The sequence below is a fragment of the Saccostrea echinata genome, unplaced genomic scaffold, assembly GCF_033153115.1.
Source record: "Saccostrea echinata isolate AGI-Se365-2 ecotype Australia unplaced genomic scaffold, CSIRO_AGI_Sech_v1 ptg000029l, whole genome shotgun sequence".
In the NCBI taxonomy this organism is placed as follows: Eukaryota; Metazoa; Mollusca; class Bivalvia; order Ostreida; family Ostreidae; genus Saccostrea; species Saccostrea echinata.
This window is the reverse complement of record NW_026889778.1, coordinates 25,415,205-25,487,293: the sequence shown is the minus strand read 5'-3', so window position 1 is coordinate 25,487,293 and position 72,089 is coordinate 25,415,205. Positions and strand designations below refer to the sequence as shown.

The 72,089-nt window shown below is 32.2% G+C and overlaps 1 protein-coding gene and 2 long non-coding RNA genes across 3 annotated transcripts in view; 2 read left to right on the top strand and 1 right to left on the bottom strand.

Annotated features, from left to right (window-relative positions):
• The window catches only part of LOC133194665 (uncharacterized), a 4,674-nt gene extending 2,998 nt beyond the window's left edge, over nt 1-1,676 (top strand). The window contains exon 4 of the long non-coding RNA XR_009722157.1: nt 1,257-1,676. This is a non-coding gene — a long non-coding RNA (uncharacterized LOC133194665). The remainder of the gene's footprint in view (nt 1-1,256) is intronic.
• Nucleotides 1,677-2,770: 1,094 nt separating this feature from the next.
• LOC133194664 (uncharacterized) lies at nt 2,771-6,741 on the bottom strand. Its single transcript, XR_009722156.1, has 3 exons — nt 6,724-6,741; nt 6,148-6,293; nt 2,771-3,147 (listed from the first exon to the last, which is right to left on the bottom strand). It is a non-coding gene; the product is annotated as an uncharacterized LOC133194664 (long non-coding RNA).
• Nucleotides 6,742-14,279: 7,538 nt separating this feature from the next.
• Nucleotides 14,280-52,719, top strand: LOC133195150 (uncharacterized). The gene is made up of 12 exons (XM_061331013.1): nt 14,280-14,390; nt 14,754-14,811; nt 15,758-16,045; nt 19,246-19,382; nt 23,077-23,293; nt 27,912-27,989; nt 30,794-30,871; nt 40,148-40,432; nt 41,257-41,568; nt 50,445-50,528; nt 51,914-52,016; nt 52,431-52,719. The coding sequence occupies exons 1-12, from the start codon at nt 14,364-14,366 to the stop codon at nt 52,717-52,719; spliced, it is 1,956 nt and encodes a 651-aa protein (XP_061186997.1). The 5' UTR covers nt 14,280-14,363.
• Nucleotides 52,720-72,089: the final 19,370 nt, after the last annotated feature.

The following is a 72,089-nucleotide window of genomic DNA, read 5'->3' as shown; positions in this document are numbered from 1 at the left end:
TTTGTTCCTAAAGGTAGCTACTTTCCAAGTAGATCTAGAACTATTAATTTAATTTAAAATAATTCTGGGAATGTTATGTTTTTCACATTATAATGTCAAAATCTTGATGCGAGCCCATTGCAGAGGTGTCTGAGAGAGGAACGAATGACAACTCTGCATAGGAGATTGCCCTTTGAGAGGATGGAGCCACAGTATGGGATTAAAAATTTGCATGGGAATATACTACAAACTAGAAATTTGACCATAGGACATGAATACCCCTACTAGGGCTTATCATGCATCATGAAAATTTGCATTTTTGCATTTGTGTATGAAGTTTGATGATAATATCTTGAAAAAAAAAGGTCATTGGAAAGGTCCAGGTAAAAAGGTTGAACAAAGTTGATAAATTCTTAACAAATTTTGCATCAGTGCATAAGCTTACATAAAAGCATATGGAATTGTTTTGTTGAAACTGTGTTACATGCATATAGTTATTTAAGAAAAAAGTGATATCAAGGTCCAAGGAAAAGTCCTGGTCAAAATTTTATGTTGCAGTTCAATAACACTCTTCAAAATGTATCAGCATATGAAGTTTGAATAAAAAATCACAATTTTTTCTTTAAAATTTAGCTTAGCAATTAACACAAAATTGAGAGAAATTGAGAGAAGTCAAGATCAACAAAATTTATGCAACTGAATAGCTCTTATCAATATGTATAAGCATATGAAGATTGATCCAAATCTCTTGAATAGAGCTACTTACTAATCTAAGAAAAATGAGGTCAAGGTCAGGGGAAAGGTCAAATCAAAAATATGTTGATGAAGTTGAATGGGTCCCATCAATATGTATCAGCATATAAGATTTGATAAAAATATCTTAAATAGCTCTTGAAACTGAGCTTAACACTCTAATTTAAGAAAAGTAAGGTCAGGTTCAAAGGAAAGGTCAAGGTAAAAAAATGTTGAGTAGCTCTCATCAATATGTATCAGCATATAAAAGTTCAAAGTGTGATGGAAGGACACAAGAACATGTTATGGGGTTCAAGTAAATTTTTAATTACAAACCTTTAGGCTAAGGTGAGGCCACAATATTAGGTAATTTTTCATTGGAATAAAGGACTTTTTTTTTAAAAAAATTCTTCAGCCAGGAACAAGGTGACTAAGGTGAGCATTATTAGGTGTCTAAGGTGAGCATTATGGCCCATGGGCTTCTTGTTATGTGTCCTTTTCATTGATCAACAATCAGGTGATGTAATAGTATTGTTATATTTCAGAAATGCCTATGGATGACGTCATAACCAATTTTGAAAAATGTTTTGTTTGAAAGAAAAGGATCTGAAGAAGGAGACAGATCTATTTAAATTCGGATGGATTTATAGACTGCCAGACTTATTGCTATCACTTAATTCTGTACTACTAGATCTTTTACACTGAGCCTATAAGTTTTAGACTAGATGATTTATCTAATTTGAGAATCCATGACATCAATCTTTAAGCATTTCAAGATTACCAATACAGAATATGTACAGATGCAATAGCAGATGAAATCCCACATGTACATACACAAACAGGACACTGATATGTTACTGAAATTTAGAGATATTTCATTTCTCTCTTGTGCGGATTGAAATTGATCTAAGAAAAAAAAAAGGTTTATGTCAGACTGAAACAATATAATAAACAATTTTCTTTAATTTTGTTATGTGCTTATATTTTTAGGAAATATGTACCAATGTATCAGACAGTATATAGGGAACTTGTACTGAGTCGCTAGTGAGCTAGCTTTTCTAGTGATGCGGTAAAATCTCCCTCTATATTAGACAAGTTAAGCAATGTCGAGCCTGTTTAACCCTTGAATGGGTGACTGCTTCACATTACATTTATATGTAATTTTTTTTTTTTGAATACTAAATTTGAGTGTGAATTTCTTCTCATGGTCAAGCATGAGGTACTGCATAATTGTCATTTTTACATTAAAATGTGTGCATGTATTTATGGATTATCAGACACATATACACTATACAAAAAAATGCATAATTTTCCTAATTTTTACCTTTTTTCAGTTTTGACCCCATATTATAGCCATCATTTGGTTCCTGTACAGTGCGAACAAATCTGTATAATACATCAGTGTTGTTTATGCCCCCCTAATCAAAGATGATTCAGGGGTTTATAGTTTTTGCCCTGTCTATCTGTATGTATGTCCCCAAAACTTAACTTTTCCCATAACTTTTGTTTTGTTGGAGCTATGCATTTCATTTTTCACATGTGTATTCTTTGTGACAAAACCTTTCTTTGGGTACCAACATATTTGACCTTTGAGTTTGACCCATTTTTGTAAAATTTTACCAAACTTTTACCTTGGCAATAATTTCTGAACAGTTGGGGCTAGGGCTTCATATTTCTTATGACAAGACCTTCCCATGACCACCATTAATTTTGACCTTGAACTTGTTGTTCGACTTTTGAAAAACTTTAATCTTCACCATAACTTTTCAAAGGTAAGTGCTAGGGCTTTCGTATTTTACTTGCACATTTCTTGAGACAAGACCTGTCTTTGGATAATAACATTTGTGATCTCTTGACCTTGACCTTGGAGTTTGACATGAATTTGAAAAACTTCGACCTTCACCATAAGCTGCCATATACATACATAAAAATGCCATTATCGCATGTACATACATGTATGGCAGAGCTCAAAGAAGTCAATCCAGCTTTTCCAACATGCATTCCTTTATATGTTTGACATTCAGATCCAAGAAAATACCATAAAAAATCATCACAAATCATCCATTTTCATATAATTTTAACACATTCTTTGGTACTTTGGTAAATATAAATACAAATTTCATAAATGCAATCAATATAAATGCAGAAATTCAAGTTTGTTCACTCATGCAGATCCCACTTTATCAGCAGTAACCTGAGACACAGATGTGACACTTTAAATGGGGTATTTCATATACATGTACAAATTTATCAAAAATGCATCACTTCAAATTAGTGTCAAATGATGTCAAAAGGACAAATTTCATGTGCAAAATGTTCAGGAACAACACATATTCTTCCATCAAAAATTCTCTGAAATTTGCCAAGATTTCTTTCTTCAAAGTTATTCACATTGAATTTTTGTCCAGATCTGCACAATCTTCTATCACAAATTCCCTGAAATAAAAAGTTTGAAACACAGTTAGAGTTTTTATAATTACCATGCATAATCAAGGGAAACCTGAGATGGAGAATTTTTTTCCTGCCAATTTTTTTCATGATAACTAGTATGAAAAGGAAGCATCCTATTAGTGAAACCAATGGTCTTCATGCCAAAATGAATTGATTTATTGTTTACTTAAATTTTATTACTTTTTAGTTTTCTCCTCATTGAAAATAAATTTCTCCTTCATTTGTGCCAGGTTTAGTTAAAACTGGTCCAGTAGTTCTGTTGAGAAAGTCTGATACATGTATTAAGGTATTCAGTGTATACTGAATGGATTTTGAACTGTTTTGAATCATTTTAAACTAGTTAAAAATGTATTGCTAGATAATGATGAAAGGGAAATGAACCAAATTCACATGACTGATAACATGAAAGAAGCTGGTCATTTTGCACTTTAACATTTTTTGAAGAGTTATCTGCCCTTGATGAAAAACCCAAAAATTTAATTTTATCAAAATATCTGTGGCAAATGATTCATTTTATTTCATATTTTAATAAAGAGAGAGTTTATGCATATTTTCACCAAGAGCTCTACATGAAATTCAAATTACTTCTTACAATATCTTAATAAAACCTGCACTCCCCATAGACTTCATTGTAAAATTCAAGGTGCAATTTATTTGACAATTCCTTTGGTGGAGTATTTTTATTTAATAATACCAAGGGTTTTGAAAAGACACCAATTGAGGCAAAATTCTTGTATAATATTCAAAGAAAAATATACGAAAATTACTAAACATATATTCTAGATGTTTATCCAAACTTGTTTAAGAAGAAGTGTACAACAGAATATATAGACATTAAAGTGTAGCACACAGTTCCTTTAAGTATTGGAACTCTACAACTCCAAGGAAAACGACAATAAAGTTCAAACTACGTTGCGTATGTCCTTAAGGGATCAGAAAAGCTCTCTTGAACCATTGGATCAGATGAACTTCCAGGTCAAAACAGAAAAAGAGACCCAAGTTCAAGAAAATCAAGCCAGGCTGATGGATTTGAGAAATAATGCATCTATGATCTACATTTTATTTCATTTGTCACAAGTCCTTTTTTTGTGGTCAACGGAGTTTGGCTTTAAATTTTTTGTTCTATCTTTTATTCATGTACACAATATGATGAATAATATAAGGTAAACTGCCAAAAGACATTCTGTTATATGAGTGATGAATACAAAACCAATAACACTATTAATAATTATGCCCTGAACATTTTACATTAAATAGTACATAATTATATTAATCCTATGCTATGCATACAGTAAGCATAAATCTACAGGAGACCCACAAGGAATTTACAAAAATATTAAATGCTTAAGAAAATAAGCAAAAATAAAAAGGTCTTTGACCCCCTAGGAAAAACAGACCCTTGTAAAATGGTTAGGAGTGTCATGCATCTGAAGTGACTTGTCCTGGCTACACCCCCCCCCCCCCCCTTGCAATGCCAAGGGGCCCTGATTCAATACATTGCATGGGACCCCTGGTCAATTTCATTCATTAATATCATGGGCTGACTGTAGCATTATCTTTAGGGGAATTTTCAAATCCATTGTTTTTCTCATCTCTCAACCAATCACATTAAGCCATATTCTATGATAAACAACTTGTAACGGGAGATTCTTCCTGTTTACATTATCATATCTAAATATTTCTGAAAGCTTCAATTTGATTGGTGCTTCTCAATGAGAGAAGCAAGACTTAAAATATCACATGAAATTAGCCAGGACCCAGGACCCCTGGCATTGCAAGGATGTCCCCCATGATACTTTTAAAACATGTCTATCCAAGTGTTTTAATGAGTACAATTGTTTTGTTGTGTACATTTTATTCATATGTGTATTTAACTATTTATATATGACTATGACCCAAAAAAACAAAAAAACAAAAAAAAAAACAAAACAAAAAACAGCGGCATACTGAATATTTGACTGATGCTTACAAAATAAGAGCCCTAAGGGCCATATATCTCACCCGAGCACTGTGGCTAGGAGAAAAAAAGCAGAAATCAGTTCAGTATTGAAAAGTTTAAATACATATTGGTGGTCCCAACCTACCCCTAAAGTGGTGGGGCATGATTTGAAGAAACTGGAATTTACACTTACTGAGGAAACTTCCATATTTATTTGACTAATTGTGGCTTTCAAAGATTTTTTAAAGATTATTTTCCTATAAGTTTTAACTTTCATTGTGGCCGCAACCTTCCCCGAGGGATCTTGATTTAAACAAACTTGAATCTACACTATCTGAAGAAACTTCCATATAAATATGACTAATCATGGCTTTGCTGTTCTTGAGAAGATTTTTTTAAATTTTCCCTATATATTCCTATGTAAAACTTTGATAATCCATTATAGCCCCACCCTACCCCTGATTTAAATAAACTTGAATCTACACTACCTGAGGATTTTTCCACAAAAGTTTCATCTTTCCTGGCCCACAGATTTTTGAGAAGAAGATTTTTAAAAGATGATATTAATTTTTCACTAAATTAATTTGTAATTATCTCCAGTTGGAAGGAAGTGTGGCTTTTATTTGAACAAACTTGAACCCCCTTTACCCATGGACACTTTGTTGTTAAGTTTGGTTGAAATACATGTAGGTCAAGTGGTTCTTGAGAAGAAGTAAAAAATGTGAAAAGTTTACAGACAGATGGACACTAGACAAAATGTGATTAGAAAAGCTCACTTCAGCCTTTGGCTCAGGTGAGCTAATAAAAAGCAAAGTAAAAAAAAAAAAAGTTATCGCCTACCTACCTTCCCTAATATTTTTGGCATGTTACCAAAAACAAACACATTATAATTTTTTAATTGGCTTAAAGGGAGAACAGTCCCTCATTCCAGCTGAACCCAGATTCTCCCCACAAAGAGAAATACTTTTTGGAAAATGTTTAAGTTGTCTATTGTTAACAAAGGCTATATTTTTTAATGATATTTATCAAGGACTTAATCACCTTACCAATAACTTTTGAAATAGAGCAGCGGGTATCCCTTGCACTGTAATCCCCAGTTCTTGCTTCCAGGCAGAATTTATTGTTCAATAGTTCCATTTTCTATCTGAATTCTCTTTGAATCTGTGGCAGAAAGACAAACTGTATGCAAAATCTAAAAAATATCAACGGGTACATGTACGAGTATGATTATGGCATGTACAAAGTAGTAGACATGGTAGATGAGAAATAATTTTGGTTAGGAAAAACATTTTTCACCATGTTAAGGTCACCACCTTTTCATAAAGGGGTGGGGGTAGAGGTTAAAATATTTATTTTCTTAATCTATCAGTCCCCCCCCCCCCAATCAAATGATCGTCCCTATATGCTCTTAATCAGGCAGGTGGTTTTAATAAAGTACTAGTATGTGCTTAATCTCACATTTATGCACATGATCTATTTCTGACAGCTGTCTGAGGCAATTCGAACTACCTGTTTGTTCGGTAGCTCTAGCTTAATTACAATAAACTGACAGCTGATTCAAGAGACATTATCTGAATGATGCCAGTCATTTACATGTACATTAATGATTAGTCTTTACTTACCTCTTATAGCCTAGCTAATGTTGGACTTTCTGTCTTCCACTTTGTTTACATGATCGAACAGCGCACATGGCCTTTTCACGTGACGATCTCCCTCGCATCGACGCTTGTTTTCCGTCACGCTTCAAATAATATTTCTCCACGCTTCATATAATATTTCTCCACGCTCAAGATAATATTTCCTTCACGCTTCAAATAATGTGTGCAGTCACAATTATAATCGCGTCTCAACATAATTATTGTTTCAACAGGAGGACAGAGTTTTCGTTCCTGTCACTAGGAAAGAAGTTATCTTTCCTGTTGAAAAATAAAAATAATTGCGAACAAGGGCGCACATCATTATTATTGTTGCAAAGATTATAACGTCGACTTGGTACATTAAAATTTTTAAGCGTGTACATTTTTATTTATTTTCAGTCAGTACATTATTGTTACAGGAGGTGAAGTCTTATAAATTGTTGAAGCAAGAATAATTATAATCTTGGTGCAAAATAAAAATTATGTGTACGAATCGACTGACAAGATTATAATTTGGAGGTGTATAAAAATAATGTCTCCGTACTAACTGAAAAGATTATAATTGTAAAGTGAGAATAATTATTATAATGTAGGGGCAAAATAAAAATAATGAGTACACATGGACGGACAAGATTATAATTGTTGTAGGAAAATAATAATGTTTAAAAAAAAAAAAAAAAAAAAAAAAAAAAAAAAGAAGCAAGATTTTTTATTTTGGGATGAGATAATTATTTTTGGTATAATTATATAGGAAAAAATAATAATAATGTGGGGGTACCCTACGGCTTTCCATAGTCTCCGTACTAACTGAAAAGATTATAATTGTAAAGTGAGAATAATTATTATAATGTAGGGGCTAAATAAAAATAATGAGTACACATGGACGGACAAGATTATAATTGTTGTAGGAAAATAATAATGTTATAAAAAAAAAAAAAAAAAAAAAAAAAAAAAAAGCAAGATTTTTATTTTGGGATGAGATAATTATTTTTGGTATAATTATATAGGAAAAAATAATAATAATGTGGGGGTACCCTACGGCTTTCCATACTTTTCAGATCAGTAAAATTTGTGTTGAGATCTTGTTTGTTTTTATTATTGTATGAAATGCACAATATATATTTGCAAAAAAAAAAAAAAAATAATAATAAAATAAAATAAATAAATAAAAAAATAAATAATAATTAAAAAATAAAAGAAAAATAAAAAGAACCGTACTTTATAATGATTAACATTGTGCCTGTCGTTCAGTATTTAGCAAAGATTATCGAGATGAGGTATAATTGGTGTCAATATAATTCGCCCAATTGGTTGGTCAGTTTTGTAAATCCTAGACGAAGTTATTATTCTACTAATTGTCCATTTATTGAATTTAAAATTCAATTTTATATTCCAACTTCCAGTTTAAACGAAACGTCTTACAAATTTTTGCAGACCTATTTATGTTGTGAATGATCTTGAGCCAGAAGAAATACAATGGCTTAAGGAAAATCATAAAAAGACAAAGATTAAAAAAAAATTAAACTATAGACAATTAAGTCTCGCTATCCCAAGATCAATAGTTATAGACCTAATTTTGTAATGGTATTGATCCAATTCTTTTTCTTAGTTTAACACACATACTACCTAAGGCCTTATCTGGAAACTTTGTATACCGATTTGTAAAGCTGTTCCCTTACAAAAAAAAAATTAAAAGTTTTATACCCTCAACCATGAATTAGTGAGGATGTCAAAAAAGAATCTTCAATCTTCAAAGCTTAGCTCAAGATGTTATGAGAAACAATATTAAACCATGAAAAGATTCTTTATTTTTTGGCTCTAGAATTGAAAATCGATATATATCGTCGGTTACAAAATACTGCTAGCAATCTAAATGCACACTGAAATAGTTTTTATCAGAAGTTCCATCATCTGCAAACTGCAAATGTGGAATTTGCATTGAGGATACCGAACATTATCTTTTGTCAAGCATACAATGTTGAAAGAAATGTTTTGTTAAATAAATTAAATGACATTGTTGTTGTATTTATACTCCACATTCCATTGATAGGATCTTCCCGATATTTTATTAAACAAACTGTGAAATATTTTCAAATAATTATAAATTTAATAAATTTACTAAGAGATTAAACTAAGCATATTTGATTTTGAAATTATATGCAAAATTGCATTTCATTTTTTTTAACATTCATATTAAGTTTCGAACAGAAAGATAATAACCTTAGGAGTATATCATCATCATACCTTTTTAACCCCATTTTACTCATGGGTGGTGCAAACGTTTCTATCGATTACTAATCACTAGCCAAAAAAACCCAAAAACAAACAAACAAACAATCAAAAACAAACAAACAAACAAAAACAAACAAACAAACAAAAAAAAAAAAAAAAAAAAAAAACAAAAAAAAAACTCTATATGTACTTCCCTACTCTTTACATGGAATTGTTGAATTTAATTGATGAATATGTTTCTTTAAATTACATTATAAGCATAGGATCAAGCAATTTAAAAAAAATGTAAATTAACTCTATAGCGCTTGAAGAAAGTGTCAGAGATGTATATTATCTTGTAGGCTTCCATATTTTCTTTTTGAAATATTTCCAAATAATGGTAGACTTCTGAAGTATGCAGATATATCATACCTAATCAATAATAGTTTTGTGTGTATAACTTTGAACTATTAATCAATGTTGTAAATGATTATGTTTAGCGTTTGTAAGATCAATTATATGTACTTTGCTCCAAATTTCCAATTTAAGGAGTACTACAATTATTTCTTGCAGAGAGAGACTATGTAATAATTATACATATAACTTGTTTGATCAATCATTTCTTGTTTGAGTTGAAATCTTGTTTGCTTTTATTATTTTTAATTTTCACTATAATGAATTTAACAAACAAAATCACTAGTATCATTGTGTTTTTCGTTAAGCATTCAGTACAGCTTATATCAACGAGGAATGATTGGTGTTAACATCAACGTAAATAATACCTCTATATTTAACAAAGAAAAAAAATGTAAATGTATTCCTTTTAAAACCACTATTCTATTCTACGTTCAAGTTTAGACATCATTAAATGATGCAGGGCGATTTATTTTAAAAAAGATATATGGACATCGTTCTATTATGATGATATTTAAAAATAGTGCTAAAAATCTCAGGGACATAATAAAACGAACAAATAAGAAGATGAAGAAAAGCAAGCTTATTCAAAATTAACACGTTATATTTGAAAGACTGGTTAAACATTGTTTACAAAACCGTAAATATTGGGGAGTAATTAAATGTATGACAGGTTTCTGCTTTTAAACTTTGATTTATTATATTTTATCTGAAGCAAACTACATTAAATTAAAGGTTTTTGTAACACTAGTGGTAGTGTTCTCCATTATTCATAGTTTTACTTTGGCGCACTAAAAATTTATGCAAACACTTACATTCGTGGTCACTTTTTGGATCGCGACGGAAACAATTCTCTTACTGAAAGTTTGATCAGTACCACCTTAGGGAAAACAACACACCTAAAAAGGAAACAGATATAACTATGATTTTAAGAAAGACTTAAGAATATGTTCCGAAAATAATAGATAACAATTTTAGTTGGATTATCATTTTCTTAATCGTTTGCCTGTCAAATACCGAAATTTTATTTGATTGACATCCCCTCCCTTTTTTTCTTTGTGATTAAGTTTATGCTGCCTGTTCTTAATGAAGCAGAAATGATATTATATCATTTTAAACAATAAAAAGTTAAATCTGATATGCTGATATTGACATTTTATCTGATATTCTGATTGGTTAACTGTTTATATTTTTTGAAGGGGGAGGGTTGTCAAGAGTGTGGAGGTTCATGTCTATGTGGCGGATCCTATGTTTACCATATGGTGACAAAACATCAAACATTTACAGAGTTTAAATAGCCAGTGTCACTTTTTATAATTTTGTTACTTTCGATGCATACACAAATAGGCCTAGTACTACATTTATCTATAAACTGCAGAAAATTGAAACCGGTGGGGAGGGGGGGGGGTCACCTATTGCTAATTATATTACTCATCACTACACTGATTATGAAAAATTTGAAACCATACAATTTTTATTTCCAATTGATATTTGCTTTACTGGGGACAATCTAAGTACTCAAGACTCTCCTTCTTAAAAACGTTTTTAGTCTCTCTATAATATTTGACACTTCACACATGGTGCAAGGTTATTTGCCGTCAATAAATCTCGAAGGATGTGACGTTTCATTAAAATTCCCGTGCCCACGAAGTTTGTTCGAGAACAATATTTTCATACCCCCCCCCCCCCCCCGACATTCGGAAAACCTCAGCTGATTGCTTCGCCTTCGTCAAACCTCGGCTGTACGAGGTAACTTGAAATGCGTCTTCGCTTAACATATGTGATACGGCTGCCTGTTTACCGCTTAGGGAAAACGTAACGCTTTGAAATCGATAATAAGCAAGCATCTGACTTACGATAAAATTCTTCAAGAGCAGTAAGGTAACACTTGCATGTCGGGATTACTACATCGATATATTTAAATCTCCTACTTAGATCAAAATTTTCAAATCAATATTTTTTTAACTCCAGGTACATGTAATTTATAGCGATAAAACCAATCAAATAAATGAAATTGCCTTAAACTATGTAACCAGAAGTCTCTGATGAGATTGTAGCTCTACTGGTTTGTACTTGAAAGTAGCACTCGGACTTGAAACTTTACAACAGCGATACATAGAATAATGATCTTTGGTGTAGTCTCTTTTTGTTTTATTGAGATTTTCGCATTATTAAGATTTATTGCAATCAGACTAAATCTGTAGGAGGAGTAGCCTTTTAAAACAATTTTACAAAAATTTCAATTTTAGTAACCATGACAACTTCATTCAACAAAATAAAAAAAACATTAAAGACAATTTTGTATCATAGTCTAGTCTACTTGTTTTCCAAGTTATAATGAAATCAGATCAAAACTGTAGGAGGAGTAGCGTTTTGAAAGCGTTTCAAGGAAATTTCTATTTTCACTAACATGGCAATACCGTTCATAGAAATCAAAAACCGATAAACAGAATTATGTATCTTAGTGTAGTCTACTTGTGTGCCAAGTTATACTGAAATCAGACTAAAAATGTAGGAGGAGTAGCGTTTTGAAAAGTTGTTTACATACAGACAGACAGACATACGGACGGACGACGGACACCTTACTATCGCATAAGCTCTTCTGGTCTCTGACCAGTAGAGCTAAAACACATTAATACAAAGCAAAATAAGTACAGTGCATATAAATGACAAATCGTAACAGTTTATATGTTGACAAGACACCGAAAAGTAAGACAATGTGCAGGTAAGAACACAACAAGTGTAGAGACCTTTACGCTCCCGTAAGTACCTAATATGTCTTAAGACTAGGGATGTCAATTTTGTCAATAATTCATATTCGAATATTCAATGAAAGTATTCGAATATATTCGAAAATTCGATAAAATAAATAAAATCTGTTTTATTTTAAATATGATCATCCTACTCACATGAAAGGTTTAGCGTAGGTATACTTATATGGGAAGAAAAACGGTACGAGGACTTTTGTAGGTGTACAATAAGAAATTCCATTTGATATTTGCCAATGTTTGAAATAAATTAAATAATTAATTTAAATGTAGAAAAGTATAATTTTAACAAATGAAACATGTGTATTTATAGTAGCTCCAACTGAGGAACCAGTCGTCTTACAAAAGGCAAGATAGTCGTAACGGTATACTGTTCAGATTTCAATACGTGTAATAAATTACAATTATCTGCCTATAATAAGAGATATGATTATAATCTTTGATACAATGTAAACAAATATTTCCATAGACAATTTTTCTAGGTAATTAATTAATTTCCCGATAATGAATATAAAATTCAGGATTATGTACAACCCGAGATAATCAAGTAATTTACACATTTATCTGAAATTAAGCCCTTTACAATATTAATTACAGATTAATTCTATCGGACATTCATTCAATGATCAATTAATTTTATTTTGATAAGTATATATACTTTTCACGCCTTTAAGACATTCTAAGATTTCATTTTGTTGTCCTCGATTCTAGATCCAATCGTATCTAATAAAAACTATATATGAAAGTACGTTTTGTATTATACATAAAGCATTATTGCACAATTCTTTAACACCTTACTCAAAACAAAATACATATAATTTAGTAGATCTATAAGATAAGAAAGTAGTGAAAGAAATCAGGCGATCGAAATTGATTGATAGTAAATTAAATAGGGATAATTCCAGCACTGTTCTAATCAAAATTTATTAATCACAGTACTTCTTTTTATGAAATCTGAAAAACACCGAATATTCGAATCTTAAATTCATATTCGAATATCAATTCATCAAATGAATATTCGAAATGTTCGAATATTCGTTGCCATCCCTACTTAAGACATATTATGAACATATTTTTCACGTAACTTTTTAATTTGAGTATCATTCCCGCTAAAGTTTCTTCCATATACACATATTTCAAATATTTCATAAGTCGTTTCCTGAACCCTTTTATACATGGGTTAAACTTGGTACCATAATGCGGGGAATAGCTTTTTAAACCATTTTTCTTCTTTGGTCTTTTATTCAGAAGATCCATTCTTTTTGTTTGCAGAAATTATTTAAAAGTAGAAAAAATAACAAAAGAGAAAGAAATGTGATGTTTGACTGTAAGCAACTTATTAAAGAATTTATTTAGAGTATCGAGTTCTAATAAGTTTAAGGTAGTCCGATCCTCAGGTTCTGAAAATCAGCTTTTAAGTAATTGAAAATACTCACAAAAATGTCTCTGAATTCACACAGTAACGTGAATTTACCCATGGAATTTCTTCAAAGTTCTTCATTATAGTTAATCATATTATATAGGGAAAATCATCAAATCTCAAATATATTTTCAGGAAATGCGAATATAAACATCAGCTATGCATTTTCTAATTGAAAATTGATCAAAAAATATAATTTAGGATAGAAAAATATAGGTATTCAGGCATTTGGAGAAAATTACATCTTTTTTATGCTTGTATAGTATTTTAGTTCTTCTTTTCACTTCAATTGTCATATAATACATAGTGTAAAAAGCTTGTGCTATCATTGCTAGACATCACATATCACATCTTATTTCATATCATGCTAATAAGCAGTGGTATCTAATGCTAGACCAAAGGAAATTCGATTTCTCTAAAATTGAATTCGTTTTTTTCTCTTATGGGGTACAAATGTCAACTTTTTACAAGACTATTTCTAAGACTTCAAAGAACCTTGAATCACATTAAGGTGCATAAAATGAAAATTGTTGCACGAATAGATTTCAATTTCAAGCTTCATTTTGAGACTTTTTAAATAAAATAATAAATTTAAGAGTTATCATTCCTGGCTGAGGATTGGATATCCTTAAGACATGTCTCTTTCTAATGATACCATTGTTTGAAAATCCTAATTGTTTTCTCCTGTATAAATACAAGGCAATTTTTTTTCTTTTAGAGAGCGTTTGCTCACAAAAATCTGATGTTTTAAAGCTAGACAAAACACAATTTCCTGGTTGAAAATCTAAGGAAGAAATAAAAAAGATATCAGTATGCGTGGGTCCATTGTCCTCTGCAAGGTTTGATACAAATGATTGCATTTCATCGCAAAGATTCCTGCATCTAAACGCAAAGATTATTGCATTTATACGCAATTTTGCGTTTAAACGCAGTAAATTTTTGCCTTCAAAAGTAAACCTTATTGCATTTAAATGCAATCTTTTGTTTTTAAACTCAAAGATTATTGCAATTAAACACAATATTTTGCGCTAAAACGCAATAAAAGAAATTTTTCTCTTATCTGGCCTCAACAGACTTCCATAATTTAATTTTTTTGCTATATCAATATCTTTTTGACTATACCATAATTCAAAATCTAAATAATGTGCTAAAATGTTTTGAAAGTTTTACCAAAAAAGTATTATGTTTTATATTGATTTCAGGTATTCTTGTTGGTGACAGCACTTGATAAAGGCCGAAATGAAAACGTTACTTCTTCGTGTACGTACATTCATAATAATTTTTTTCATATTGCTTTTTTAGCTCTACTTGTCAGAGACCAGAAAAACTTATGCGATAGTAATAGTAAGGTGTCCGTCGTCCGTTCGTCTGTCTGTCTGTAAGTAATTTTAAAAAATGCTACTCCTCCTACAGTTTTGTTCTGATTTCAATATAAATTGGCAAACAACTAGACGATTCTAAGATACATAATTTTGTGCATCGGTTTTCTATTCGATGAACGGTATTGCCATGGTTACTTAAGATAGAAATTTCTGTAAAACACATTCAAAACGCTACTCTTCCTACAGTTTTGGTCTGATTTCAACATATTTTGGCATACAACTCGACTACATTAAGATATATAATTCTGTTAATCGTATTTTTTTTAATGAACGGGTGTTTTTATGGTTCTTAAGAATAGAAATTTCTGTACAAAAAACCTTCAAAATGCTACCCCTCCTATAATTTTGTTCTGATTTCAATATAAAATATGCACACAACAAAACTACATTAAGATACATAATTCTTTATATCAGCTTTAGATTTCAACCAACGACGTTACCATGGTTGCTAAAGATAGATTCTGTAAAATTCTTGCAAAAGACTTCTCCTTCTCCTCCAGTTTTAGTCTGTTTGCAATAAAACTTGTAACAAAAAGAAATGAAGCCAACGGTCATTATTCTATTCATTTCTGTTTCATAATTTCATGTAAAAGTGCTAATTTCCCCCCTTTGTTTTCAATAAAAATCAGTAGAGCTTCAATCTCATCAGAGACTTCTGGCTTGAAATTAGCATTTACTAGGAAAAAAAAAATTATGACATTTTTCTCTTTGAATCTTCTTTTTTACGAAGAGAAACAAAACATTGTAAATATGCCATATTAAATCTTACTATATCACACAAAAACATAACCAAAAATATTACTTTTCATAATTTTATATTGTAGGCAATCCATATGTATCACTTAATAATCCTTTTCCAGAGGAGGGTGACAGAGTCGTCATTAAAGCACATATTTGTTCACAAAACAAAAATAATATAATTCACTGGAGAAAGTGTAAAAACCTAGTTGGTACATGTGTAGCGGAAAGTTGTACAGCAGATAACCTCGTTAATAACGCCACTGCCTTACAATCCTTCTTCATAATCGAAAAAGCCAGAAAAGCAAAGGACAGCTGCTTCGTCAAGTTTGAAACATATGGTCTTAAGTTAAACCAGAGTGTAATTATTTACAGTAAGTTATTATTACATGTAATAGCTTTATCGCCAATTCAATTCGAAAAATATTAGACCAACCCTCTCATGTGTAAGTATGTGCATTCATTTTGAAAACATCATATTCTCTTTATATTGCAAGGACTTTACTTACTTTTTGCATAAAGCTATTGAATGAGTTCATTTAGGTTTCTTTCCAAAGTATTACGCTTTATATGAAATCAACACACGTATGCAGTCAAAGTACACCATTGAAGAAGTAAGCAAGATTCCACTTCTCAGAGGCCAGGAGTATTTCCTGAGACGAAGCCGAGGGAAATAAATCTGGTCGAGGGGATTTGGAATCTTGCTAAACGAGGGATAAGTCCATTCATTCGATTTCTAGGGAAGTATTCAAACCTAACTTTAATTATTTTGTATCAGGAAAATTCGATAGAGCTAAAAGAGTGAAGACTTGCGTTATCCCTTTAGGCGATAGAAATTAATAACAATGAAAAAGGTGAGAATTGCGAACAGTGATCAATAAAACAAACACGGACCCTGGAAATTCTAGAGATGGGATTAGATGCCTAGGAGAAGTAAGCATCATCTGTTGACCGGCACACCCGCCATTAACCCTATTTTAAATCAAGGTCTAGCAATTGGTTTGTAACAAATATACAATCATGATTTAGATTAGCAAACAACGTCACTATAATGACTATTGATTTTACGATATGACGACTTTAAAAGGAGTTTTTGAAATCCCTATAACATTAACTTATCTGCAGGCAGCCTGCCTCGTTATAAAAATTGATCGTACTATGAGTATGCTTTTGAGTATCGAATAAGTTGGAAGACGTAAAGACCATATGCAGACAATACTTGGATATTACTACATCTTACTAAAAAAGTTGACGATGGAAAAGCTGAAGTCATATAGTTTTTCATACAATTTAGTTGTTAGATGGCCATCTATAGTCAGTAAAACATTCGAATATGAAACAAATGTGCACACTCTGTTGTGACTTTTATTCTAAGTTCACTTGGATATATCGAGTCGACATATGCATAGAAGTAACTTTTGTTAATAGATAATACTTCGTCGATATATCTAAATGTCGAGTTGAAGGCCAAAGCAAGTGTTTGCTTCTTCCCATGTAGGACTTTTGAACAAATCCTGCTTGATAGGAATATTAAAACAGGTCGGCTGATAAAAGAGCAAAATTAGTGCCCATCGAATAGTTTATTGGGAGACCTTGTCTCCAAACACTACATAAATGTTGTCAATGTGGAACTCCAGCATCATTTTAATATCAACTTCAGATTGATTTATGCAAAGTTATTTTGTTGATGAAAAAAGCCAAGTTTTAATATTTATCATGAGGAATGGTTGTATAAGGTGAAGAAAAATCGTATGTTTTTACTTTTGAAATTTGGAGATATTAAAATTTATAAAAGTTCTGTAGAGTTTTTTTTGTTAGAATCCACATTGATTTACACCTCCTCTAGAATATGCTGTAGCACAGTACGTCTGAAGTTATTTCAAACTATAAAACAATGCATATAGAAAACAATGAATCAAATAAATAACTGAAATTCAGATTAAATGTTTTTTGGGAAAGAAAAAAAAGAGAAATAATGAAGATTTAACAGACTGTTAAGGTGGTATGGGATACCAAACGAAACTTCTCCTACATATTTATGTACCCAAATTAGAAGGATTTGAAATACCCCCACCTTTCAGTATATTAAAGTGCAATTTTAATAATTTTTTATTATTTTAATGAGAAATACAAAAACGATTTTTTTTCTTGGATAATTCTTTTTTCATAAGCTTAATATTATAGGCAGGCGTTTGCTAATATAAAGTGTTTATAAAAACAAAAATGACAAGAAATATGTCTTAGTATTTTTTTAATTTTCAACAAAAAATAAGCGTAAAAAAACTGGGAAAACTTTATTTCTTGAAAACAGACGGATAACATTTCATGAAAGTCTACGATAAGAATGTATCTTAATATGTTAGCAAAGTGAAATAAACAAATTGAAAATATATATATAAATGGAAAATATAAAATGCATTTAAAATTTTTTGAATTAAAAGATCCGAGCGGAAGAGTTATCCTTCTTTATTTTCCAAGGGTTGAAAAAACCTGGGTGCTATTTTAGAAATGATGAGCATTTTTTCCTAACCATAAAAAAATCGCACTTTGTAGTTTTCAACTTTGAGCGGTTTTGAAAACAATGCATGGACAATCGCTTTCCAGGACGTGTCTTGTTCAGAGCAATTGCATTCATCTGAACGTTTTGGGACTATATACACTAGCTAGCTGATTTGTGACCAAACAGTTACTTCTTGAATTAAATAACAAAAAAGTCCAGCTCTGGTTAGCGTTATAATTGATTGGTGATAATTCAGCACAATGTGAAGTAATCGCACTTATCCATGCCTCACCGCACACAAGGTGGTTTACAGTTACTCAAACAATTGAAATACAGCTTTTGCTTAAAAGTGTTCAAAAGCAGCAATGTTGAAACTACCTTTTACAGGGGTTTGCTTTTTTAAATGTCCGTTGTACAATTATAAGTAAATTTATATACTTGCGATTTTTTTGTCTGTTTTTACTTAAAATGCCGACTTGTGAGAACTTGCATTGAAATAGGCTTCAGAGTGTTCTTTTCAACGGTGTATCTACAAATTTTGACCCGATAATAAGCACTCATGCAAATCAAAACAATACTTCAAACGGAAATACGTCATAACGTGGAGGTATCCCATACTACCTTAAAGGCTTATTGTATTCAAATTGCTCAAGAATTCTAAGCAAACTCTCTACTTTGTACTGAAACTGCAGGCTTAGTTTTATAACTAAAAAATCTGTTGTTGCCTGACACAGACTCTAAATACATATTTTATTCCTACAAAACGACTGGAGAGCATTATTTTGTTGTCAAAAATACAATAAAAGTATAATTGAACCTACATAAAACAAGAAACCAGTATACTAGAAACTGAATCTATACAGTACAGAAATTAGATCTGATGAGTACTCAATCTATTATGCTTATTCTGCATTATTTTAATATGTAAGTGTATTTTTATTATCAGACCCTAACAATACCTATTCAATATGGATTTTTTTTTAATCACGGTGAAAATCAAGTCTGATGAAGAAATACATGCACGTATTTCTGTTCTTTCTTTTTATCACTTCGTATTTTCTGATACTTTTGTAGAACATCCAGAATTTATTTCTGTGATAGCAGATGGTAAGAATGACACGGATATTCTATTGAAAAATAAAGAAAAAATCGTGCTAGAAGTGAAAGCGTCATGCATGTTTCCTCTTCCTATGATAACAGTGCTTCATAAGGTAATGTATTCTGAATTTATGTTGAGTTTTGAGATTGATAATTAGTTAGAATAATGCTACCTTCCAAGCCTATCATTTTTCAATGAAAGTCCTGAAAAAAGTGATTGTGAACTATGAAGTACATGTATATGTGAAAATGTGCATTGTGATTAGCATGAACATTCTATTCAATGTACACGTTCATAATTACCTTCCAGTTACTTTTACATTGATGAGTTGAATTTTGAGTCATATTAAAGAAAGAGTCAATGTTATCAAATTTTGATGAACGTCTTACAGTTTTTTTTTTGTTTTATTAGCATTTATCCCATGGATCACATCATAATAAGCGTAAACGTGAAAACGTCAATGCATGAATATGAAATCTTTTGAGTCTATAAGGGACACAGACTCAAGGAGTTCATTCGGTGCCCCTCGGATAATCCTCAGGGATATTAAACATATGTCATATGTACAGTTTTCAGATTCCCAGTTTTGGTATAAAACCAATAGTTCATACAAAAAATTGAAAGAATGTAAAGTTTCTATTAGAGATATATTCGAAGACTCCTTTTCCGATCCCATGTCTTCTATTTCAAAATGTTCTGCGAAAAACTGTAAAACCTGTGACATTTTGATAACTAACACTTCTTTCACCAGTAATCTTACTGGACAGAGCTTCTGTACCAAAACTTGGGAAAATCTGAACTGCAAATCTTCTAATGTTGTCTACGGAATAGAATATAATCTATGTGGACTTGTTTATGTTGGTGAAACCAAGGGATCACTCAATAAAAGAACATCAGGTCATAGATTTCAGATAAATAATGGGGGTCAACAACTTTTATACAAACATTTTAATCTACCTGATCATTCTATTTTGTCAATGAAAGTTAGAATTCTGGAAAAGATTTACCACCACACAAACAGTCCATCACTGGGTACACCTTTCGTAGACAACGAGAAGAATTTTGGATAAGAAAGCTAGGGACAGCCTTTCCCTATGGATGTAATGACAATGTCGATAGTGTTGGAAATCTTTCCAGTCCACAGTGTAACAACGTAAATGTGATGGGACTTTTTAACCATACACAGAGACGTAAGCGTAGTCATGGGCATCGGTCTTACAATAAACCTTTAAAACACGATGTCTCTTTTGATTCATTACTACCTTACGTAAATCAACAGTTAGGTCTACATCATATTCGCACCAAACTTTACTCTGTCCCTTTGAAACTTTTAAATAGTCTTCTTGAAAAAGTCAAGGAAAGTCCATTTTTGATTCCTCGACACCAGAATATAGGCTCGGATCTGTAATTATGGATATTGCCAATCATAGGCTTTTTAAACCCCCGCGTTTTACTGAAGAAAATGCAGCTAAAACAATCCGTTTTTTTCCTTAAACTTCAATATGCCAACAAAGGAATTGACGCGGTAAATATAAGTAATATTCTTAATCACAAAAGGGTCCAGTCTTGTATTCCACCATATTTCAAGTTAAAGACTCCACCTTGTATTTCCTACAAATATACATCGACTATTGCTTCCAAACTTTTTAATTACAAGAAAACTCTACAGGGCCTGGATATCGAAAATCTGAAGCATAATCCTCCATCGTGTTCATGTTCTTCGCCCTATAACTATAGTCCTGCTGGACACGTTATTACTGGTGACGTAAATATAACTAATAATGAGGACCTTAGATCACTAATTTTAAAAGGTCCTAAATTTAGGGAACCCAGATCCTTCAACTGGCGTCGGAATTTCATAAATATTATGGATTCTGTAGAGGACTACGCCAGGCGATGGGCCAGACATGAAAAAGAAGACCTTGACACTTTGTCAGAATGGATTAAATGTATCAGATGTATGTTAAAATCGCGCATTAAAAGATTGAGGGCAATATGAAAACCATCTATCCTTCTGTTTTCAATAATCCAGAAGTGAAAAAAGAATTAGATAGATTACATGATCAGTACGTACTGGTCCCTGCTGAAAAAGCAGGTAATAACATTGTCGTTGTTTGTAAGGCTCATTATATTAAATGTATTTTAGAAGAACTTGGATTTAATTCTAAAAGTGGTAATCCAACTGATACTCATAGTTCCCTTTCCCAGGAAGAAATTCTTCAAAATCATATGTCAGTTTTGAATATTTTTAATATTCCAAACAACCAAAATGAATTTGAATTACCATATTTATATTGGATTCCGAAACTTCATAAAAATCCTTACAAACAAAGATACATAGCGGGTTCCAGTAAATGTTCAACCAAGCCTCTATCTTTACTCCTCACTAAGATATTAACAGTGGTGAAGGAGAAACTTCAAGAGTACTGTGCAACAATATATTCGAGAAGTGGTGTAAATCAGATGTGGATACTTAAAAATTCCAAGGAACTTTTGGAAAATTTGAAATCACAAGATTTTACCAAAATCAACAGCTTAAAAACGTATGACTTTTCAACTTTATACACAACCATTCCCCACGATAAATTAAAGTCCAGGCTTTTTAATATCATTGACAGCTGCTTTTTCAATAAAAATGGAACTCGTAAATATACTTTTCTTGTCAGTGGTCATTTGCAAAATTATTTTGTTAAAAAACATTCTGATTGTTCACACAAGTACTCTGAAGTTGACATTAAAAAGATGCTTGAGTTTCTGATTGACAATATCTATGTGGTTTTTGGAGACCAGGTCTTCCAACAATCTATTGGAATTCCCATGGGTACCAATTGCGCCCCGTTATTAGCAGACCTTTTTTGTATTCATATGAAGCAGAATTTGTCCAAAATCTTGTACGTGAAAAGAAGAAAACACTTGATGTGGCCTTCAACTCGACATTTAGATATATCGACGACGTATTGTCAATTAACAATGGCTATTTCCATTCTTATGTCGATACGATATATCCTTGTGAACTTGAGATAAAAGATACCACAGAGTCTGACACATCTGTTTCATATTTGGGTATTTTACTTGAAAAAGACGTTAATGGTAATCTAACAACCAAGCTTTATGATAAACGTGATGACTTTAACTTTTCAATCGTCAACGTCCCTTACTTATGCAGCAATATACCTTCATCACCTGCATACGGGGTATATATCTCTCAGTTGATTCGATACGCAAGAGCATGCTCTACGTATGTACAATTTCTAAAACGAGGTAAGTTATTGACAAATAAGTTGATGAAACAAGAATATCAGCTGTCTCGTTTAAAGTCATCATTTCGTAAGTTCTATGGTCGATACAATGACCTTGTCAGCAAATACAATTTATCATTGAGTCAAATGCTGACTGACGTTTTTCATACTAATTGTTAGGCCATTATTTACACACTGAATTGTCGACGGATTTTTCCGTTATTTCCCGATCATGTCAAGGAGCACACGGCGGGTGTGACCGGTCGGCAGGGGATGCTCACTCCTCCATGACACCTGATCCCACCTCCGATGTTTGGAGGTCCGTGTTTGCTCTGCTCCTATTTTGTATTGATTAATGGACTTTTGAGCTTGAATACTGTTCGTTATCTCCATATATTTCATGGATCTGAATAACTGTTTAAAATGAACTGTTTTTGTTTATCTTTTTAAATTTTTCAATTTACACATTTGATTTATCTCTGTCCATCGCCACTCTAAAATCAGTAAATGTTAAAGGTGTAAACCCCCCCCCCCCCATAAATGACTATGATAATTCTGTCATTGTAGGATGACAACGATGAATCCATTTTCCACTTGTTAAAAGCTGAACCTGGTACTACTGTAAGCGACGACGAGTGCAACGTTTTAGAGTACTCGACATCCTCAAGATTAGAGATACCTGTTGCAGATATTTTTGAGAACTCACATAAAGGGCTTTATTTAGTAAAGATCCATTATGGTGATCGCATCGTACAACACTTGATAAATGTTACCCTTGATGGTGGTAGGTTACAACGACATTTTAAATAGTCTTATGTTCTTTATTCTACATCTCTCTTTTTGCATTTCGAACAATATTGGTACTTCAAATGGCAACTTATAACATTAATTATTTTATCAGCATAACCAATCAGAAAGGATGTCCTTTCAATAGCAATATTTTAGGGAAATAAGTCATTAGGTCGAGCAAAATGTATATTTGTCAAGGCACTGTGGCAATGCATCATAAAAAAATTACGCACTTTGAAAAAAATTTCAAAGTGCGTTAAAATTGAATTTTCTTCAAAGTACGTTTACTTTTGGACAAAATCAACGCGTGGTAAGATTGTTCATTTTTTATCATGAAGACACTTAACGTACTTTGAAAAAATATGTATGCGTCAAAAATATTGTACTTAGATTTTAGTAATAAACAACATAATTTTGTTACATTTCTTTTAAAAAATTGAAAAATTGATCGAAAATGAGGAGAAGACAGGTAGAAGGTCCCTCAGCCCAACTCTTTATCTATATGTATTTACATAACTGATATGTCATTGAAATTTTTTCTCTCAATAAATTTAAGTTAACGTTAACTAGATGAGAAAAAAATTGAGGTATGCTTCATTGAACGTTAATTTATAAGATTTTTTGAGAAAACTTATTTGTGAACGAGGTAAAATATTCAGGGAGTAAGTATTATGGCTAGGACTTATTTTTCTTACTATAAAATGAATGAGTCAACCATTGTTTCATATATGTTCACAATAGATAGATAGATAAATATAATAGATAGATGATAGATAGATAGATAGATAGATAGATAGATAGATAGATTAGAGACAGAGAAAAAAGAGGGAAAAAGAATTTCCATGGTATGGAAAATCATAATTGCTTCCTTTTTCCAAAGAATAATGCGATGCTTTAAGTCACTCATTGACCCCTACATCTACCGAACTTATTATACACTAGATAAAATAAAAAAGTAACGAAATTGTGCTATAAAAATTCCTCCATTAATTATAGACTTGGCCACTTTGAATTTGACCCTGCTAGCTAACTACTGTGCACATTAATATTTAAACATTTACAACTACAATCTAATCCACATAGCTTGGATCCACCGTTATTTTGTACTAGTGTGTCTGACTTCATTTTTTATGTTGGGATATAAATAAGATATTCTATCTCTGTCCGTGTATAAATATACATCACTCATTTCTTTATGGCCTCTCAACACCACCAAACAATTAGCTGTAAAACACAAACACAAACTAAGGTAGCTGCATTGTGACTCAACAGAACTGCTTATGCAGCAGAATTCAAAAGATAACACAGTTTGCACATATATAACTTTTAATTTGCAGACATAGACACAAACATTAAGTGAAACATTGTGGAAAAGGTCGCATAGAAAATTTTGTGGGTAACTGGGGAGCAACCAGTGTTCCAATTTAACTACCCAATGTAAAGGACCCACTGGGAGCCTTATGAGAACATATGTGCCCAGAGCCTGAACGAGTCACTGCGTTCTGAGGAGGGTAGTGATGCCTGCCCTTCTCGCCTGTCTCCTGGGAGCTACCTGTATAAATGTATGATTGGGACCAACCTGTAGACTGCCCTACAATTGCCTAAGAAAAAAAAACATGCACAAGCCTGAATCTTCCCCTCCCTTTATTGGGAGGTGGATGTGTCCCCAGCAATGACCTAGCTGTGAGCCTCACTTTTACCATTTGCCTTTAAATACTGACCCTTTTTCTTATTAAGTTTTTGACCAACTTGAGGGTAAACATAACACATGCCCCCTGCTTTAGTAGCAGGTGGGAGGAGACAACAGGTTTTCGAGCAGAATTAGTGATCAGCTACCACAACGCACTTTCGAGCCCCGCCACAGACATTAAACCATGTACCCTACATTTTCCCTCCTAAAGTATAGACTAGATGAGGCCTATGCTTAAAAACACAGGTGACTGAAGCAACTATTTACATATGTCTATATATTAACCTACATATGTATGTGTGTTTAATTACCTTTGTATCTATTTATTGCTATTGCACATAGGAAAACAAAACGTGAGAAAAATAATCAGTTTTACTTGGTTGTTGCGGGAAAAATACCTTATTGTGATTGCCACAATTAGACAAGTGTGTGCCATCAGTACGATAAAGGTCACTGGATTCTTGCGAGATATATCTCGGGGTACAAAGGGACCAGCTCCGCTGCGAGTTGAAAGGCAAGATTGGGGAACTGGTCCTCCACGGGACACTGTGTCCGTGTCTCCTGTCGGGGACGCTTCGTCCTCCCTTTTCTGCGTGCGACTGAACCCATTTCCTCTAGACAGCGCTAATTTGCAGGTGGCTTCGTGTTATTTTTTACAGGCGGCATGATGACCCAAAATGACTGTTTGATGGGCACTGATTTTTCTGAATATTTGGCTGATCACGATGTTGGATGGATGAGAAAATAGATAACCCGTTCAGTGATTGTAACTGAGACACGAATTGTGCTTAACATGTACGGCAAAAGATTTGTAATAGAACAGCGGTTAGCCAACCTGAATTAATTTTGCAGTATTTGATATTTATCAAATAATTTCGATTATTCTAAAAGACCCATTTCCCACTTATAACATTTACGAGGCATTTTGGGAACAAGACAAGCCCTAAAAATCTTTAAAACATCTATATCTTAGATCCTTAAGTGACGCCATCACCAAAAATATATCCAAACAGGTTCAATTAATAATTTATCATACATAAAATTTGCAAAAAATTTAACCAAGCCCTGCATGTTTCTTTTTCAAAGTGCGTTTATATAGTCGACATTAATGCACTTTGAAAAGAAATAAATTTTTTCAAAGTTGGTTAACTTTTTTCCCTTTGCACCCGAGACATATCTTGCAAGAATTAAGTCTAACTCACTTTGAATTTTTTTTTTCAAAGAGTGTAATTTTTTAAAGTGCGTTGTAACAAAGCACATTCATAAAAAAATGCTGAAATGTTCGCTTTCTAAGATACCAAAGCTGAAAAATATGCATTGTAAAAAGGTGTTCGTTGTTAAAATTTTAGGAATTATTCGGTATTGCAACTAACATAATTTTCCATAAATTGTAATAAAAAACAAACAAACAAACAAACAAACAAAAAAAAAACGTAATGGAGAATAGGGTTTCTTTTATTAAATTTTAATTGATTCACAGTACGACCCGATGTATTTCTTAAATGCTAGTTATTTTTAGACTTTTTTTTAATTAAAATGTAAATTTTAACGTAAACAAAGTCTCTGACATGACATGTAAATATTTATTTTTTATTGGTCTTTATCAAAAATGTTTAGATTAATTTTTATTATATAAGTAATTTTTAAAGAGTGGCACATTTGAGGAAAACCCTTCATTTTTCACATACAATGATTATACTGACGATTAATCATAAAGCGGCTATACCACATTAATTAGCCTTTAAAGGTTTGGGTATGGTGTGAATTTCAATTTTGACTTCATAGATTAACTCTTAAACAGACGCATGCTATAAGCGTCAATTTAATTCTGATGTTTCAGTAAAATTCCAATTTTTCGTTGCTATAATAATGAATTAAATGTTTAAAAGATTTTTTATTTATTTTCTAGAAATTTATCTTTGATAGTTAACTGAATTTTACAGAAAAAAAAAACTAAATGTATTATGCGACAATTTCAAGTACAGTTTTAAATGTGATATTGTACCTTAATTAAAACTTTGTGACACAATGTCTTGTTAAGATCATCCTAATGAAATGACCAAATATCGGGACACCCATCAATTAAATATCTTTGTATACTAATTAAGAAGGAGTTTTTCATATTTGAAGCATCATAATAGAGATGTTTTTCTAATTCTGATCTAGATTATTTAGACTTTCCCCATTTCAATCACAAGCCTCGGTTTAGCCTAGCTGGACCTATTTAAGATATTCCATCCCTAATAGCCTCAGATTCAATGAATGTGAATACATAACAGATGTGTACGGGTGGAGTACTCAGTATACTAAGACAAAATTCCCATTTATTACTATTAGCTTGTAAGAATAGAATGTGCCCCAATTAATGACCTTGACCTTTGTTGAAGAGATATCTCCTTTTTTTTTAAGTAATGAAAATCAATTTTTAAAATTCTATACGGTAAAAAAATTGTTCTCAATTGTCTATCTATTTCTAATGATTTAATGCATCTTTCCACCACAGTATTTATTGATATTCTTAGTATTTGAATTCTTATTCTAAAAAAATAATCGCTTGTCTCCATAGACTTCAATGCAATTTCTGTTAATTAATTACTGCTTAGTTAATTACATTTTTGAAACTTTCTCTTGGTAGACCTTTTCTACTGTAAAATGCTTTGAATTAATACGTGATGGATATTTAAGGATAGAGAATTAGGTCCTATTAGGGATGGAAAACCTTTATTAGAGCATATATAATATATTCATAAATCGTATTTTTCAACAAAGAATTATATTAAAATGTACAAAATAAACGAGTGAATGATACCTAACTTTTATATAATATTTGCATCCAGAACTTGTTTTTTCTCCTACTTTATTGTTTTAGCTTATTGATAAGTTTGAGATGTGAGGATATACATTGTATTTTTTATATTGACAGTGCAATCAAAGATACCAATGCCAGTGCATTTCGTCATAGCAATGGCTGTATTCGGTAGCCTCATCGAACTTTTTAAAAGTAAGTTCGTTATTTGTTCACTGAGTAGTGAAAGATGTCCCTCTGTCTGTCTTAGTAGAAATAAAACAATGTCATGTAATATATCAGTAAGGTATCCGTCCCATATTAGGATCTAATTTCTAACCTAAAATATCCATCTTGTATTAAATAATCTGATATTAATTCAAAGCATTTTAGAGTAGAAAAGGATTTACCAAGGGAAATTTTCAAAAATATAACTATATAAGCAGTAATTAATTAATGAAGATTGCATTAAGGTCTATGGGGACAAGCAAATTTTTGAAAATAAAAATTTTAATATTAAGAATATCATAAAATGCTGTGGTGGAAAGATGCATTTAATTATTAGGAATAGAAAAAGAAAGATTAAAATACATGTATAATTTTTTACCAGAATGATTTTTAGAGTTGATTTTTATTGATTAAAACAAAGGGATGTAACCCTTCAATGACAGGACAGTGTCAAAAATTAGGACATTCCGCTCTAACATGCTGATATTATGACATGAAGATTATGTCTAAACATTCGTAGTATTCAGCCAATATATATCTGTTATGCATTCAGATTCATTGAATCTGGGGCTATTATGGGTCGGATACCTTAAATCGAACGATCAATTGACTTTAAAAGAAGAAGTTGATAAAGTTTTTTTTTCGATTATTATTATAATTAATATAGATTTAAATTTTTAGTTAATATACAGTATTTGTTAAAACATGGAAATATATAAAAAAAGATCATATATAAATACTTTCTTCCCGCCTTCGAGCTTCTTGTTTAAGATTCAACTTGACAGAAGATTTAAAACTAACTCTATTAGCTCGAATAAATTAATATTTTCAGATACATAAAGTGCAAAAAGTTTTTTGGTATTATTGAAAAGAAAAATAGACTACTCGGAGAATCAATACGGTGACGTATTAATTTCCACTAGGGCAAAATTTGCAAGGATTTACTTTTTTAAATTTGTGTGCTAGTTATTCAACGCTCAAGTAAAAAAAAAGGACCTTTTTATATGGACTTCTATACAATTACGTGCTAATCGAAACGCCCTGATGCACCCATGATTCGAAACTTTAACATTGGGTATTGTAATTATCACTGGTTCTTTCCCCATATTCGGTCCGTTCAGGGGCTCTTAAGCTCTTAGAAATGAACTTGGGACTAATACCAAAAATTTTGACTGATTGTAAAATCTTGAAAAAATATTGATTTTATTAAAGATTATCTACCTCTTCTAGGACAGATAAAAAGAATTTTATATTAATGTGAAATAAAGTTATTCACAAAATTACATTTTGGTCCTAGTATCGAGTTCTTTTGTGAAATTGGACACTGATGAGCTGCCATGACTATATAGAATTTAAACCTTCGCTTTATATAGTAATTCATGCTGATCGCCCAAGTAACTCATTTGTAGAAGATATCTATGAAAAAATAATTCCTTATTTTCACCATTTCTAAATTATCGGTCTTGAACAATGTATTTGTTGAACCACTTCGTTTGAATAAATAAATGAATCCTCCTTATGCTGAATGATTTCTGTTATTTAAAACTAAATTTGATGTGGTGGCTCTGGACAAGACGGGCGAAAATGTGAAAGGTTAGAATGGAGAAGAGGCAAAATAATGACCAGTAGAAAACAACATGTGTTTGTGAAACACTGATGCCCCCGTATGGCATACCGTGGCGATGGTTGAAGTTTTTCAAATGCAAATCAATCTCCAAGGTCGAGATAAAAAATGATGGTACCCAAAGAAAGGTCTTCTCACATGGAATACACCTGTGAAAGATGAAAGCTCTAGCACCAACAATTCAAAGGTCATGGTTATGATTGAAGTTTTACAAACTAGGTCAAACTCCAAGGTCAAGGTCAGAACTAATGGTGCACACGGGAAGGTCTTGTCACAAGGAATATACACGTGAAATATGAAAGCCCTTGCACCAACGATTCAAAAGTTATGACCAGGATTAAAAAATTTTTTCAAAAGAAGGTCAAACTCCAAGTTTAAGGACAAAAGGTCAAAATTATTAGTACATGTACCTTAGGGAAGGACTTATCACAAGAAATACACATACAAAATATAAAAGCCCTCCGCCAACTGTTCACAAACTGTAGCACAAACTGTTCAAAAGTTACGGAAAAGGTTAAAGTTTTCCAAAAGTAGTTCAAACTCCAAGTTCAAGGTCAAAATGGTTGGTACACAAAGGAAGGTCTTGTGACAAGAAATACACATATGAATATGGTCCGACTGTTCAAATGTTATTGCCAAGGTTAAAGTTTTTCAAAAGTATGTCAAACTACAAGGTCAAGGTCAAAAGGTCAAAAATAAATGTACCCAAGGAAATGTCATATCACAAGGAGTACACATTTAAAGTATGAAAGCCCTAGCAACAACCGTTCAAAAGTTATGACCAAGGTTGAAGTTTTTGCGGACAAACAGACAGACAGACAGACGGACGGACATAGCAAAAGCTATATGCCCCTGAATCTTCGATTACGGGGGCATAAAAACACACAAACACAATAAGGTGATGACCATGGTCACAGTTGTATCTTAAAGTTACAAATTATACTTCGTACTGCACACTCCTAATTATAACATTTTTAATGTACATATTGATAACCATTTCACACCAGATATTTTCCCGTGCTTTCTGCCATATAATACTTTTGCCTATGTATATATTGTTAATGAGTATTTAATGCAGTCTCAATTAAACAATGAAGCATTTGAACACGTGTGCTCATTTCAAGATTCTTTTAATAAGGATAATATATTAATCAGTTTTTATTTGCAGAAACTGATTATCACCGGAAAATTTGGAATGCTATTAAGCGTTTTGTTTCACACGCAACGACATTGGTACTCTCTACAAGTAAGTGTTGCTTTATTAGAGAGGTTGATATATCATACGTGTACGTGTACGGGTACGTCTAGTAGGGGAAAATCCTAAATTTCTCGCGTATTACTTCATTAGTTTTAGAGATGACAAGTTTTCTACACGTTCTTACAACTTGTAAAGTGGCATCTACACGTACAAGTGTAAACTTGTAACTATTATAATAAAGTTGGTCAATTTACAGTTTACAATTTACGGTATGATTGGTGTACATTATTTAGAATGTTTAGTTTCACGAGCACTTAATTTAACCGTACTTTATTTACTAAATGAAGTCAAACTGATGTCACAATTGACACGGATCGCATTGTACACGTTCATGTTACACGTCATTAAGGTATGTCACTCGTGAAATTTCTTATATCAAGGATTTTTTGAGAAGTATATTTTGGATAAGAACTCATATAGTATGACTCAAAATCGCAGAGAAAATGGGGTGTCAGTGTGCATCTAACTGAGCTACGGTACAATTAAGTTGACCTTTTTGCACTTAAATTGTAACTCTTTGGTTAATCACTTTAACCGTTATCATATTTTATCAGATGTAACCATGGCAATAAACATAATCTTAATTTACGTAAAATAGTTTGAATAATATTTATCATTGAACAAATCATGCAAATTAATGCGCATGAATTATTGTGTGACCTTTCTGCTCTAAAAAAGTCTCATATTTGGGGTATTAAAAATCTAAATAGGCAATAGAATATTTTCTTGTATCAAACTTTTTACGACTTAAGTGCTGGTCGGTCAAAAGTATCGAGTAATTTAAAATAATGAAAGAAAAAGTTGGGGTCAGTGATGTAAATTTTGAAATATTGGTCAAAATATGCGATTTTCTGGCAAAAAACTGTTTAAATTTTTTCTTGACTTCTTTAATATATCTTCATTTCTTGGCAAAATTTGTTGAGCAAAGGTGTAAATTTTGTTATAAAAATATAAATTGAGACCTATATTTAATATTCCAGGCATATCATAACGGAATATATTCTCTGAGTAAAAGTATGTAAGGCTAAAGTTCCAAGATATTAAATATAATAAATGTGTAGATTTACAGAAATTTCTGTTAAATATCCTTCCACCACAAGAAATAGTCCCTTATAAATCTTGTTTTTTAATGAATTTTTGAGCAGTTTTTTAATTGAATGTTGAACATTTTACATTGCTTAATTTAAATATGTTATAAAGATTGAATTGTAATAAATAGTTTTTAAGTTAGAGGTTCTGACTGAACTTTTCTAAAAAGCTGACGAGTGACATACCTTAAAATAAATAGACAAATAACTAAAACATGTACGAGTACGTCAAAGTATATGTACATGTACACATACGCGTACAAGTTTAAGATCTCAACGTCATTAAAATCCCAACAGACAAATTACAAAAACGTGTACGTGTACGTCAAAGTATATGCAAAGTGGCTGCAACGTTATTGTTGACCAACCAATCGTGTAGAATCGTTCGTAAAACGTGCGTGATCTTTCGTGTAACATGAGAGATCGTACGTGTATCAGGCTCAATTGTTTGCGGTTTTAATCGTGCGTGACCGTGCGGCAAGAAACGTGCATATTTCGATTTCGCTTGTCTGCATCTATTTATTTTTTTTTAAAATTGAAATAAAAGAAATGAAGCGCGATTTACATATTTGAACGAACTAATTATCGCTAGTAATTAAGCTATCTAGTAAGTCGTACGATTTTGTATTCTCTTAAAATGGCGTAACTTTTATTTGTTTGTTTGTTTATTGTTTCACTCTTATGGAGACGCCACCATTTGCCGGTGGAGAGCTGCAAATTTTGACCTATACTCGTCCTTCGGGGCCATTGAGCAATGAGGGATCTTTTTCGTGCCAGCACCTACTGCAACACGGAACCTCGGTTTATACAGTCTCATCCGAGAAGCCAGTGTCCTCGTCCCACAGTGGGATTCGAACCCGCGACGTAAGGATCAACTCCTCACTCGGCGACTCTAGAGCGAACGCTCTAACCACTGTGCCACGCGGGCGACCGCGTAACTTTTAAAGATAAAACATATCTAAAATGTTAATCGATTTTCTTCTCTGATATAAATTTTGTTTACTGCTAATTGTGGTCAACATATTTTTTAAATCAAAGCATCAAAAATGTATATCTTTTCAAAAACAAAAATAAATATATAATTCTCATTGCTTACATAAATATTAATTTTATTCGGCGAATGTATTATCGGGGTTACTTTTCTCAGTGTTTATTCCTGTTACTTATTTTATTTTTATAATTTCAGCAAATGAATGAATTGTAAAATAATTGCTGATTTTAAAGATTTACAAATGGGAAGGAAGGTATAGTCTTAAGTCATTTATTATGCCAATTGTTTTACCCCCCCCCCCCCCCCCCCCTTAATGCATATCCTAAAAGACATTGGAATCAAAACTCACGGTCTACCTACAGTGACATCTGACATGCAGCAATCGATGATAAATTACATCTTTACGTATCGAAAAGATAAAAAATATCAAATTTCCGAAGTCGGAGAATTATATAAATAATTATTTGTGATCTTAAATAACTTTTAAAAATTCTTATTTAGTTTCAAATATATCCATTTCTAATTTTTTTTTTCAGTTTTCCATAGTAAATGACTTGCATTAATAATTATTTTCAATCTAAAATATGTATCGTAAGCCTTATATCGTTTAGAAAATATCCACTCCTAAATATTTCTAACTATTTTGCGTGAAGAATGCGTACACGTTAGAAATCGTGAAAGTGTAACGTGTAGAATCATGTGTGTGAAAGATCGTTCATGTAACGGGTTCAATCGTGCGTTAATCGTGCGGAATCGTTCGTGTAACGTGATCGTTCGTGTGAGTTGTCAAAAATAACGTTGCAGCCACTTACAAGTTCAAGATCTCAATCTCTCTATTATTTTTTAAAAGCAAATATTATTATTTAATAAATTGTTGTGATATTTTTACTCCTGTTAAGCACTGCAATGAGCAGGGGGACAAACAACTAGGGCGAATTTTGTCTCAACTGAAGACATTCTTGTTATTCTTTTGTTTCTTTTCAACTTTTGTTGGTAATAAAAACTTTTGCATGTTTTAATTTCAGATTCCCCAGAGTCTGCCACTTTTGTATCATATTTATTTGTTTTACTGACCATAAAGGCCAGATAACAATAAAATTGTATGACAAACGAGATGAATTAATATATTTAATTGTCACCTTTCCTTCTTTACGTAGTAATATTACGGAATAAGCGATATGAACACTCTAGATAAAGCAGGTAAAGTAAGTTTTACTCTGTAAACCAGAAAAGGGCATAAGACATAAAAAAATGTATAAACCTTTAAGGCGTCTACTTTAAAAAAAGAGTAAAATATATTTGACGCAATTTTGACGTTTTTTAAAGTGATTTTAAAACACCACTTATCGATGCAATGTTTCGTAGTTTTTCTTCGCAATTCTATATTTGTTGATGTATTTCTTTGATTTTTACATATTTAATGCATTTACTTGTGTAAAATAACTTGACATAAAAAATGAATTTCTTCTAAAATGTTGGTAAAATAGTGAAACTTGATTACGAATTTATCAAACAATCCTCATATTTATACGAGTATTTTATATACGTATTTTATCCGACGTATTTCATACCGATTGTTATACTTTTTTATACTAAATTTCCACCTGATCAGGACAAAGAGCTTATGGTGGGTGTGTCCGATCGACAGGGGATACTTACTCCTTCTAGGCACCTGATTCCACCTCTGGATTTTCCATGTTTTATGCCCCGTTCACAGACTTGTATTGTTCGTATTTTTTTTTAAAGAAGATCCATTACTGTTCCTTATTGTCACTTATTGGGTTCTTTTATTTCTTTGATTTACAGGATTACTGATATAAAACCAATTTTGATATTGGTTAATGTGTAGTTGTAAGTTGTCTGAATATCACTGTTTGTTTAAATGAATAACTGCTAAATAGAATATAGTAATACATTGTACAAATGTAATTGTAATCGTCAAATTTTCTAACCCTTTGAACAAAAAGTTTCTATAGACAAAATAATACCCCTAAAATCGACATTTTTATTTTTCTTTGCATATTCTGAATTCCATACTTTTAGTTTCCATCTAGACTAGTGATGATAGAGCAATATTTGTAGATGTGACATACTCATCTTATTGACGCGGAAGCTTTGCATGCCGATTTCCGCTATGGCCCAAAAACGATATTTCGCCAATTTCAAGCTGAACAATTTTTTTTTATACAAAACTTCATTGCTTGTAAATATTTTGTAAAAACATATTAAGTTAAGTTGTTCAAAATGAAGAGTTCCTTTGATTAATTTCGGAAATAAAAAAATTGGATTCTACATGGCTTAAAACTTTCTCTAGATATTTCAAAGACGGTTAAAATTGTTGATATTGACACAAGACAAGTAGCGATGTCATTTATACTTGTATACATTACGTTAGAGAGTTTTAGGGACAATAAACATAGATATTATCCTTTTTCATATTTCGTAGACTATTAACATTTCGAAAGCATTTTTGAAAATGAACAACAGAATCTTTGGACGACTCGCTATAATTATAGTAATCCATATGACATCTAGTTAGAAAAATAGGACCCATCCCTAAAACACAAATGTTGTTGTTGTTGTTGTGTATTGTTGTTTAACGCCCTCTCGAGAATATTTCACTCATATGGAGACGCCACCACTTGCCGGTGGAGAGCTGCAAATTTTGACCTATCTCGGCACTTAGGGCCATTGAGCAGTGAGGCATCTTTTTCGTGCCAGCACCTACTGCGACACGGGACCTCCGTTTATACGGTCTCATCCGAAGGACCGGTCTCCACATCCCACAGTGGGATTCGAACCTGCGACGTAAGGATGAACTCCTTACTCCGCGACTCTAGAGCGAACGCTCTAACCACTGCGCCACGCGGGCGACTCAAACACAAATGTAATAATATATTGGGAAGTATAAACATTTTATTATATCTTATTCAAGCTGTAAGAAATGTAAGAATGATTCATTAGATACCATGAAACACTGTAGGAAAGCCGATGACCGTAATATAGTTTACGGTCATCAAAACATGTCGGCCGAGCTGATCGGTAAGAGTTTTTCATTCAAGATATCAAAAATTTGTTAGTATATCTGTGTAAATTCCGCTGAAAATTTAATGTACGCTAATGAAAACTTGCTATTGGTTATTATAGCTTACTTGAACTCAAGAAAATAAAGCTGTAGCACGACCTCAAAGTTTTTGAGAATGATGACCGTAACAAAATATTAAGATGACCGTAATCGAGGTTTATTCGGTGAAGTGGGAGGACCGTAAATTTATGATGACCGTAATATCAAACAGAAAGCGTCAAAATAAAAATTTGAAGTGTACACGTGTCAAATTTTTACGATCGGCAACGATTCTGTGTGCGATCATACAACTAAGAAAATATGATAAACATGCGATCGTGCTTAAATACCCTTAACTGTTTAATGAAATATAGTAAGAGATTACCGATTTACATGGGCTGAAACAGAATAGGACACCGAACATTTGATTTTTAAGAGGGGGGGGGGACAAATTTTCTAATCTTCTGCTTGGATAATATCCACATTTCAAGACAGCAAAATCAAAAATTCAGAACTCTTGCTTTTAAGTCTATTGGCACTCGATTAAAATAAATCAAATACTAACAAAAAGTATTGGAAGGACCGAATTTTAGGATTATAAGAAAACAGGTTTTATTGTCTATGGAATGGCTGTTCAATCACAGGAGTTGGCATACCTATAAATTTTACCGAAATTTTCAGTAAATGAAAAAAAATTAATACACTATACTATAAAAATAACAATTACAGGAGTTGGGATACCTATCAATTAAACTAAAATTACAAGTGTTATCATTTTCTGAAAATTTTTATTATTATAGTATATATATTTTTTATTTACGGGATACGGAAAATTTCGGGGAAATGATAGGTATGTGTCCTTTTTGACATATTTTATTGCTTTCTTACAAAAGTCATCATGTTACAAATCTTATTTAAGAGATAAAATATGTCAGAAAGGCCATATTCCAACTCCTGTGGTTCAATTAATGATAGCTTACTCTATGAAACTCAATTCAATTCAAATCTTTATTGCCTCTGAGTTGTACAACTCATCGGGATGTCACAAAATGTGACCGGGGGGGGGGGGGGGGTTAGTGAGGCTGCTTCCTTCCACTTTTTTAAACATAACTTTTTACTGTAACAGTTGAAATGTTCAATGAAAGCTAGGTTGTTCCCCCCTTTTTTTCTGCAGTATAGTTAAAATGTGATACTTTGGTACTTTGTGAATAAAATTTGATTGTGAAAGAAGTTGAAACCAACCAGCCCCCCCCCCCCCCCCAAACACATTCAATATAGGATTGTTCGAATTTGGACAATTTTCCTTTTTTATTTTGCTTCTCAAACGTTCTAAGGTAATTTTACATTTTACCCCCCCCCCCCTTTTAAAAAAAAACGATACTACGTGCCTGCAAATAAATTCTATTCTGTTGAAATATATTACATAAGATATTATAACTGCTATAATTTTTAGGTAAAATTTTGCGAGCCCTCCAATTCGTTTTCCGTAGTATCTCCTTGATTTACATAGTTAAGTTTAATTTCTGATATTTATGTAGGTCAATTTTAATGGTTAAAAACGATATATCACAATGACCGATTGCCTTATTTGAATTTAATATATACATCGAAATAACACTTCCTAAACAGAATTAACTGATTTGTGCTATATATTTTTTTTCATGCGTTTAATTTACGATCGCTTTTTCGCAGTTATACGATCGCTTAATAAACGATATACATGTCGTTGACGATCGCCTCGCAGTTGTCAAAATTTCCAATTAAAAGTTGTTTTGATGCCAGTGTATACAGTTTTAATTTTAAAATGTTTAGTTCATACCTCTAAGAATGACCTTAAATGTTGATATATAGATGATAACAATCTAAACTATCTCAAATCATGGAAATTCGATGTTGGGAGCATTGTCGATTTGATCCGTAACATTTGCACAGAAATTATTTTACAAATTTACTAGCATTATTTACAGCTGGTTATACTCCAGCACATACAAAACAGCTTTAACTTACTCCCTACGATACTTTCTTCTTCAATGATTTTATCAGTGTTGCCGATCGCATCAGAGTTGTTTACAGGGGTTTTATAGAACATGTAGAATTGATGTTAAATAAAATATAAAACATCTAACATGAGTTTGTACAAAGATTACGGTCATCTATAAAACTGTTTTACGGTCATCATCTTCTCGCTGGAATGTGTTTGTTACGGTCATCATACTGCAAAATTTCGAATGCCTTTTATCATTTCATTTTCTTTTGTTTGGGTAAACAACAACTACCGGTGTGGAGATAACATCGAAGTTCGTTTAACCATTACCTTAAATTATTCAGTTTTATTGAATAATCTTTATAATCGCCGTCGGAAATTTTTAACCGTTCATCTCAGCCGACATGTTTTGATGACCGTAAACTATATTACGGTCATCGGCTTTCCTACAGTGATGAAATAAAGACTGGCTCATAAAGTAAGGTACTATATTTTTCTAGATATCTCAGAAATGATAAAGGATTCCAATTACATTATTTAAAGTGACGTTCTACAACACTTTATACAACAATTCTTCACGATAAATTAAAATCTAGACTTTTTGATATCATAGACAACTCTTTCTTAAAATAAAACGGAACTCGGAATTTTTCACATCTTGTGATTGGTCATCGGCAAAATTACTTCAGACCCTCAATTCGACATTCAGATATATCGACGATGTTTTATGAATTAACATTTATTTAGTTATTTTCATTCGTATGTCGACTCGATATATTTCAGTGAACTTGAAATAAAAGACGACAACGCAGAGTCTGCCACATCTGTATTTAGATATTCTATTGACTATAGACAATAAAGGCCAATTAACAACTACATTATATGACAAACAAGATGACTTTCATAATTAGCTTTTTCATCCTTTTCTTATGTAGTAATATTCCACTATCACCTGCTTATGGTGTTTATGTCTTCCAACTTATTTGCTACTCAAGAGCTTTTTAAAGACAGGCAGGCTACCCACTGAAAAAGTTGATGTTACAGGGATTTCAACATCCTCGTTTGAAATCAACATTTCGTAAATTTTATGGTCGTTATAATGACTTGTTAGCAAATATAACCTATCATTGGGTTTTATTTGGCTGACTTGTTTCATACCAATTAATAGGCCTTTGTTTTTGTACTGAATTGACTACGGATAATTCTGTCTACCTGATCAATATATAGGGCTCACGGCGGGTGTGACCGGTCAACAGGGGATGCTTACTCCTCCTAGGCACCTCATCCGACCTCTCGAATTTCCAGGGGTCTGTGTTTTATGCCCTCTTCACATATTTGTATTATTTGTGGATTTTTTTAAAGATCGATCACTGTTCGTTATCTTTACCTTTTACATATAGAAATTTTGAAATCATTCGTATTTGCAGTTATTACAAAATTAGGGAGTTTCAAGGGAAGAGTATATCTTGAACTTTTCTTAACTTGTAAATTATAATTCTTTTGGTACATGTAAGTGACATTGAAGATAAAATGGTGTCATTAGCCCTTTAAATAACTTGCAATGGTCTAGAAAGCAAGTTGATCCCTCGTTAGGTTGCGATGGGTCAAGTCTTAAAATATGAAAGTAATTATATCTTGAAATTAAAATTATTTTGTTTTATTATATTTTCTGTTTATAGTCACTAATTAATCTTTACGATAGCTTTTCATGATATATCACTAAAAAGATGGCACCTTATGTAAGGTTTGAAAGAGCTTTTTATTCCTTTTAGACATCTAAGATGAAGAATCCAAATAATTATGAAAGGATTTATTAATATTGACGTTGTACAACTTATGAATTTATGCATGCTACATGTTACATGATAAGATGAAGGTATTGGGGAACCTAAGGGACAAAAAAATATAATATCGACATTTCAATATTCATACACTATAAAAAATCGATTACCATTATTGGAGATTAAGGCAAAAAAAGTCATATATAGGACTACTATCAGTACTTATTGCCTTGAAATTCATATTGTATTAGCGTAATATGCAATAAATTAGGCAAAAGATATAATAAATTCACATGATGATTAAACAAAATGAGATTAGCACATATATTATATGTTAATTTTAATCTACTTTGAAGTCCCGTCACAACCCAGTAACATTTTTGCGGAAGTTACAGGACCTAACACTATAGATGTATCCTGGAACCCTCCTAAGCAAATAGAAAATGGCGTAAGAAAGTATTTTATATGCTTCAACGGTAATTACTTAAAGCAAGAGAAAAGAGAGGAATTCAAAGGCACGGGGACGAAGTATCAACTCCAGGAATTAAAACCAAACACGATGTATACCATAAAGGTCGCCTTATCAACTCAAGGTGTAGAGACTGATGTTGGCATCATCAAGGCAAAGACGCAGCCATCCAGTATGTTTATTTCAAATTCTATTTCATTCTTCATGAATTTTCACGACAAATCTATGTATGATATCAAAGAATTATGTAAAACCGTGCTGCTCACAATTTATTAAACATTTTTTGTTATCGCGGCGCCGCGAGAATTTCATCGGCATCGAAAGCTAGTTTTTGACTTGCCTAGATGGCGGAGCGGTCTGGCGCGCTGTGCATTCCTGTACTGCTAGGAGACAGAATCCGTAGGTCAAGATTTCAACCCTGGGCTAGGGCGGAAGTGGGTATCCTTATAAAAGTGAATTTCTCTGTAATTTCCATATTATTATTTCTTTACCTAGGACAGTTACATTAGTTTAAGAGATATTGTGAATAAAATGTGCATTAAAAATAGAAAATATAATTTCCATTGCAATATGTATCGGTAACGAGCCTCTACTAACTTAAGTTCAAATAAATGTCCCACGTCCATTCTCAATGACCGTGTAGGGCGCCGCCACGAGAATGCCATCGGCATCGAAAGTAAGTTTTTTGACTTGCCTGGAAGGACGAGCAGTCTGGAGCCTGTTTGTTCCTGTACTGCTAGGAGACAGATTCCGTAGGTCTAGACTTCAACCCCGGGTTAGGGCAGAAATGGGTTTCCTTATAAAAAAGAAAGAATTTCTCTATACTCTCTCTCTCACTCTATGTAAATGTGGCATATGAAATCACCACTCTATTCTGTATAACATTATATTTCATTCATTGCATGTGTTTGCATGCATCTTTTTTTTCGTTATTCGTATTATGTGTTGTTTTTATTCATTTTCTTTTCCATAAAACCTCTCCACTTCTCTATACAGAGCCAAGTGCAGCTCCTGAAAATGTTTGTGGAAAGCCCTACAGAGATTCCAGAAAAATCAAAGTCACGTGGAATCCTCCTCCTAAAGATCAGCAAAATGGGAAGATTGAAGGCTATAAGATATTTTATGCGGAATATATCCCAAATCGGACCAATCAGTTTACCAAGGAAAAATCCGTTGACGCTGAAAAGCAGGAGGAAGTTTTATCTATACTATCATCCTCTACCGAGTATGAAATCAGTGTTCTGGCCTTTAATTGTAAAGGGGAAGGTCCCAAATCATCACCAATTCGAATACGAACCGTGGAAGACGGTAGGTTTTGTTTGAGTATTTAGGAAAATCCTCATCCTGCATTGATCTACATCTTTTGATCATGAATATTGTAAAAAGAAATCCAAACATTTTTTATCACCGGTGTTGTGTTCCGATAACTAAGGTAGTTTGATCTTGTGCCATTTAAAGCAAGAATGCGATAGTTCAGAAAAAATGCTGAAATCCAACAGAAAATAATGTTTATATAAGTAAAACAAATAAGTTTTACTGCATAGATTTGAATTTTTAATTCAAAGTTTTACAATAAAGGAATTTAAATCAACAAAAAATTCTACAGATTAATAAGGATGGTTGTAAAAAGATAGAATTTTGAATATCATAGAAAGATTACAATTTTTTTTTGTATTTTAGAAAAGGACAAGGTTCATGTGATATAATATTTGGCCCAGAGAATTTCTAAAAAATTAAGTTTACACTGAATCAAAACTTTACATTGAAAATAAAAGTTGGATATATGCTTGTTAAAAAAATAAATTCAAACTTTGAGAATGTGTCCCCTGTATACTGTTTATTCGTGGTCAAATCATGCACTGAATGCGTATTTCCGGAAAAATCCTTAAAAACCAGGGACTTAACAGCATTTTTCGATAGGTCCGCATTATATCACCGATTTGAAAGCATTTTATATGCAGAAAATTACGATGGTGATATTGTGCGGACCGTGTTTATTTTTAAAAAATGTATTCATTTTACAGCGTGCAATACACATATTAGTCTTTTATAATATAGACTAAAAATATTAAAGTATAGTAAATTTTGTTGTCCTTCACTTCAATATTAAAATTGTTTTACTATTCTTAACTTGTTTTTATACTATAACACTGATCTTTGAAGTTTGACATTTTGATAATTATGAGAATCATTGATGGAATTCCCTTAAATTAATTGTTAACAATATTTTGATGTTCCTTTACTAAAGAACTCTCCATTTTCTTTTTGGGGGGTGTTGTGTTGTGTTGTTGGACTCTCCATGTTTCATGTCGAAAAAATCTTAACCTACCCCCTACGTGTGTAAATGGTAAAGTTTTACTTGAAATTTCATACCACGATGAACATAATGATACTTTTCCCACAACTTCTTTTTTTATTTTTTAATTTTTGTCATCTTGAAAATATACACTTAATTAATTATCAATAGACTGAATGTAGAACTATTTTTCTTTAATTTCTACGCCTACAATATGTGATACAGGAACGATGAATATTTCATGTAATCAAAGTTCTCATTGAATAGACCCCCCCCCCCCCCCATTGAAATATGTAAAAAGTATGAACTGTACTGTCTGCTTCCTATTTTCAGGAGTTAACAGGTTCACAATATTAAGTGAGGTATTCTTAACATTATATTAGACCAAGATAAAGTAATTGAATACAGTATTTACATATTTATTACCGATATAAGTAAGCAACAGTAAATCTGTTCAATAACACTTGATTGTCTTTGAACAATATTCCTGGGAAAATAAGGCAGGCACTTTATCATTGAAATGAACTAGATTAGCTCATAATGTTCACCTTTTATATATGATAAAATTATTCTCAAAGTCTAAAAAATGTTTTTCCTACGTGTTGAGAGCTTCCTTAAAACACACGCTTGCATTGGTTTTCTTCAAAAAGGTATCAATTATACTTAAAGGAAGCAGTAAGAGATCCGCAAGGGGGGGGGGGTATCTGGACCCCACCCCAACACCCACCATTTGTATAAAATTCATATAATAAAATACCAAAAATATTAAGGGGGAAGGGTTAAGAAAACTTTGTAAAGTTTGTAAGATATGTAGGAAGGTAAAGTGACATTCTCCCTTTCAAAATAGGTTTTTCAGGTTTGGATTAGTTTTCTTTGTTTCAAATAAGGTTTTTTCTCCTTTGGATCGATCTTTTTTTCCTTTTTTTTTTGAGTTGGTATGGAACACCTCACTCCCTTTTCTGGGAAAAATTACAGGAATATTCCTCAATTGCGCTGTTACATTTTTCCGCGAGTCGACGTCGCTTTTTCGCGAAAAATCCTTCTTTACCGTGAAGGATTAGTATTTTTTTCTTTTCCGCGAAATCGTCCATGAACCAGTAGGTAGTGTCTTTGATTCTTGTCTACCACGGTGATGAATCAATGTGAAAGTCTCTTAAACATCGTTAAAAGACCAAGTAGATTGTAGGTCATCTACACATTAACCTATACATCTTCACAATGTCAAGGTTTTGTGAAATCATTCCTATTTAAAAAGATTTGAAGAGAAACGATATCACAAAACCTTGACATTATGAAGATGTATACGTTAACACGTATAAAACATCTTTAAAACATGCTGTCTGTTTAATAACCCGTAGATCCTAATATATTCGTGTCGGAACAAGCTGCATTTAAAAAAAAATAGCTGATAACTTCGATGTTGAAATGTTTCCGAACTGCTGAAAGAAAAGAATAAATGAAGGTTCGCATACATTCCTTTTTCAAGGATGGACTCTGCCTCTGGATAGAGCGAATAAAATATTATAATATAGACACAGGTAAACCTATGTAAATCAATCCAAAGAAAAGCAATGTCAAGTAATTGCAGAGAAGTAAACTGAGTTTTTTTTTTTCTAATCGAAGATTCGGGGGTATATAGTTTTTGCCCTGTCCGTCCGTCCATCCGTCTGTCTTGCGAAATTCTGTTTGTCCGTTTGTCCGCAAAAACTTTAATATTACCATTATGATAACTTTTGATTAGTTGGAGCTATGGCTTTCATATTTTACATGTGTATTTCTTGTGACAAGACCTTTTTAGGTACCACCATATTTGACCTTTTGACCTCGACCTTGGAGTTTGAATCAGTTTTGCAAAATTTTTCCCAACTTTAATCTTGGCGATAACTTTTGAACAATTGGTGCTAGGGCTTTCATACTTCACATGTGTGATTCTTGTGACAAGACCTTCCTTTGGATACCAACAACTTTGACCTTTTGACCTTGACCTTGGAGTTTGACCTACTTTTGAAAAAAACTTTAACATTGGCCATGACTTTTGAACGGTTGGAGCTAAGGCTTTCATACTTCATATGTGTAATTCTTGTGAGAAGACCTTTATTTGGATACCAAAAACTTTGACCCTTTGACTTAACCTTGGAGTTTGACTTACTTTTGGAAAACTTGAACCTTGGCCATAACTTTTGAACCGTTGGTGCTAGGGCATTCATACTTCAGATATATAATCCTTGTCACAAGACCTTCCTTAGGAAACCAACAACTTTGACCACTTGACCTTGGACTTTGACCTACTTTTGGAAAACTTTAACCTTGGACACAACTTTTGAAAAGTCGGTGATAGGGCATGTTTTTTCCTTGTGACAAGACCTTCCTTTGGATACCAACAATTGTAATCCATTGACCTTGACCTTGGAGTTTGACCTACTTTTGAAAAACTTTAACCTTGGTCATAACTTTTAAACGATTGGTAGTTCAGCTTTCATACTTCACCTGTGTATTTCTTGTTTCCTTAGGCACCATTAATTTTGACCATTTGACCTTGATGTTTGACTTACTTTTAAAAAACTTTAACCTTTTCCATATATATTCACTGGTTGCTGCTAGGGCTTTCATATTTCACAGGTATATATTTCTCGAGACAACTCTGTTTAACTACGTCATAGTCTCCGTTTATATAAGTGCAAAATGTGTAAAGCATCAGTTCTTGTATCATTTTTTGACAATTTTTTTTTACTTTAATTACCATCTTATATAAAAAAAATGAAAAAGTTTTAACATTCTTGTAAGCGTCAACAAATTATGAAAAAGATTGATCTACTTTTCTGTTTCCCTAAACTGCGCGTCCAAGAAGTCGGTGACGTCATACACGATCTGTTAGTACAGCAAGCTCATACTCGGTGAACACAGGGGCAGTATTATTATGTAAAAACTGATCATAATCAGTATATGATGAAATATTTTGAGAAACAGGGAACACAGAAAATATTTTTGCATGGCTGATGACATAAATCTTATGGAGGTATATCTTATTTCGCTTATTTAGCTTACATGTGACGTCATAGTTGGTTTTTCCGTACTCGAGAAATGTAACATGACACGTTTTTGTCATGCTTATGTCCTCTTTAACGATGTCCTGTGCAATATTGAGGTCAGCTTCACTATTCAAAATTTTCACAGTTAATCAATGATTTGAAGGATGTGCATTTCAACGTAAATCAAAAATACTGAATGATAGAATTTTTTGTAAATTACGTTTTTTATTGTTTAAGTTGTCTTAAAAAGTGTGTAATTTTCCCTATCCAGATGCAGTGTGACAGACAAAACTTCTTTTTTCGAATTTTAAATCCTAGTTATACTCTGAAATGTATTAAAAGATACATGTCCACTTTGATATTTTTATATATGCTTAAAAATCCCATTATGGACAGAGTAATGAGCACGGAAACATGGAGAATTAAAACTCCACTTAGATACTGTAGGGCATAGTATTTGTCAATCAATACCTCCAAAATAAGGTAAGAAATCTGATGATATAACTGCTTTAAGACACGTGGGACATACCTAATTAGAAATATACAAAATATGAAAAAAATTGAATGACAAGTATTTTTTCAGCTCAAGGTCCTTCTCCTCCTTAAGTCTTTTTTATCAAGCTTGGCAATTACGGTTCGTCAAAAAGTGAGAAATCCGCTAAGAATGTACTGTACATGTACACCCCCTTTCCCCCTTATAATTCATAAATTTTCAAAGCCAACCATACCAATTGATTTAAAGATTTGTTTTAAATTAGAAAAATAGTTTAGAAAGCATGTTATACGTATGCTATCACATGTACATGTATACCATTACATCGAACTGTATATTTATGAAAAAGAGACTTAATAAACGTACATAATAAAATATACATGTAAGCTGGATTTATTTTAAAACATGACGTAAAATTCTTGTTCGTGACGTCGCATAAAGCAACGTCAAAATATCGCAACGTTATGGTAAACTATGCTACTTTTACGTTTATATAAAACAAAAATAAAGCTTTGTACATGCATATATTGATAATTCCATGAAAATATATACTTTCTCAAAGAGTTTTGAAGAATATTATTTAATTCTGACAAGGGGCCGAATTTTGTACCAAACGCACCTTGTCCTTTATTATTTGCGTCATTAACAACCAAAAAAAAAAAAAAAAAAAAAAAAAAAAAAAAAAAAAAAAAAAAAATATATATATATATATATATATATATATATATATATATATATATATATATATATATATATATATATATATATATATATATATATATATGCCAATCCAGCATCCATTGTTTTTGTTTATATCATCTGTCATTAACAATAAAAAAAGAAAAAGAAAACACAGACAAAAGTTTCGCATAATTGTTAGGCTGAATGATTACATCAAGCATTTTCATTACAGGTCTGTACCTGGTATATAAGAAATATGCGTGTTTCTCAACACATGATACATGTATAACATAAATTACATCGATGTCTTTATGGCCTTTATATCCTGCAAAATGTAGTCGTAGAACTCCAAGTGGATCAATAAAGACACTGATGTAATTTATGTTATACATGTATTATGTGTTGAGAAAGAGGTAGAAACTTCCTGTAAAAAAGCATAATATGTAATACTCCTAAGTTTGATAGTCGCACAAAAGACCGATGGTCTGCACCAAAGTTCGTTGGGTTTATTGCAACCACTGACATCAAAGTCTGATTTCCCATCTCCCAAAGACACATCAAGCCAAAATCTGATGGTGACCAAATGATTAACGTTTGTGATGTCACATTACGGCGACGATTCAAAATAAAAAATACAAGAAGGCTGTTCGGACGGATGTTATGTCTTCGAAATATATAAAAGAAACGGCACACTAACAGATTTTTCTAAGATATGACAAATTCAAAATGCATAAGCAACGAGAGTATTAAACTTCAGGTAAATTAAAATTAGCATACATTTTTTTCTAAGATAAGACAAATTCAAAATGCATAAGCAACGATAGTATTAAACTTAAGGTAGATTAAAATTACCATATTTTAATATCATATATTTTGACCAGCGAAACCGAAATACGAGATTGCTATTAAAAAAAATTCTTTACAAAATACATTCAATGCATTATTTTCTTTTCTTTAAATTAATATTTGTATTGTAGCCAGTCACTAATACCTACGTACCTTTACTCACATTTTAGGTCAGTTTCTAGTAGCCAGGTACTAGTAGCTAGCTTTACTCACATGTCGTTGCCAGTTACTAGTAGCTAGCTTTATTCACATTTTAAGCCAGTTACTAGTAACCAGTTACTAGTAGCTAATTTTACCCACTTAATTGTCGTACATGAAGCCAGTTACTAGTAGGCAGTTACTTGTAGCTATCTTTACCCTCTTGTAGTAGCCAGTTACAAGTAGTCAACTTTACATATCTAAGTGCCATGCCCTTTTTCAAGGTGAGATAATCAAGAATTCGTGAAAATATGGTGGCATCTTTTAAAAATCTTCTTCTCCAGAACCACTAGCCAAGAAAAAATGAAATTCAATTTTGTTCAAATCATGACCCCTGGAGGATTGGCGCATATACAACAAGGGTAAAAGATTTACAATGAAATAATTAGGAAATATCTTGAAAATTTTCTCATGAGCAGAAGTATCCTCAGGTAGTGTAGATTTATATTTGTTCAAATCATGAACATAGGGCGAGGCCTCAACAGTGGGTCAAAGTTTTACATAGGAATATATTGGAATATTGAAATATCTTTCAAAATCTGCTTCTCAAGAACAACTAAGCCATAATTAGTCATAATATTATAGAAGCATTCGCAGGTAGTGTAGATTCAAATTTGTTCAAATATAGGGTGGGGAAGGGAGGAATCACAATGAGCGACCAGAGTTTTAAATAGGAATACATAGGAAAAAATTGAGTATTAAAAACATGGATTTTAAGACATATTTCTTATTATCTGATAAAAAAATAATAAAACAATCCTAGCCTTTTGATTTGGTACAATCCCTAGATATATACGAGGGTTGTCCCAGAAATACGTGAACATTTTCAATATCTTTTGTTTCACTAATACTATTAAGCTGAAAATTGGCATACATCAAAATCAATATTTTTTTAATAATGCATGAAAATTTCAACGAAATATCTCCATAAATAACATTTTTCTCTCAGATAAATGAATCTTACAAATCAGTTGTGGGCTCAACACTGGCGACGTCAAAACGTAGCTCGTGGCGTTTGTAAATTTGTTCTGGAAATGTGCTTCTGATAAAATTCGTTTAAGCAGAAATTCAGCACTGTATTTAAGTTTCTTTTATTTACCAAGTTATACATCTCAAATACTAGTGTTTCCAAAAGATTGCGGAATTAATTCTTTTAATAGACAATTTCACAATCCCGATCATAAACCTAACAGTTCGCATTGTTTAGTGGCGAACTTTATTAAGGCCTATGACGTCCAGCTCCTGACTTTCAGTTTGTCTTCACAAAAGGCCTCTTCTATCGGATAACCAGTCAAGCCATCCTGAAGCCTCTTCAACTAGGGATAAACCTGTGTCCGAGATTTATGTTTCTGTTTTTCCATAGTTAACATCTCTTTTATCGTATGCATAGGAGTCATATCCTCTCAACACAGTATACTGCTTAATAATTTGGTGCTCCACATTATCGCCAAACGTCACCATTTTTGACAATGTCCAATTAAAAGTGTTTTGGCATATAACGTCATATATTTGTCATCAATGATATCAAATTAATGAATTTTTATACACGAGTACACCAGTTCAAAGATTATTTATTTTTAGGTAAATTTTGTGACATTATATTTCCGTATAACCTGGCAATAAAGAAAACTTCATTGACAATGCTACTTTTAAAAGTCAAAAAATTGCCGTGCGCCGACCACCGATATTTAACACCCTTTAAATGCTGTTTTTATATACTTATGGCATCACAAGCCTTAAATATTTTGTCAAAATATCGAAAATATCATTTTTCAACAACGTGCAAAAATTATTAGTTTTGGTAGATTAGTTTCTGAAATATTCAAAATGTTCGCGTTTTTCTGGGACAACCGTCGTAGATCTTAGCAAGATAAAGCATATCGACCTCGCGCTTCGTGATCGGTCGATATGCTTTCTTTAAGGTCTATATATCTAGGGATTGACCTCATAAAAAGGCTAAAATTGTATATTATTAGGATCTTCAAGATAAGACCCTTCTATAATTTCGTTGTTTTTCTCATTTTGAAACTTATGTATTTTTCATATTTCTGAAAGGAACATTTTTGAAACTATGAAAATTTTGGTTGAGTAAAGTCAAATTTTCTTATTTTTGAAGTGAATAAGTATATATTTACTTTCAGAGAAAGTAAATTGTTTGTATCAATTATTTTCAAAGTCTATTTGTTATATGCTATTATATTATTTGTTTGCTTAAAATTTGTATGTATTTCAATTTTGCCATTACTTTTTTCTTTACCTAATAAATTATTTAAACATGGTGGAAAAATGAAGATCACTGTACATTTTGCATGCATTTAAATGTGGATTTAGAGAATATAATGTTCAATATTGTTGAATTATATTTTTATATCTCAAATGTGAAAAAAAAACTATTTTCAAAATTCTAGTCATATTGATTTCTTTAATATGAAATAAAAAAAAACTTTCCTTTCGGCACATATTCACGCATATTAAAATATTATTGTGGTATATATGGTTAATCACAGTTTATTTTAAAGGAGTGGGATTTTTTGTCCCACTCCTTCTCACCAATTTTTCTTGTGCTATGTATGAAGAAAAAATCTGCATTTATTTATAAAAGATTTGTTGTTTTTGGGATGATTTTTTTTTACTTTTGTAGGGAGCATCCTGGATCCTGAAGCCACCATTTTACACTTTTTTCCATACTTTCTGGCATTTCCCATTATTGTTATAGATTTTAAAGGTTAGTTTTTCGTCATTTATTAATAAATGACCGATTGGTGTATTTATTTATAGAACATCAAACATATCATAATTTGAAATCAGATTTTTTAGGTGTTTAGTTCGACAGAGTTTCAAATGCATCATTCCGCCATAAATTAGCTCACCTGAGGCGAAGGCTCAAGTGAAAGTGAGATTTTCTGATCAAAATTTGTCCGTTTTTTGGTCGTCATTGGCGTCATCGAGTAAACAGTTTACATTTTTGACTTTTTCTTAAGAACCACTTGGCTAATTTCAACCTCCCCCCTCCCAAAGTTTTGTGACGGAAATTCAAATTTATTCAAATGAAAAGCAACAATCTCTTTCAAGGAGAGATATTTAATAATTGAACATTTAATTTATCATTTAAAAATATTCTCGAGATACTGGGATAGAAAGCTAAAACTTACATGAAAGCTTCATTACAAATTTAATTTGTTCAAATCAGGACCATCGGGAGTAGGTTGGATAAGGATTTATATCACACTTGGAGATTACTTTAAAAAACAGTACTTACGATAATTCACAATTTTATTTTGTTCACATTCTTTGATTTTAAGGTAACTGTTCAGTGATTATTTATTTCCATTTGGTCAAGTAAATGTGTGCTGTATTTTATTATGAGGATGTTATGAACACTATAAAACAAACTCTTTTTCCATATCACATCGAGAATTAGTCTTCGATCAAGCGATATCAACCCTTGGCCATTCGGCCCGCTGGCTGGTAATGGATGTGATATGGAAAACAGTATGTGTTATTCTCTATGTAATTTATTGCGTTAAATGTCAACGTTCCAAGATGAAATTCTCAGTGTAGCATTTGACTGTGCATGTTTGCATGATTGGTAACGTCTTAAACCAGATGCTGGCACAAAAAAGATCTCTCAATGATCAAACGCCATGAGTGCCGAGTACTGGTCTAAATTTGCAGCCCTCTATTGGCGTCTCGATGTGAGTAAATAATTCTCGAAAAGGACTCAAAAACAACATATGAACTAATAACCACAATTATATTGTTGCTTAAAATATTTAACTAATACTGCTTGTTGAAGAAACTATGAGGTAAATCTAATTTCATATGAACATTATACTTAATATTGGGAGAAGGATTGTTAAAGTATTGTATGTTAACGGTTATCTGTGCAAAATAAACAGAATACTTAAGGTGTGTGTATTCGCTGGGTATCTTCCATAAGAAAATGCTCCATATATCTTAACCTTAGAACACACATGAAAATAATTTTATCTTCCTACGTACAGCTGTGCCAGTTCAGAAAAGTATCTTTATATAAAAGTTAATGGTTAAAATTACAACACTTGAGTTGGATATAAACTAAATGATTAATATAAGGAATATTCTTTTCAGCAATAACCCAGTCAACCACATACCTAACGTATATCATGAGGAGTATGTGCGTAGTTGTGTTGATCCATGGAATAATAGATGGAGTCTTTAACTATAAAAAAGTGTAAGAAGGACTTGGTGTGATAATTCTTTTTTCGCTGTATAATGATGTTGGAGATTTATTTAACAAACAAAATGACACAGGAAAACAATTACATGTATCTCTTTTAAGTACCCTGGTTTTCAAGAAATTATTTAAAGTACCAAGTGTCATTAGATACATAAAACAAACAATCAGTATATATCCTTAAAATACATGAAAGATAAAAAGGTTCCTACAATAAATTAACCAATAATAGGTTGTCTATATGCAAGACGATACACATTTCAAAGTAATCAAAGGCAACGCAGTAAGAGAATATAAAAAAAAAATCATATCACAAATTGCTATTGAATAAAACAATTGACTCAAAATATAATTTTACAAAAATGTATGAAAAATAATGTAATACTTATAACAGTAACTTCTGATAATTAGCATCACTTTTCATTCTTGTACTCTAAAATACATTCGTTCCTTTCGAAAAAAAACCCAAATAGATGAAGAAGCTACAGAACCAAGTATTCAAAATTCTCCAAGAAGAAACCAAAGAGATAAGAAAGCTACAGATGAAGAAACTGAAGAAACTACAGAACCCCTTATTCAAAGTTCTTCAAGAAGAAGAAACCAAAGAGATGAAGAAGCTACAAATGAAGAAGCTACAGAACCAAGTATTCAAAATCCTTCAGTAGAAGTTGGATTAACATGCCTCTACAGCAGAATCTAAATAAGAGCAATGGTCAGTGAAAAGGCTAATAATCATAAATCAATAACTGAAAGAAAATTCAACAGAATGAAAAAAAGTGTATGAAAATTATTAATTTTCAACACATATTCTTTGCCATTATACAAATACTGTACGGGGGGGAGGGTAGTAGAAAATATTGAATGTTATTTTGAATTCCATGCAGTATTTATTGTATTATGCTGAATGTTTTATACAAATACACAAAGAACGGTAAACCTTGTGAGCATACATCCAGTATTGCCATTTTTTACACACCCACTCGTCGTTAATTTCTGTTTGTTGTTATGTGTTCTCACACTGGAGGGTTTCATCATTTAGAAGGTACTAAATGTTAATGACAAATCATAGCAAACTAATTAACTTGAAAGTTTAACTTAATATAAAAGTTTCTATAGTTTAAAGGTTATTAGAGAATATTAAAGAATTACATGTAGAAATGTATGTTACATGAAGCTCATAATTTTCAATGTACTTAAGTGTGTCTGTATTCAGTACCTTAGAATTTACACTTGATTACTGTTCGTTATTTTCACAGATCATTTCATTATTAGGCGTGGGATTATTCTCGTATGTGATATAGTAATTTTTTCTACAGTTAACTTTATCACAACTTGTTAAGACGATCAAGTATGATTTATTTTGTACATATTCTTTAGCCATTGTTTTACGATGAAATGTGTACAGATAACTCTATTAACCCAATCAAGACAAACAGCTCACGGGAAGTGTAAACAATCGACAGGGAATTGTCACTCGTCCGTGAAACTTGATCTTTCCTTGGTAGCCGTTTGCTCTTATCTCATTCTTTATATGTCCCCATACCGGTAAAACAGGAGGGGACTATAAGTTTCCTCCTCGTCTATCCATCTCTTTGTCTGTCTGCCTGTCTGTTTATCTGTCCGTATGTCTGTCCCTCCGTTTGACTGTCAGTCTGTCCAACTTGGATTTCCGCATTTTTTTATACCGCTTATAAATACTGAGCTGATTCTTGGTATGTGAATGCATCTTGATTAGATACAGATCACGTTGTATATATATATATATATATATATATATATATATATATATATATAGGTATATGAGGTTGTTTGTGGGCACCGACCTTCTAAACAGGTTTGTGGGATCTCGCATTTCTACATTGCATAGCTATGTCATATTCATGATTTAGGCGTTATATATGGTCATTATATAATATATAATTTTTGAGATAAGATTAAAAATGTTGTATATCATTGTTGGTCATTATATTCATATATATAGAGCATTGTGGGATAAAGTATATACATCGCACAATGCTCTATATATATGAATATCATGACCCACAATATTATCATATGCTATATATATTATGTGCTGCATTTCACAATGTAAGACATAAGAATTAATGTTTGATATAAATATATATATGTATATTTACATATGTACAATATGGAATGACTCACTGCGATATACGATTTATGAGATTCTTAACAAGATATTTTAGGGATATCCTCTCTCTCTATATATATCCCACAATTTCTTACATACTCTAATATATATAGTGACAAAGATGATTTATCAAATAATGCCCACCCCACAATGTATTATTTATAATTTATTTATTCATTAAGCATTGTTAGATATTGAACGGCATATTTTATCTTTATGCCTACTTATCCCAGATTTTCTTATATACATGTATATAGTGAACCACATTTAAGCATTGAATTCTTATTTTTAAAAGTAAATATACAGATATAATCACTGCATTGATTCCATAATATCCAATCCGTAATGTATTTTTATTGATTCAACATATAGGATAGCAGAGCAATATTACGAGATTTTACACTATATATTTTATGCAATCGCCTGTCCCACAATTCGTTATATACATATATATATATACATATAGTGACCCACAAACAGCTATCATCACTACATTTATAACATAATGACCTTCCATTCGTGAATTATTCATTTAAACAATAAAGAGCTTATCAACCTTATATTATGAGATTTTAAAGACAATATCTTACGTATATGCTTACATATCCAAAAATTTGTTATAAACATATCTATATCATGACCCACAAACAGGTATAATCACTATATTTATCCCACAGCTCATATATACATAGATACATGTACCGTGACCCACAAACACGTATAATCACTATATTTATCCCACAATTCATTATATACATATATACAGTGACCCACAATCAGGTACAATCACTACATTTATCCCCCAATTCATTATATACATATATACAGTGACCCACAATCAGGTATAATCACATGCAATATATATATCCCATAATTCGTATATACAATGACCCACAAACAGGTATAATCACTTCATCTATCCCATAAGTCAATCCCTTATCGTAATATATTTACTATTACCATAATCTATTTATTCAACATATAGCTTATCAGCCTAATATTAGAAATTCTCAACAAGATATTTCATCCCCGAGCCTACATATCCCACAGTTTCTATATACGCATAGATAGTGACACAAAATAGGTATAATTACTACCTTAGCCCGATAATGTCCATCTCATAATATTTTATTTATTTATTTAATATTATGACATTATTAAAAAGATTATTTTATGCATAACACCTACTTATCCAACAATTTCTTACATATACATGCAATGACCCACAAACTGGTGCATTCATTAGACTGATCCCATAATGTTCATCTTATCGTACTAATATTTTATTTATTTATTCAATATACAGCTAATAAACCTTATATTATAACACTCTTGCATGTTACACTTTTTTTTGCAATCGCCTACTTTTCAAACAATTCCTCATATACATGTAAATTCGTGTATATAGTGACCCACAAACAGGTATTAGCATGTACTATACATTGATCCCGTAATGTCCAACTCGAAAGTGTATTAATTATTTATTCATTATACAACTTTTCAGCCGAAATTATTAGATTCGTAACAAGATATTTTATCTAAACGCCTACTTATCCCAGAATTTCTTTTAAACGTAATTATTAATTAACCAAAAACAAGTATAATCATCGCGTTGATCCCTTAATGTTCAATCCATTACGTATTTTTTTCTTTATTCAATATACAGGTTATCAAATTAATACTATGAGATTTTCACAATATATTTTATGTAATCGCTTGTTTATCCAACAATTCGTAATATACATATAGTTACCCACAAACTGGTATGATTGCTACATTAATCACATAATGTCCATCCTAAAATGTATTATTTATTTATTCAACACAGAGCTTATCAACCTTATATTATGAGATTTTTAACAAAATATCTCATCTATATGTTTCGTATCCAATAATTTTTTATGCATATTTAAATATAGTGAACCACAGAGTGGCATATAATCACTTTATTTATCCCACAATACATTTATATATACATTTGTACAGTGACCCACAAACAGGTATAGTGACTATAGTTATCCCACAATTCGATATATACATATATACAGTGACCCAGAAACCGGTATAATCACTTCATTCATCCCATAATGTCCATCCCATACCATAATACCATTATAATATGATGATATTTTTTATCAATGAAGAGAAAGGTTTAAAGCGTCAAGTGCCTGTGCATTGATCCTAATAATTTACAGGAAGGGGGTGCACCCTGTGAAAATGTTTACATAATGTACAGTAGTTAAGAAGATTTTAAAGATTGTATGAATTTTGATGGATATATGTCGACACAACAAACATTAAAAGGCTAATCTAAAACTGCAATATTCCAACTAGTATTATCTGCAGAACACACTCAACAAAATGTATTTGAAAGCAAATATATGTCTAATTTGACAAGAAATTTTACTCCCATTTCACAGAACTTGAATATTATTCAAATAGAATTACTAAAAGTTAAACATCTCATTTAATAAATATTCTTATTATGATCGACCTTCAGAATCCACCCATTTCAATTCAATTGACTGAGTATTAACAGAGAATATTTAAGAATATTTAAGAACCCGGGTTTTTAATTTGCCCGTACAGGTCCGACAGCACCAACCCATTTTACCAACACTCGAATTTTGACAATGGAAGGAAATTTTCAATAAAGAAATGATAAATTTTATACCGAACACATCTATCGTATTTTTATCATAAACCGACAACGCAAATGGCGTGATATCTTACATGTACATTGTGAACAGAATACAATAAGTTTCATTTTGATAACTGGTCATCATGGTCATTATTTAGGGGGTTATTATTGAAGAATGATTCAATTTGATCCTGAGAGAGGATTTTGGGGCGGGTCATGTCTTTTATTGTTTCCTCACAAACCAACCTAATTTGAATATATAATTAATTTTGTACGATATATACACACAGATTTGAAAAAAAAAAATGTTTCGTGATACATGTATGTTGATATTAAAACATATATGTCATTTTTCATTCTTGTTCTATAAGTTAGAAAAGAATATCAAAAATTATAAGAGGTTTGGTATAAGTTTAGGAGTAAGGGTTTGAACGGAAACCCGCTGAGAAAATTGCGTTTAAAGAGGTTCGCTCCTCAGCTTTTGAGCATGTTTTTGGTTCGATCTCTATTTTAAAAAAAAATCTGCATAATATTTTAGTTCTTACAATAAATTTGAGTCTACAATGCCAATTAAACTATATTCAATTAAAATTCCAAGACTAAATTCTATACCAAAAGCATTAGAAAAATTTTCTGACGGAAGTGTTTTTTTTTTTTTTTTTTTTTTTTTTTTTTTTTTTTTTTATAGAAAAAATGATAGATTTTTCTCTTTCGAAGTATTTACACCACTGTTAAGTTTGAATTCCTATTTTTCCATGCAAGTTGCACACAGAGTTATTTTGTGCAGTGAAATGTTTTATGTTGGTCCCAAATTATTTATCAAAATATCTGCCATGAATTCTATTATCATCTTGTGACAAATATAGCAAATTTATTGTGAAAGTCCAGATAAAAAATAGCCTCACTTTATGCTAAAAATTGACACATTTTTAATTTTTTTTTTTTTAAATTACATCATAAACCCCCACATTTAATTTTTTTTTGTGAATATATAATATAATTTTAACCATTCTGCTGAAATTCAGCAAAATCTTTATATTCTAAAATGATTGACTGCTTGTTTAATGTTTAACGCCGAGTCGGCAATATTTCAGCCATATTTCGGTGGATAATTCTGTTTATATGATCGGGTTTTGAAAGTTTTGGTTTCTTTGGCGGCCCCCGATGAGCCTACTCTTTTTCGAAATCCAGAGAAAAGATCTTTTACGTGACAAGGGGCACCATTTAATGTCCTATCCGACGGACTTAAAAATACGTAAACTGTTAAAAAATGAATTGAGCTATGTATATTTCTCATCAAAATTGCTTGAATTACCAACTTCTAAATTTTCCTTTAAAAACCAGTTTCATGCAAATATTCTAAAATTGTATTAACATTTGTAAGAAAGTTCTTACATCATTCTCACATTAACTAAAAGTCTCCTTTGAATAGGCGAGAAATCGGAACATTCCAAAAGAATATGATTAATAGTTAGCGGACAGTCACAGGATATACATTCTGGTTCAAACCCTCGTTTTAATATTATAAGTATGCATGTTAATTTTTTGAATGACCAATACGTATTCTTGAAATAATCACTTCGTCTTGACGTTTAAGGTTGAAGTCAAATGATTTATTAACTTTGTTTTCTATAGTATATTTTAAAATGATTTTATTGCTCGTTATTTTTTTTAATGCCAGAAAAATGACATTTTCTGAATGCAGAAAGGTCAAATAATTGACTATGCAAAGTAATTTGAAACTTTTTCGTTGTCATAAATTTTAATGTGTTTATTCTGGATAAAATAAGACTTTATGATTTGTTTGGATAAGAAATATTGAAGGAAAACCTTCGAAAAATTGATATATTTGTCAGACATAATTACAGTGCAAAAAGGTCATATATAATGATCCAAAGTGCCAAAAAAGAGCACTAACACTCATTTTTTGTTTTCATTTTTAATCAAGCTCTATGTGTAGATTAAAAAAATATACTACTTAGTATTCTTAATGCTTTTTGTAACATGATCCAATCTCCTAAATCGCAGTAATTATTGCGTTTAAACAAAAAAAAAAAAAAAAAAGACTGCGTTTAATCGCAATGTTTATTGCTTTTAAATGCAAAGCACAACTCGTAAAAATGCATACGCCATATTAGTTTTCCTATCTCCGATATACGCAATGGGGTATACTTTTCGCATTTGTTACACCTGACTGCTTTCTTGTCAGGGGTATACCTGCGTGGAATGTACGACAAGTGTTCCTGTTGGTTATGTTACATTACCTTTGTTTACATTTTATTGCAGTTTACGTGTAGTAGTGTTTGTTTTGCACTGACCTGTGCAACCGATGTTAGTTTCTTTAGTAACTTTTTTTTCTGCCGTGGAAGAAGCACAGTTACTTTTGTCGTTACCCGAGAGTTTTACAATAGCTATGTAGAATACAATTCGTCCGTCACCGATGAAAACTGATCACATTGAACTGTGACCAAGTTAACGGCTTATTTTGGGTCTGTACAGGTAACGGAAAATGCAAAGTAATATGGCAGACAAACTTAGATTTCTACCTTTTACGAATCGTGTTCAGCTTTAACTTATAACCCATATCAAAAAAAAAAAAGGAATTTTCTGGATTGCCGTACTGGCCGGTTACATGTACCGACTGCGGTCCAAACGTACATTGTATCAGGATATATCAGTATATCATTACAACACTACATAAGCATCAAAACAATTCTTGAAAATTTACAAAACATTGACTTTTTATGAAATATTTGTAATGTGTAAGGATATTATTTCGAACAATGGGGGATGCAGTTGGGAACACATAATTTTGGCTTAAAGATTTTCAATCCTCATGCTTTTTCGGATACTTGCAGTTTCGGCACAAGATACAGATCATCGTGTAAGATCTCATGGACGGCAAAATCAGACTTCCGCGTATATTCCAAGTCATTAACATGTTTCTATTAATCGCATTTCAACATAATTTACTTTAAACATTTTAGCATAATGACAGTTTTTTCCTTTACATGTATATATATATATCAACGTATCTTTAAAAATATACATATTAGGGATGTTAATTTACTCGGGTAGCCTAATAGAATAACCGGGGTCTTTAGTCAAGCGATAATCGAGTGCTCATTAAAATAATTTTTGTCTTATCTGTTTATCTGTACTTTCTTGTCAAAATGCTTGTACACTCAATATTAAAAGCAAGCCACTGTCACACCTATAATTTATGCTTCTGTATATTAATTAAAATTAAAATCTCTACCGCATATCTTGTCTTTAAGTTCACTTTATCAAATACTAACTATTGCGTGTAATTCCTTCTCCAGATGCTAATACATGTATAAGTAATTGAACGATCAATCGTGTCTATAATTCCAACTCATTCATTGATCCGCTTGACAGTGGAACAGTTAGACTGTTCTTTTCATCAAAATTTAAGAAAAGCCTGTGATAAATCTTAATTATGCAAGTTTTGTGTGAACAAATGTGTTAAATTAATTCCATGGTGGAATTTGATGTTCACATGGAATTAATTTAATTAGACATTAAGTATGTAATCATTCTAGTTAAAAATAATTCGGTTCGCAAATCAAAGGGTCTAAACTTTGATAACAACCGAAGATAAAAAAAAAAGCGATTTATAAATGACTTTAGATTACAATAGCACATTTTTAACGAGTAACCGAGTAAAAAATATTTAGTCGATAGTCTTTATGACCGAAAGATAGTCGAGTACTCGATGACATCCCTAGTACATATAATAAACTAATTATGTTCTATCTTTATGTAGTCTACCAACTTATGTTCCAAGTTTTATTAAAACTAGCTGCAGATCAGTAGCTCGCTGCTCTGAAAAAAATTGTGATAGATGACCAGAGAGCTGCAGTGCCACCCATAGAAAAAACTGTATATTTATTGCGCACAAAAAGTTGCGCTCAATTTTGGATTAATTTCTCCAAATTCTTACCTCAACTGCAGAAAAGCTCGATATTAAATTATTCCTTTGATTTCTATCAACTACTCTCATATTTGATATCTGCACGAAGCGCGTTGGATTGAATTATCTTGCCGTCCAAAATGGTACATAGGCAAAATTTTCGACGGTTTCAATTTCAGACCCAGGAGGGATATTTACAATGGCTATAAGGAATGTTTTGTTGTTGAAATAGTAAAAGAATATGTTAGAAACACATGGTTAGTAATATTTTGAGATGGCACTTTGAAAAACACGGAGAAATTAATCGAGAAAAAGCGTAATTTTCTGTGCGCAATAAATATACACTTTTTTCAATGGGTGGCACTGTAGCTTTCCGGTCTGTCAATATTTTTTTTCCGGAGGGCTACAGTTCTGCAGCTATATTAAAACTGGACGAAAAGTGTAGAAAAACGTAGCACTTCGAAAATATATTTACAGACAAAAAGACAAACAAAAGAACGGCTATCCCAGATCTAAATCACATAAGCTAAACATATGCAATATTTCTTCATTGAATATTAATACAGTAGTCAATGAAGACCTATCATTAAGAACATTTTATATCGAGTAAAGTTTCCAGTTTAATTTTATTGCCGAATATGAAAAGTATAGAACACCGAAAAATAAAAGTCCAAGATTTTCAATAATATCGGAAATGAAATGCAGCCCGTGAGACACAGTTAAATTATTTTAACTACATAATTTATTTACCTTTTTCGTGGTCTATTAACCTTTTCTTAAGAATCCGGGATCGTTTCCCATAAGTTCCCCTTTGTATTACATGGCGCGTTCGGTACAGTGTAGTTATTTTCACTATGTGAAACCAACATTATTTTCACAATGTGAAAGGTTCCTTCTGAGGGTTCCAAAAAATCACTCTCATTCAATAAATGTTACAGTATTTCACTGTTGAAAATATAACAAACTATATTATTATTTAAATATTCTATGTTGCTGTAACTCTAACTTAAATATGAGGTACACTACTATTAATGTTTATTAATCAAGTTATTATTGTTTTAATCCTTTACAGAAATGGGTAAATAATGATAAAATTAATCTATGATTACCAAAATCAAGATTCAATGAATTTACTCCACATATCTTTACATAAGTGTTGAAAAGGGGGGCATTCCCTACATGAAATTCTGTTTCTTGTATTTAGTGATTTGACGGTGCTTAAAAAGTCTATAATATGTATTTCGTGACGCGTTTCTGTAATTGAAGGTATGCAGCTCATAAAAAAAAAATTGGAATGGACGAGTACGATATATCCTTTTTTCAGATCATTTTTCCATTACAAACCTGCCGAAGACGCAGTCATTAAGTGGAAGGGGTGGGGTGGGGGTGTCAACTGAGTTAAATATTTGAGAAGCAAATAAAGTAACAGTTTGTTTTACAATTTGAAACCTACTACGAGCATTTCCTAGTTAACATGTTACTATATCTTCTTTTGTACAACTCTACCCGAAATGTAGGTGTGGGCACAAAAATTCCTTGTCCTCTCAAAAAAAAAAAAAAAAAAAAAAAAAAAAAAAAAAAAAAAAAGATAGGACACTAACCTCAGCCGCCCTTCCCCCGTGATTACGCTTATGCTTGCAGCTAAGTAAGTTTTGTAACTTTATATTTCCTGATAATTGTTTAATGATATAATTTTACAGTAGTGAATTGCTGTGTAAATACATTGCTTAATGTTTGTTTGTTAATTTGTATCGCTTCCCAACTTCTAGTTATTCACAGTGGGGGCCGTCTGGTAGGGGGAGTTTGGTAGCCAGCATCTCTATTAATCCGCAGTATATAACAGTCATTGAGGGGATGACCAGTATAAAAAGGGTTCAATTGGTTAATTGCTCTGTAGACGTGTTGATTATTTTGAAGATGTCGGAGGCACAAATAAGACGGGCTAGAGAGGATTTGGTAATTAAACATTTATTATAGTTTGGTTAGGATTTACCAAGTGGCACCTGATATTTCACCGAAATCCTTGGTAAAATTATTGCACACCAAGGGCTTTTGGAGAAATTATTTGTGATAGCCTAAATTATTAAACGGCTATTACTTCTCTTATTTCTGGGAATTAACACCAGCACCAATTTTACACCGAAATATTTACCAAGGTGTTGTGTATTGGTGACTTGGTTAATTTTGGTAAACACCGAGCCGCACCGAAATATTTACCAAGGTGTAGCTCTGGTGATTGATTAATTAGGGAATTGAATAAAAAATAAAATATTCATTGGTAATAACATATAACTTTGGAAATTATTAGGTAAGTGAGGTGAATAAAAAAAGTTGGGGTGAATTAATCTCATTATGTTCATAAGTTTCTTTATTTTCTTTAAACTGTAAATAAATGGTAGAATAAAATTGGTTTTATTTCTTAAAGAAAAGTAAAGGTTTATCTATTAATACAAGGATTACTTTATCAAATTCATACATTGGGATTTATATCTTGGGATTTACTAGTGCAGTGGATTATAGTTTGCGTTACAGTGTGTGATTCAGTATGGAGTATTAAATAATTTTCACAATAAAAACCACGTTCCCTATAAAAATTGTGTTGACGAGTTCCACTCGCGTCAAAGTGTAAACAGGATATTTTATAAATATTGTTGCGTATGCATACACGTTTTATTTCTGCTTAAGACGGGTTCAGTTATTTAAACAAATTTTATTAATAACTGAATATACAAATAAGTGTATCTTCATTTTCAAACTTCAGAATAGTGTCATCTTGACATATTATATTTAGTGTTTGTGCATCAGATTCCCAAACCTAGAAATATCTTCAGAAACTTTTATGTTATTCGTATGCTCTGTAGGGCTACTTAATTGTTGATATGAAAGTTCAGATCAAAAGATTACGCTCCCAGAGAGGGAATTGATCCATTGAAGCTTCTTAATGAAGCGTGAACCCTCCCGAAATTACCTACATCTGATACAGAATTAGTGGTGTTCAACAATAATTCTGTTGGATAACGTTTTAACTTGAAATACAAGGCAACTTTCAAACACTTACACACTATAAAATGTGTATACATATTATTGACGTGTAATTCATACAGACTTGTTAAGTAGGCATATTTCAATAAGCTATTGTTAAGTTCATAAATCAAATTTTCTCGGTGTACATCAATGCATGTGAGTATACACGAAAATCGTATTCAAATCGAGAATCAAGTATTAAGATTTCATGAGATTGCATGTTCACTAAATGACAAATCTTTTTTTTTTTTTTTTTTTTTTTTTTCAAGCACAAGTGTCATTTTTAACTCCGTGGAAACAGCTGCAATAAAAATGCCATATTGCATGTAAAACGTGTATTCGGGTTGTTCCTATGAGGATGATTAACATGATTAAGAGAAATAGATTCTTTAAAAAAAAAAAATAAAAGAATCTCTCTTTCTCCGACCCCAGGAAAACATTCTTTAAAACGATATTTTTGGTGATAAAATATGTAGAAGTTCGCTGCACTTACATTGTATTATCACATTATGACTATGTGCCGATATGTATGCATGGACCATTCCATCGTCCATTCTTCATAAAGGGAAAAAAGTATCAATTTGTCGTCGGTGTTAATTTGTATCAATGAACGACATGTACAGTAAGGGTAGCCAGGTACATATTATCGCCGGCGAAAAAAATGTACAGGGTGGCGATATTCACTGTCAGATGCATCCCAAGAAATTCCGTGCCAATTTAGCTTTGAGCTGAACTCCATAAAAGTGCTACCGGTACTCCCCTAAGAATGATTCGAGAAAAATGATTGCAGCTAGAAGCTTGGAAAAAATAAAAAATAGAAATAAACTTTTCACAAATATTTCCTTCGAATGTCATTTATAGCATTCATTTCCTTTATTAAATATGGTCAATTATTTTTTTACCATGCGTTCTTCTTTTCTTACATGTGGAATGTATTTCAATTTTATGCAGAATTAATTAAATTAATCTTGGAACATAGCAATTTTTTATTCAAGCCCCAAAATATTTCTGAATCTAAGGAGAATCCATAGTGTGCAAGTCCTGCTAAAACACCGCAAGTTACATGTACCCTACCCTGCATATTTCACTTACCCCTTCAGAAGATCTAGAAGGGAAATGTGGCCTATTCACACCTTTTCTACTACGCATTTAAAGACACATTTCTCAATATTTTTTTTCACAGACACTGTCCTTTCCATTTATGCCCTTAAATCAGCCCATTCCACCCCGTATACATTTCTAGACATTTGTATGGGATAATTGGTATTACTTGCATGGTCAATGTAATGGGCTGTCTATAACATCAAATTAAGGGTTACAGTTTCGAACATTTATTTTCTTTTTTTTTTATTTTACTTTGTTTATTGTTTACTCGTTTATGTTTATTTTATAATTTTACTCAGTATTATTATTGAGCACGAAGGATATTGAAATCATTACCTCCCCCACCTCCTCCAAAAAATGTTGAAAGGCCTCATATTGTTCTCTGAGAATAAAGTTTTAAAGCTTTAATTTGAAATTTGTAAAAGTTTTGCATCCTTTCCTCAAAACTGCTGACATCATTTGCCTCGCACCACTCTCATGGGTAATATAAAGATTAGCGATAATTGCACTTCGATTCAGTTACACCGGAGAAAATCCACAGAATTTCTTCCCTCAGATCAGCAATCACGATCCACACTCACTAGCGGCCGACATCGGCATTATCCAGTACTACATATATATGATTGTGGGTCACGTGAAAATGCAATAGTCGGGCAGTAAGTTATTGGATGCAAGTGAAAAGTAAAAGCATGCGTATTTCAGAATTTTAAAAGATTTTGAAAGAGTTATTCTATGAAAAACTTTGATAACCTACTGTAGCCCCACCCTTCTCCCAGAGGGGCATGATCTAAAAGAACTGAATTACACTTTATAAGAAAGCTTTCATATGAATTTTGACTCTTCTTACAAAGTGGTTCTTGAGAAAAATTTTTAAAAGATGTCACTAAATTTCCACTAATTCATAACTATACTTCCCTTGAAAGAGGGCATGGTCCTTCATTTGAAAAAACTTGAATTTCTTTTATCCACGGATGCTTTGTGGCAAGTTTGGTTGAAATTGGCCCAGAAGTAGATCTACTTATAATAAGAAGAAGCTGAAAATGTGAAAAGTTTACAGAATGATGACAGACAAAATGTGATCAGAAAAGCTAACGAGCTTTCATCTCTGTTGAGCAAAAAATGTTAACCCCAACACCAATTATATCGGCACATGAATAAGAATCACGCAAAAAATAATTTCCAATAATCATTACTACTGAAAAAAAAATCTATTTCCAAGTATATATAACGAGGAAAAAGGATAGACTGATTTATCAGATATCTCAAGAAATACGGTATCTTGACATATCATAGTGATGTACACCAATCCTGGACACAATTTTCTGACCAAAACTTTTTTCCTACATTATTGCGAGTTATGCTAAATAAATACAGCTTGTTTACTTATTTATCTGCCTTACACTTTGCCTATCCTTCTGTGTGTGTGTGTGTGTGTGTGTGTCAATCTCTCTCTCTCTCTCTCTTCACGACCTTTGTAAATACTCTTTAACACAATATATCGGCGACAAAGTGTGCATATGTTCACAGTACATGTTGTCACCGACGACAGAATGTGCTCGACACATTCCGGCCCAAACGTTTCAAAGGTCGACTTTAAATTCAAAGTAATACGAAATTGACCAAGCTGTTAGAATAATTTGACTGTATTGAATATTGATTTTATGTTCTCTTTTTTAATTGAATTGTATTCTTACCAATAAAAAGTGTTTGTGATTTGTACAGTTAATGTTACATTGACGTTGAATAATATGCTGTTGGGGAGTAATCAGGACAAGCTAATTCAGAGAATCTGTGTCCCCTGCTTAAGGGTAAAAAAGAAGAAGAGCATGCAGTGATCGGGGGGGGGGGGGCGGGGCGGGTCCGAGGGGGGACACTTTAAGAAGGGCGGGCGGAGCCATGGGGAGTTAAGGTATAAAATTTAATTGCAAAAACAGCTTCTTGGGATATCGCCCGGAAATGAAAGTTTCACACACACACAGAATGTATGAATTTACGACTTTGACCTTTGACCTTTTGACCTCAAAATCAATAGGGGTCTTTCTTAAGCCATAGGGAGTTGTGGTATAAATTTTCTCTCTTCTTCCTTACTGGAAAATTAAATTTGTATCAAAACCAAGGGGGGGGGGGGATGGTGTAAATATTCCAAAATAAATATTTTCTCTCCATTCATTTACAAGAACATTTATTTCTTTTCTCAGACTTTGAATTTTGGAATTTGATCAGTTGGTATGTTGTAAGTAGTTAGTATTTTTTATTATATGATTGAATAATTCCCATCTCTCTGATTGGCTGAGATCCAATAATGTTAGAAAAATACTGTTATATTGACCTGCACGTGACCTTCCAGGTCAATATAAGGAATTATTTATTCTTCATTGGACCAATAGATAGGGAAATTCCAAATTGATGCAAATAGTTTTGGAAAGTTATTTCACTTGCACCTGACTTCCACTCATATGAACAAAACATTAACAGGTCGAGGAATCTACCATATATGGATATTGTCGTCATTGCGCACAGAGGTGCTTACAGCGAGCAATCGTCCAATCCAATGAATGAGCCGAAAAGCATGATGGTCTACTACTGTTTATATTTTACTACAAACACGTGGGTCAGTCAAATTTAGGACGCAATTTCAAATGACTGCGGGAAAGTCAACTAATAATTATTTTTAATGTTTTTGTGAAAAACACGAAGAATAGGTTCTAATTAAGATTTTCCATGCTCACATTAACAAACAAAGTCAATTTTCCGTGTTAAATAGTAGATTGAAATACCGCTCACAAAGTCTTCACAAGTAAATAAGAGTTTTTATAACTTGATATTCGTAAATTTGCCATGCTACTGGTGTTATTCGTTGTTACTTTGTTATTTGTTTACTAGAAATTAAAAGTTAATTCAGTTATTCAGTTATAAAAAAAAATATAAGTCTATTGCTGTACGTTTTTTTTAATTCTCATGTACATTGATCATAGAACGTGTATATTGAGTAGCATACATGTATATATCGAAGTTGTATACGTAGTAAACAATGACAATACGTGAGTACACCTCAGAGTCGATTTGTTTTGGACCAGGGGATAGTCAAGTGAAATTTATACTGACTGATAGTACAGCACGGGAAAAACTGCCAGGCTATTGTCAACAAACGGACTTATACAATGGAGTAGAGAAAACCCAGATTTTACCGTTGTAAAACATTTGTATGTAAATGTGAGTATGGAACTAGTAGATAATGATGTACATATTATATTAAGTGTGTAAAATTCTTGGAAAAATGCATCATGTCTTTCCGAGAGCGATTTCAAAAACTGGCCTTTACGAAACGTACATGTAGTATTTTTTGTAGTAACCCATAATGCAACTCATTTAGCTGATTGGTCAGTTTGCCAGTCAGTTGGGTGCCTCATTTAGCATGTAAATTTATCCTGACGTCACAGAAAATAGTTTCCTCGACCTGATTAAGGCACATAGATTATTGGGTGAGGGGTGGGAGTGGGGGCTGCAGGTGGCCTGCCCCTCTCCCCACCTTTTGAGAATGTAAATTTTTAATTTAAATCTTAAGGATGAAAAATTGCAATGAAAGCTCCCCTCTCCCCTCGTTTATGGACCTTTACATCCCACCAAATAAAATTTTGAGTTGAGAGAATTCTTTTTCTTTTTTTTGGGGGGGGGGGGGCTAGTCAAAGATTTGTTTTCAGGTAAGTTGCCATTTTTTTCTTTTAATACCCCCTTTTTCAAAATCAATCCTATATATGTACTTGACATTTATTTTTTCTACATTGCACCTAAACTAGAATTAAAAATTCCAAAATAATACATTTGGTTGTTTTTTAACCCCGTTTCTCTCATTATGTTTGGCTAGTACTTCAGTAGATGTGAACAAGTAAGATGGCATGGATTGCTTAATAAGTGTGTGTCATTTAATCATTGAATCATATAATAAAGCAATTATTCATATTGCTGGTTTTTTTTCGGTCAATGCGATGATTTAGACACCTTCGAAGTACAATATTCACCTCGCCCTTATTGTCAGGCCTTTGTTTTTATACTTACTACGGATAACTCTTTTCTACAAGGTCCCTAAAAGTTAATGTAATTTTTCTTTTAAGTTATCTTATTTTTTGAAACCGATCTATGAACTGCCGGTCAATAAACTGTGATCTATTGGACCAACTGTCGGTCAATAGACTGCGATCTATTGGACCGCAACGAATTTCGGAAAAACCGATCTGGTTTTCGAATTTATATGTAACATTGCGCAGACGTCAATGGTAAACAATAATTTGAAACAATGATATAAATAATGAAAATGGAATTAGGTAACAAAATAATAATTTAATGCCTGAGCAATTAATAGACGAGAATATTTTTCCCGAGGTGCAGGGAGCAGCTCAGTGTATTCTATTGCCCTCGGCTGTTGGCCTCGGGCAATAGAACACACTGAGGCAGAGCTGCTCCGTGCACCTCGGGAAAAATATTTTGGTCTATTGACTGCTCAGGCATTAAGGTAGATCGCGGGTTTACTGTGTCTGAAAACATACGCTGAAAATTTGTCAACTAAATCCTTTCGTTTCAAATTTTTCTTTCTGAATTTTTTTTGAGATTCGTCTGCGTGGTTATGTTGTTATTACTCAACACAATAAATGTGGAGTAAATTTAGAATCGATCTATTAAAAAAAAATTAATGTGTACTCTAGCTCAATTTCTCGAAAAAGAACTTTAAAGTTTTACAATTTTCCATCAAACATTGTATTTTCATCACGACGTTATATTACGTTAGTGCGACATCATTATTTTCGTATACCTGCGTGACCAGAAAAAAATATTAATTAATCAACAATTCACTCAAAATAAAGCATGTTATCCGTAAATTCAATTTTTATTGATTGATGATAATGTTCATGTAAGTTGCCATACTTTACCCACAGCGTGGCACTATTTCAATGAAACACAGGAGAGAAGTCATATGATTTTTTTCCCTCAATAAACTCAAGCAATGCGGAAAAATTCTACAAAAAAGGACGTCTTATCCAAGGGGAAATTTGGCCAATTTTGATCAGTTTAGCATGTTTGTTTTCAGCTTATGACTTCTAAATAAATCAAGTATTACAGTGGCGGATCCAGAAATTACAGAATGAGAGGGACAACTCTTGCCTTGACCCCACCCACCCACACACACAACACTATCAGCAGGTCTACATGTAATGCGAATCACTATTGGATGACATACAAGAATAGATGGCAATTTAGAACGTACATATATTTTATTTCATGATGTTAACTACTTTTATTTCTTTTTTAGAATCGATTTCTACATATGATTAAAAACAAAATCACCTCAAAACTATATTGATGAAGCCTCCCTTGTTGAGAATTATCTAATTCATCACTGACACCCCCCCCCCCCCCCCCCACATGTAGATATGATCATACTATTTTTTTTTCACATAACTGTGCATGGCTAAGACAATAGTGTTGATCTTTAAAAATCAAATTCCAGATATTACAAATTCCAAGTGTGCATTTCATCAAGATAATAACTTTGTAATAATGATTTAGAGATATGTAACCTGATGTGTAAAACAAATTAATATCTAGTCACGTAAAGTAGCATGTAGACTAAAACAAAACAAAACAAATTTTACAAAAGTACCGAATAAATCATCAAATAGGAGGGCAGGCGCTTGACACTCCGGCGCTGGATCAGCCTTTGTATTGTATCAACATAATGACATCTTAGAAGGGTACATATACATATATCATGTGAAGGACTACATGTAAAAGACTGCCTTGACCTCAACATTGCTGACACGCCATTCCGGGGGTAAGGGGGGGGGGGGGTTGTTCAAGCTTCCACTTTGGGAATTTTAATCTGTATTAAACTGATCTGAAATAAACTAAATCAAATAACATAATTCACGAAACTGTGCCAGTTTGGTGTTGATGTCAAAGCAACAGCCCTTTGCCATTTGTGTTCCTGTGGACACGGAATTCGTTTTGTCGCACTTACTGATATTCTATATAGAGAATGGATGCCAATCCGTATTTTATTTTCACCAGTGCAAGAAAAGAGATGTAAAGGTTAATTGAAAAATACACACTCTTTCAATCCCTCTGCAACAATTTCAATTCAACTACTCGCCTCCCTGCCTCCCATGAATTTTCGTCCATGCAGTATTTTGCAAGTGCGGGGGCATCTTCCGACTTTTCTTTGTGTTGTGTTTTTTTGTTTTAAAAACCAAGTTATTCAAGCTTGCTATTCTTTCCTGTTACACAAACTTTCCTTTATGTTCATTGCGAAAAGGTTTTGATGGTTTGTTGATTGTGACGCAATTTTCTTTTTAAAAATGATGTAATTTTTTAATTCCGCAAAAATAAATTGAATGACAATTATATATGCAAAGAATGAGGAATTATTGCGTTTTACTTTGATAAACAGAATTAGTTTTAGCCCCTGAATTTTCCAACATAAAGAACACTCTTATTTTAGTTAATGATCCATCCTTTAGTTATAATTATAAATGAATAAATATTTTTACAGACTACACAAGCTTTACTGTATGTTTCATATAATACCGTATACTGCTGAAGATATTTTTTGCTTGTTTGTAGTTTGATACGAAAACGCGATAGGCTTTCTACGTCGAATCCTATTGTGACGCCAGCAAACCCGCGATCTACCTTAAATAATTGTATAGCATAGGCGTCAAAAGAAAATTAAAGTGAGGGGCAAATTGAAAGTGTGGGGGGGGGGGCTAAATCTTAAAAAAAATGTAAGCCCCAATTTTAACGCCTATATTATGTATATCTTAGCAAAAAAGTGGGAGGTTAAGCCCCCCTAGCCTCCCCCCCCCCCGGTTCCGACGCCTATTTATAATGTGGACCGAGGCACTTCCTGGTATCGAAGATGTCGAGTGTCATCCCTTGTTTTTTATGTACATTGAAATATGATTTTAAAAAAAATGTGGATTTCAGTGATTTCCGATTTTTAATATAATTAGTGAATTTAAACGCTCAATACACAAAATACACTATCCCGAAACAAAGCCTTTTTGACTAGAAGCAATGTATCTCTATAATATAAGTTACTAAGCAAAATGATCGAGTGCGAGAAGTTTCTTGGTACAAAACTTTCCATTGATTAAGAACCGCTGTGTTTATGTCTTACAAAAAAATATCTGGTCAGATGCTGAAGACTTGTAAGTGGCAGATCAA

Coding starts and splice junctions, on each gene's coding strand:
- LOC133195150 (XM_061331013.1), top strand. CDS start 14,364: ATGCGTGGGTCCATTGTCCTCTGCAAG. Junction 16,046..19,245: donor CCAGAGTGTAATTATTTACA/GTAAGTTATTAT, acceptor ATACTTTTGTAG/AACATCCAGAATTTATTTCT. Junction 30,872..40,147: donor GACATTGGTACTCTCTACAA/GTAAGTGTTGCT, acceptor TCTACTTTGAAG/TCCCGTCACAACCCAGTAAC.